The sequence below is a fragment of the Hemiscyllium ocellatum genome, chromosome 44 (genome assembly GCF_020745735.1).
Source record: "Hemiscyllium ocellatum isolate sHemOce1 chromosome 44, sHemOce1.pat.X.cur, whole genome shotgun sequence".
Classification (NCBI taxonomy): domain Eukaryota; kingdom Metazoa; phylum Chordata; class Chondrichthyes; order Orectolobiformes; family Hemiscylliidae; genus Hemiscyllium; species Hemiscyllium ocellatum.
The window spans coordinates 7,547,512-7,619,045 of NC_083444.1; the positions used below are offsets into that span (position 1 = coordinate 7,547,512).

A 71,534-nucleotide genomic window follows, 5' to 3' on the forward strand; every position below is an offset into this window, starting at 1 on the left:
ACAGATATGGAAGGATCCATTGGGGCCTTGGAGGGAGGTGAGGGGGGAGGTGTGGGCGCAAGTTTTGCACTTCTTGCGGTTGCAGGGGAAGGTGCCGGGGGGGAGGTTGGGTTGGTGGGGGGTGGGGTGGACCTGACGAGGGAGTCGCGGAGGGAGTGGTCTCTCCGGAACACTGATGGGGTGGGGAGGGGAATATATCCCTGATGGTGGGGTCTGTTTGGAGGTGGTACGATATCCCAATACAGTCTGACTGGAGCATTATGCCCATTCTATTCCACTCATTCTCTCAATTCTCCCTGTTTTTCTCAAGTTAATGGGGATGATGAAAGAGGGTCTAATTTTGTGAATCAGTTTGGGATTACTAGCCATCTCTGATGGCTGCCTAGCAGTTGTAAGCTTTTGGTTCTTATTACGAAACACTGAGAGATTCAAAGAGAATGAGATCTTTGTACATGGTATTACGTCCAAATTGAGAGTAGGCCGGGCAGTATCAGGAGGTGGAGAAGTCAACGTTTCGGGTGTAACCTTTCTTCAGGACTGGGGCTGTGGGTGTAAGGGGAGCTGCAGATAAAGGGGGCGGTGATGACATGGGGATAACGTCAGGGGAGGTGAACACAGGTCGAGGGATGACCTGGTTGGTCATTGGTCAGACTGCCATTGCACCTCCTCAATTTTCCAATCCACTGCTCGAAATCCCCCCACCCCCCACCTCTAAACAAAAGACAGGGTTCCCCCTTGTCCTCACCTACCACCTCACCAGTCTCCGCATCCAACGCATCATCTTTAAACACCTCCACCAACTCCAATTAGACCCCCACCACCAAGAACATCTTCCCCTCCCTGCCCTTCCACAAGGACCGTTTCCTTCGACAGTCTTTGGTTTGAGCAACTCTCCCCACCAACCCCCCCCTCTGAACCCTCAGGTATCTTCCCCCGCAACTGGAAAAGTTGCAAAATCTGCTGGTGCACCACCCCCCTTCACCTCCCTCCAGGGTCCCAAACAGTGCTTCCAGGTGAGATAGATGTTCACCTGCCTCTCCTCCAACCTGGTTTACTGCATCAGGTGCTCCCGGTGTGGTCTTCTCTACATCGGGGAGACTAAATATAAACTTAGGTAACGTTTTGTCGAGCATTTCAGCCGGACCTCTCAGTCCCTGCCCATTTTAATTCCCCTTCCCAATCCCTGTCCCACACAACCATCCTTGGCCTCTTCCATTCTCACAATGAATCAGACCGCAAATTGGAGGACCAACACCTCATCTTCCGTCTGGGCATCCTACAGCCCAGAGGACTCAACATTGAATCCTCCAATTTCAAATAACCTCCCTTCCCATCCCCTGATCCACTTTTCAGCCCATCCTCCTCCCTTCCAATTCCCGACTCCCTTCCCAACACTTACCCCTCCCCTTCCAATTCCTGACTCCCTTCCCAGCCCCTTCCCCCTCCCTTCCAATTCCCAACTCCCTCCCCAGCCCCTACACCTCCCTTCCAAACCCCGACTTCCTTTCCAGCCCCTCCTCTCCCCGATTACTTTCCCAGCCCCTACCCCTCCCTTCCATCCCTGACTCCCTTCCCAACCCCTCCACCTTCCCTTCCAATCCCTGACTCCCTTCCCAGACCCTCCCCCTCCCTTCCATTCCTTCAATGGACCCTTCCTTCCAGTCACCAACCGGACTCATTCCTCCCATCGACCAACCAGGTTGCACCCTCTACCTGTGCTCACCTGTCCCTACCTCACCAGTCCACCCCTCTCCCCATCTAAAACTGTCCCCACCTCTTTTTCTGTAGCTCCTTAACACCCCCCCAGCCCTGCCCCAGTCCTGATGAAGACCTACACCTACAATGTTGACATCTCCACCCCTTGGCACTGCCAGCTTGCAGTGCTTTTCCTGCCTCCTGCTTGTCCACCTTCGATGCCAGCATCTGTGGTTTAGGTCTGATCTCCAACCGGGTTTGTACCACGTCTTTAAGAGATGCCCACAGTTTGAAGAGTTGCTCTTCCTCCCTTACAGACGTGCACTCAGTGAGCCCCTTCCTCACCGCCCGTCCCTCCGTGCCCTCTTCGGTCCTCCAGCTCTTTTGACCCCTCACACCATGAAACAAACTCGTCCGTGACGAGGGTAACTGTTTTCCCTGGAGTCTCGGGGGCTGAGGGGTGACCTGATAGAGGTTTACAAAATTATGAGGAGCATGGATAGGGTAAATAGACAAGTCTTCTCCCTGGGGTGGGGGAGTCCAGAACTAGAGGGCATAGGTTTGGGGTGAGAGAGGAAAGATATAAAAGAGACCTAAGGGACAACATTTTCATACAGGGCGTGGTACATCTATGGAATGAGCTGCCAGAGGAAGTGATGGAGGCTGGTACAATTGCAACATTTAAGAGGCATTTGGATGGGTGTCGATTGGATTGGGATATCTGGCCGGCCATGCTGTACATCTGTGACTCTATAATTCCTCCACCTCCACTGCATCTGCTCAGACAAGGAGACATTCCACTCCCAAGCATCCCAGATATCCACCTCCTTTGAATAATGTGCTTTTCCTCCCACTGCCCTCCACACAGCCCTCCACCGCACCACCCCCATTCTCTGTTCCGCTGCTCTGAACCCCTTACTCCCCCAAATGCAATAAACACAAGGTCCCCCTTGTCCTCACCTACCATCCCACCAGTCTCCGCATCCAATACATCATCCTTAAACACTTCTGCCAGCTCCAACTGGACCCCACCACCAAAAACATCTTCCCTTCCCCAACCCTCTCTGCCTTCCACAAAGAACAATCCCTTGGCCAATCCTTGGTTCATGCCACTCTCCCCACCAACCCTCCCCTCCCCCAAACCCCCAGGTACCTTCCCCTGTAACCAGTAAAGATGGAAACCCTGCCGGCCCACTCCTCACCTCCATCCAGGGCCCCAAAACAGTCCTTCTAGGTGAGATAGATGTTCACCTGCCTCTCCTCCAACCTGGCGAAAGTGAGGACTGCAGATGCTGGAGATCAGAGTCAAGATCAGAGCGGTGCTGGAAAAGCACAGCAGGTCAGGCAGCATCTGAGGAGCGGGAAAATCGGCGTTCTGGGCAGGAGCCGTTGTGAGACGAAATGTAAACTCAGAGCGCGTTACATCGAGCACCTCAGCTGGGTCCGCAGAGACTGACCAGACCTTCCAGTCCCTGCCCACTTCAATTCCCCTTCCCACTCCCTTTCCGATATGACCACCCTTGGCCTCCTCCATTGCTGCAAATTGGAGGAACAACACCTCATCTTCCGCCTGGGCAGCCAGCAGCCCGGAGGACTCAACATTGAGTGCACCAATGTCAAATAACCTCCCTTCCCTACCTCACCATCCTACTCTTCCCGCACACCCCCACTTTATCTGCAGCTCAGAGAAAGTGAGGTCTGCAGATGCTGGAGATCTGAGCTGAAAATGTGTTGCTGGAAAAGCGCAGCAGGTCAGGCAGCATCCAAGGAACAGGAGATTCGACGTTTCGGGCATGAGCCCTTTTTTAAGGTGGAAGGAGGTCAAGGTGAGGGTGATAGGCTGGAGTGGGGTGGGGGCGGAGAGGTCAAGAAGAAGATTGTAGGTTAGGAAGGTGGTGCTGAGTTCGAGGGTTGGGACTGAGATAAGGTGGGGGGAGGGGAAATGAGGAAACTGGAGAAATCTGAGTTCATCCCTTGTGGTTGGAGGGTTCCTAGTTGGAAGATGAGGCGCTCTTCCTCCAGCCGTTGTGTTGCTATGGTCTGGAGATGGAGGAGTCCAAGGACATGCATGTCCTTAATGGAGTGGGAGGAGGAGTTGAAGTGTTGAGCCACGGAATGGTTGGGTTGGTTGGTCCGGGTGTCCTAGAGGTGTTCTCTGAAACGTTCCGCAAGTAGGCGGCCTGTCTCCCCAAAATAGCGGAGGCCACATCAGGTGCAGCGGATGCAGTAAATGATGTGTGTGGAGGTGCAGGTGAATTTGTGGTGGATATGAAAGGATCCCTTGGGGCCTTGGAGAGAAGTAAGGGGGGAGGTGGGGGCGCAAGTTTTGCATTTCTTGCAGTTGCAGGGGAAGATGCCGGGAGTGGAGGTTGGGTTGATGGGGGGTGTGGACCTGACAAGGGAGTCACAGAGGGAATGGGGGGGGTCTTTTTGGAATGCTGATTGGGGAGGGGAGGGAAATATATCCCTGGTGGTGGGGTCCGTTTGGAGGTGGCGGAAATGACGACGGATGATATGATGTATATGGAGGTTGGTGGGGTGGTAGGTGAGGACCAGTGGGGTTCTGTCCTGGTGGCGATTGGAGGGGCGGGGCTCAGGGGCGGAGGAGCGGGAAGTGGAGGAGATGCTGTGGAGAGCATCGTCAATCACGTCTGGGGGGAAATTGCGGTCTTTGAAGAAGGAGGCCATCTGGGTTGTTCGGTATTGGTTTTAGGTGGAAGGATGTTAAGGTGAGGGTGATAGGCCGGTTTTAGGTGGAAGGATGTTAAGGTGAGGGTGATAGGCCGGTTTTAGGTGGAAGGAGGTTAAGGTGAGGGTGATAGGCCGGTTTTTAGGTGGAAGGAGGTTAAGGTGAGGGTGATAGGCCGGTTTTAGGTGGAAGGGGGTTAAGGTGAGGGTGATAGGCTGGTTTTTAGGTGGAAGGATGTTAAGGTGAGGGTGATAGGCCGGTTTTAGGTGGAAGGAGGGTAAGGTGAGGGTGATAGGCCGCTTTTAGGTGGAAGGATGTTAAGATGAGGGTGATAGGCCGCTTTTAGGTGGAAGGATGTTAAGGTGAGGGTGATAGGCCGGTTTTAGGTGGAAGGATGTTAAGGTGAGGGTGATAGGCCGGTTTTTAGGTGGAAGGATGTTAAGATGAGGGTGATAGGCCGGTTTTAGGTGGAAGGAGGTTAAGGTGAGGGTGATAGGCTGGTTTTAGGTGGAAGGAGGTTAAGGTGAGGGTGATAGGCCGGTTTTAGGTGGAAGGAGGGTAAGGTGAGGGTGATAGGCCGCTTGTAGGTGGAAGGATGTTAAGATGAGGGTGATAGGCTGGTTTTTAGGTGGAAGGAGGTTAAGGTGAGGGTGATAGGCCGCTTTTAGGTGGAAGGATGTTAAGGTGAGGGTGATAGGCCGCTTTTAGGTGGAAGGATGTTAAGGTGAGGGTGATAGGCCGGTTTTAGGTGGAAGGAGGTTAAGGTGAGGGTGATAGGCCGGTTTTAGGCGGAAGGAGGTTAAGGTGAGGGTGATAGGCCGGTTTTAGGTGGAAGGAAGTTAAGGTGAGGGTGATAGGCCGGTTTTAGGTGGAAGGAGGTTAAGGTGAGGGTGATAGGCTGGTTTTAGGTGGAAGGATGTTAAGGTGAGGGTGATAGGCTGGCTTTAGGTGGAAGGAGGTTAAGGTGAGGGTGATAGGCCGGTTTTTAGTTGGAAGGATGTTAAGATGATTTTAGGTGGAAGGAGGTTAAGGTGATTTATCTGCAGCTCGCCTTGTATCCATTTACAGTCCTGAAGTAGAGGGAAGGGCAGGGAGACGACAGCTTTCCAGTTACAAATAACTCTCTGACTCAAGGCTGTTTCTCTGTTGGTTAGATGGGCTTCAGATTGGGATCACAGGTCAGTGCAACACTGAGGGCCAAGGGGCCTGTACTGCGCTGGAATATTGAATGCTGTAAGATTGTGAAAGTGCAGCCCGCCCGAGAGCTCATTCTGCTCTGACCCGGGGCATTTCATTTGAAGAGATTAAAGCCGTCTGGAGGCTGAGCGGGGGAAGGGGATGGGAGGGAGACTGCAGTCTCCGAGTTACAAATGATTCTCCGCCTCAAGGCTGTTCCTTGAAGGTAACTTGAGCCTCTGAGATCGAAGGGATCTCCACAGTGATAGTTACTGAACAAGAGATAGACATAGCTTCCCCTCCAAACAACCAAACTGCCAGACCAGCAGGCATTTAAATTTGCCATCCCTGTGCCTGTGTGTTAAGTAACTTCACTCACACAGACACACACTCTCAGGCACTTCCTCCTGCACCCAGCCACACAACAGGCTCCCCATCCACCCTCCACTCATTGCTACAGCGTTGTTGTTGGTTCTTGGCGATCGAAGTTTATTTGCGCTCTCTGACAATCCCAGCAGAGATGCCTTTACTCAGTGGGGCTCAGTGCAGTCTCCGATGGTCACTGGTTCAGAGGGAAGCAGTTCAGCGGCACAGATAACAGTCAACGGGCTTCACCAGGCAGCACTTACCACGAGGGCTGATGCAGAGAGAAAGGCCCCCGAGCATCACCCAAAACACTGACTCCACCACCTTCAGCCTCCTGCCTGTCTCCTTGCTGTGTTCCCCCAGCCTCCTGCCTGTCTCTTTGATGTGTTCCCCCAGCCTTCTGCCTGTCTCCTTGATGTGTTCTCTGAGACATCTTCCTGTCCCCTTGCTGTATTCCCTCAGTTTCCTAGGTAAAAACAATGACTGCAGATGCTGGAAACCAGATGCTGGATCAGTGGTGCTGGAAGAGCACAGCAGTTCAGGCAGCATCCAACGAGCAGCTGGATGAAGGGCTTTTGCCCGAAATGTCGATTTCGCTGCTCATTGGATGCTGCCTGAACTGCTGTGCTCTTCCAGCACCACTGATCCATCAGTCTCCTGCCTGTCTCCTTGTCTGTTCTCCCAACCTCCTTCCTGTCTCCTTGCTGTGTTCCCTCAGCATCCCGCCTGTCTACTTGCTGTGTTCTCCCAGCATCCTGCCTGTCTCCTTGCTGTGTTCCCTCTGACATCTGTCAGTTTACTTGCTGAGTTCTCCAGCCCCCTGCCTGTTTCCACACTGTGTTGTCCCAGCCTCCTACCAGTCTCCTTGCTGTGTTCTCCCAGCTTCCTGCCTGTCTCCTTGCTGTGTTCCCTCAGCCTCCTGCCTGTCTCCTTGCTGTGTTCCCTCAGCCTCCTGCCTGTCTCCTTACTGTGTTCCCTCTGCATCCTGCCTGTCTCCTTGCTGTGTTCTCCCAGCGTCCTGCCTCTTTCCTTGCTGTGTTCACTCAGCCTCCTGCCAGTTTCCTTGCTGTGTTGCCCCAGCCTCCTGCCTGTCTCCTTGCTATGTTCTCCCAGCCTCCTGCCTGTCTCCTTACTGTGTTCTTCCAGCTTCCTGCCTGTCTTCTTGCTGTGTTCCCTGAGCCTCCTGCCCGTCCCCTTGCTGTGTTCTCCCAGCCTCCTGCCTGTCTCTTTGCATTGTTCCCACTGCCTCCAGCCTGTCTTCTTGCTGTGTTCCCTGAGCCTCCTGCCTGTCTCCTTGATGTGTTCTCCCAGCTTCCTGCCTGTCTCCTTGCATTGTTCCCACTGCCTCCTGCCTGTCTTCTTGCTGTGTTCCCTGAGCCTCCTGCCTGTCTCCTTGATGTGTTCTCCCAGCTTCCTGCCTGTCTCCTTGCATTGTTCCCACTGCCTCCTGCCTGTCTTCTTGCTGTGTTCCCTGAGCCTCCTGCCTGTCTCCTTGCTGTGTTCTCCCAGCCTCCTGCCTGTCTCCTTGCATTGTTCCCACTGCCTCCTGCCTGTCTTCTTGCTGTGTTCCCTGAGCCTCCTGCCTGTCTCCTTGCTGTGTTCTCTGAGACATCTTCCTGTCCCCTTGCTGTATTCCCTCAGTTTCCTAGGTAAAAACAATGACTGCAGATGCTGGAAACCAGATGCTGGATCAGTGGTGCTGGAAGAGCACAGCAGTTCAGGCAGCATCCAACGAGCAGCTGGATGAAGGGCTTTTGCCCGAAACGTCGATTTCGCTGCTCATTGGATGCTGCCTGAACTGCTGTGCTCTTCCAGCACCACTGATCCATCAGTCTCCTGCCTGTCTCCTTGTCTGTTCTCCCAACCTCCTTCCTGTCTCCTTGCTGTGTTCCCTCAGCATCCCGCCTGTCTCCTTGCTGTGATCCCTCAGCCTCCTGCCTGTCTCCTTGCTGTGTTCCATCTGCCTCCTGCCTGTCTCCTTGCTGTGATCCCTCAGCCTCCTGCCTGTCTCCTTGCTGTGTTCTCCCAGCCTCCTGCCTGTCTCCTTGCTGTGTTCCATCTGCCTCCTGCCTGTCTCCTTGCTGTGATCCCTCAGCCTCCTGCCTGTCTCCTTGCTGTGTTCTCCCTGCCTCCTGCCTGTCTCCTTGCTGTGTTCCATCTGCCTCCTGCCTGTCTCCTTGCTGTGTTCTCCCAGCCTCCCGCCTGTCTCCTTGCTTTGTCCCCACGGCCTCCTGCCTGTCTCCTTGCTGTGTTTCCCCAGCCTCCTGCCTGTCTCCTTACTGTGTTCTCCCAGCTCCTGCCTGTCTCCTTACTGTGTTCTCCCAGCTCCTGCCTGTCTCCTTGCTGAGTTCTCCCAGCCTCCTGCCTGTCTACTTGCTCTGTTGTCCCAGCCTCTTGTCTATCTCTTTGCTTTTTCTCCCTGCTTCCTGCCTGTCTCTTGCTGTGTTCTCCCAGCCTCCTGCCTGTCTTCTTGCTGTGCTCTCCCAGCCTCCTGCCTGTCTCCTTGCTGTGTTCCCCCAGCCTCCTGCCTGTCTTCTTGCTGTGTTCTCCCAGCTTCCTGCCTGTCTCCTTGCATTGTTCCCACTGCCTCCTGCCTGTCTCCATGATGTGTTCTCTCAGCCTCCTGCCTGTCTCCTTGCTGTGTTCCCACTGCCACCTGCCTGTCTCCTTGCTGTGTTCCCTCAGCCTCCTGCCTGTCTCCTTGCTGTGTTCTCCCAGCCTCCTGCCTGTCTCCTTGCTGTGTTCTCCCTGCCTCCTGCCTGTCTCCTTGCTCTGTTGTCCCAGCCTCTTGTCTATCTCTTTGCTTTTTCTCCCTGCTTCCTGCCTGTCTCTTGCTGTGTTCACTCAGCCTCCTGCCTGTCCCCTTGCTTTTTTCTCCCAGCCTCCTGCCTGTCTCCTTGCTGTGTTCCCTCAGCCTCCTGCCTGTCTCCTTGCTGTGTTCTCCGAAGCCTCCTGCCTGTCTCCTTGCTGTGTTCCCTCAGCCTCCTGCCTGTCTTCTTGCTGTGTTCCCTCAGCCTACTGCCTGTCCCCTTGCTGTGTTCTCCCAGCCTCCTGCCTGTCTCCTTGCTGTGTTCCCCCAGCCTCCTGCCTGTCTCCTTGCTGTGTTCCCTCAGCCTACTGCCTGTCCCCTTGCCGTGTTCCCTCAGCCTCCTGCCTGTCTCCTTGCTGTGTTCCCCCAGCCTACTACCTGTCCCCTTGCTGTGTTCCCCCAGCCTCCTGCCTGTCTCCTTGCTGTGTTCCCTCAGCCTACTGCCTGTCTCCTTGCTGTGTTCTCCCAGCCTCCTGCCTGTCTCCTTGCTTTGTTCCCACTGCCTCCTGCCTGTCTCCTTGCTGTGTTCTTCCAGCTCCTGCCTGTCTCCTTGCTGTGTTCCGTCAGCCTCCTGCCTGTCTCCTTGCTGTGTTCCCTCTGATTCCTGCCTGTCTCCTTGCTGTGTTCCCTCAGATTCCTGCCTGTTGCCTGGCTTTGCTCCCACTGCCTCCTGCCTGTCTCCTTGCTATGTTCTCCCAGCTCCTGCCTGTCTCCTTGCTGTGTTCTCTGAAGCCTCCTGCCTGTCTCCTTACTTTGTTCTCCCTGCCTCCTGCCTGTCTCCTTGCTGTGTTCTCCCAGCTCCTGCCTGTCTCCTTTCTGTGTTCTCCCAGCCTCCTGCCTGTCTCCTTACTTTGTTCCCACTGCCTCCTGCCTGTCTCCTTGCTTTGTTCCCACTGCCTCCTGCCTGTATCCTTGCTGTGTTCTTCCAGCTCCTGCCTGTCTCCTTGCTGTGTTCTCCCAGCCTCCTGCCTGTCTCCTTGCTGTGTTCCCCCAGCCTCCTGCCTGTCTCCTTGCTGTGTTCCGTCAGCCTCCTGCCTGTCTTCGTGTTGTGTTCCCTCAGCCTCCTGCCTGTCTTCTTGCTGTGTTCCCTCAGATTCCTGCCTGTTGCCTGGCTTTGCTCCCACTGACTCCTGCCTGTCTCCTTGCTGTGTTCTCCCAGCCTCCTGCCTGTCTCCTTGCTGTGTTCCCCCAGCCTCCTGCCTGTCTCATTGCTGTGTTCTCTGAGACATCTTCCTGTCCCCTTGCTGTATTCCCTCAGTTTCCTAGGTAAAAACAATGACTGCAGATGCTGGAAACCAGATGCTGGATCAGTGGTGCTGGAAGAGCACAGCAGTTCAGGCAGCATCCAAAGAGCAGCTGGATGAAGGGCTTTTGCCCGAAACGTCGATTTCGCTGCTCATTGGATGCTGCCTGAACTGCTGTGCTCTTCCAGCACCACTGATCCATCAGTCTCCTGCCTGTCTCCTTGTCTGTTCTCCCAACCTCCTTCCTGTCTCCTTGCTGTGTTCCCTCAGCCTCCCGCCTGTCTACTTGCTGTGTTCTCCCAGCATCCTGCCTGTCTCCTTGCTGTGTTCCCCCAGCCTCCTGCCTGTCTCCTTGCTGTGTTCTCCCAGCATCCTGCCTGTCTCCTTGCTGTGTTCCCTCTGACATCTGTCAGTTTACTTGCTGAGTTCTCCAGCCCCCTGCCTGTTTCCACACTGTGTTGTCCCAGCCTCCTACCAGTCTCCTTCCTGTGTTCTCCCTTCTTCTGCCTGTCTCCTTGCTGTGTTCCCTCAGCCTCCTGCCTCTCACCTTGCTGTGTTCTCCCTGCCTCCTGCCTGTCTCCTTGCTGTGTTCTCCCTGCCTCCTGCCTGTCTCCTTGCTGTGTTCTCCCAGCATCCTGCTTGTCTCCTTGCTGTATTCCATCAGCCTCCTGCCTGTCTTCTTGCTGTGTTCCCTCAGCCTCCTGCCTGTCTTCTTGCTGTGTTCCCTGAGCCTCCTGCCTGTCTTCTTGCTGTGTTCACTCAGCCTACTGCCTGTCTCCTTGCTGTGTTCTCCCAGCCTCCTGCCTGTATCCTTGCTCTGTTGTCCCAGCCTCCTGCCTGTCCCCTTGCTTTTTTCTCCCAGCTTCCTGCCTGTCTCCTTGCTGTGCTTTCCCTGCCTCCTGCCTGTCTCCTTGCTCTGTTGTCCCAGCCTCTTGTCTATCTCTTTGCTTTTTCTCCTTGCCTCCTGCCTGTCTCCTTGCTGTGTTCCCTCAGCCTCCTGCCTGTCTTCTTGCTGTGTTCCCTGAGCCTCCTGCCTGTCTTCTTGCTGTGTTCCCTCAGCCTACTGCCTGTCTCCTTGCTGTGTTCTCCCAGCCTCCTGCCTGTATCCTTGCTCTGTTGTCCCAGCCTCCTGCCTGTCCCCTAGCTTTTTTCTCCCAGCCTCCTGCCTGTCTCCTTGCTGTGTTCCCCCAGCCTCCTGCCTGTCTCATTGCTGTGTTCTCTGAGACATCTTCCTGTCCCCTTGCTGTATTCCCTCAGTTTCCTAGGTAAAAACAATGACTGCAGATGCTGGAAACCAGATGCTGGATCAGTGGTGCTGGAAGAGCACAGCAGTTCAGGCAGCATCCAAAGAGCAGCTGGATGAAGGGCTTTTGCCCGAAACGTCGATTTCGCTGCTCATTGGATGCTGCCTGAACTGCTGTGCTCTTCCAGCACCACTGATCCATCAGTCTCCTGCCTGTCTCCTTGTCTGTTCTCCCAACCTCCTTCCTGTCTCCTTGCTGTGTTCCCTCAGCCTCCCGCCTGTCTACTTGCTGTGTTCTCCCAGCATCCTGCCTGTCCCCTTGCTGTGTTCCCCCAGCCTCCTGCCTGTCTCCTTGCTGTGTTCTCCCAGCATCCTGCCTGTCTCCTTGCTGTGTTCCCTCTGACATCTGTCAGTTTACTTGCTGAGTTCTCCAGCCCCCTGCCTGTTTCCACACTGTGTTGTCCCAGCCTCCTACCAGTCTCCTTCCTGTGTTCTCCCTTCTTCTGCCTGTCTCCTTGCTGTGTTCCCTCAGCCTCCTGCCTCTCACCTTGCTGTGTTCTCCCTGCCTCCTGCCTGTCTCCTTGCTGTGTTCTCCCTGCCTCCTGCCTGTCTCCTTGCTGTGTTCTCCCAGCATCCTGCTTGTCTCCTTGCTGTATTCCATCAGCCTCCTGCCTGTCTTCTTGCTGTGTTCCCTCAGCCTCCTGCCTGTCTTCTTGCTGTGTTCCCTGAGCCTCCTGCCTGTCTTCTTGCTGTGTTCACTCAGCCTACTGCCTGTCTCCTTGCTGTGTTCTCCCAGCCTCCTGCCTGTATCCTTGCTCTGTTGTCCCAGCCTCCTGCCTGTCCCCTTGCTTTTTTCTCCCAGCTTCCTGCCTGTCTCCTTGTTGTGCTCTCCCTGCCTCCTGCCTGTCTCCTTGCTCTGTTGTCCCAGCCTCTTGTCTATCTCTTTGCTTTTTCTCCTTGCCTCCTGCCTGTCTCCTTGCTGTGTTCCCTCAGCCTCCTGCCTGTCTTCTTGCTGTGTTCCCTGAGCCTCCTGCCTGTCTTCTTGCTGTGTTCCCTCAGCCTACTGCCTGTCTCCTTGCTGTGTTCTCCCAGCCTCCTGCCTGTATCCTTGCTCTGTTGTCCCAGCCTCCTGCCTGTCCCCTAGCTTTTTTCTCCCAGCTTCCTGCCTGTCTCCTTGCTGTGCTCTCCCTGCCTCCTGCCTGTCTCCTTGCTGTGTTCACTCAGCCTCCTGCCTGTCCCCTTGCTTTTTTCTCCCAGCCTCCTGCCTGTCTCCTTGCTGTGTTCCCCCAGCCTCCTGCCTGTCTCCTTGCTGTGTTCCCCCAGCCTCCTGCCTGTCTCATTGCTGTGTTCTCCCAGCCTCCTGCCTGTCTCCTTGCTGTGTTCTCCGAAGCCTCCTGCCTGTCTCCTTGCTGTGTTCCCTCAGCCTCCTGCCTGTCTCCTTGCTGTGTTCTCCGAAGCCTCCTGCCTGTCTCCTTGCTGTGTTCCCTGAGCCTACTGCCTGTCTCCTTGCTGTGTTCTCCCAGCCTCCTGCCTGTCTCCTTGCTTTGTTCCCACTGCCTCCTGCCTGTCTCCTTGCTATGTTCTCCCAGCCTCCTGCCTGTCTCCTTGCTCTGTTGTCCCAGCCTCCTGCCTGTCCCCTTGCTTTATTCTCCCAGCCTCCTGCCTGTCTCCTTGCTTTGTTGCCACTGCCTCCTGCCTGTATCCTTGCTATGTTCTTCCAGCTCCTGCCTGTCTCCTTTCTGTGTTCCCCCAGCCTCCTGCCTGTCTCCTTGCTGTGTTCCGTCAGCCTCCTGCCTGTCTTCTTGTTGTGTTCCCTCAGCCTCCTGCCTGTCTCCTTGCTGTGTTCCCTCTGATTCCTGCCTGTCTCCTTGCTGTGTTCCCTCAGATTCCTGCCTGTTGCCTGACTTTGCTCCCACTGCCTCCTGCCTGTCTCCTTGCTATGTTCTCCCAGCCTCCTGCCTGTCTCCTTGCTTTTTTCTCCCTGCTTCCTGCCTGTCTCTTGCTGTGTTCTCTGAAGCCTCCTGCCTGTCTCCTTACTTTGTTCTCCCTGCCTCCTGCCTGTCTCCTTGCTGTGTTCTCCCAGCCTCCTGCCTGTCTCCTTTCTGTATTCCCTCAGCCTCCTGCCTGTCTCCTTGCTGTGTTCACTCAGCCTCCTGCCTGTCTCCTTGTTGTATTCTCCCAGCCTCCTGCCTGTCTCCTTGCTGTGTTCCCCCAGCCTCCTGCCTGTCTCCTTGCTGTGTTCCGTCAGCCTCCTGCCTGTCTTCTTGTTGTGTTCCCTCAGGCTCCTGCCTGTCTCCTTGCTGTGTTCCCTCTGATTCCTGCCTGTCTCCTTGCTGTGTTCCCTCAGATTCCTGCCTGTTGCCTGACTTTGCTCCCACTGCCTCCTGCCTGTCTCCTTGCTATGTTCTCCCAGCCTCCTGCCTGTCTCCTTGCTTTTTTCTCCCTGCTTCCTGCCTGTCTCTTGCTGTGTTCTCTGAAGCCTCCTGCCTGTCTCCTTGCTGTGTTCTCCCAGCCTCCTGCCTGTCTCCTTGCTGTGTTCCCTCAGCCTCCTGCCTGTCTCCTTGCTGTGTTCTCTCAGCCTCCTGCCTGTCTCCTTGCTGTGTTCCCTCAGCCTTCTGCCTGTCTTCTTGCTGTGTTCCCTCAGCCACCTGCCTGTCTCCTTGCTGTGTTCCCTCAGCCTTCTGCCTGTCTTCTTGCTGTGCTCCCTCAGCCACCTGCCTGTCTCCTTGCTGTGTTCCCTCAGCCTTCTGCCTGTCTTCTTGCTGTGTTTCCTCAGCCTCCTGCCTGTCTCCTTGCTGTGTTTCCTCAGCCTCCTGCCTGTCTCCTTGCTGTGTTCCCTCAGCCGCCTGCCTGCCCCCTTGCTGTGTTCCCTCAGCATCCTGCCTGTTGCCTTGCTTTGTTCCCACTGCCTCCTGCCTGTCTCCTTGCTCTGTTGTCCCAGACTCCTGCCTGTCTCCTTGCTTTTTTCTCCCTGCCTCCTGCCTGTCTCCTTGCTGTGTTCCCTCAGCCTCCCGCCTGTCTCCTTACTTTGTTCTCCCTGCCTCCTGCCTGTCTCCTTGCTGTGTTCCCCCAGCCTCCTGCCTGTCTCCTTGCTGTGTTCCCCCAGCCTCCTGCCTGTCTCCTTGCTGTGTTCTCCCAGCCTCCTGCCTGTCTCCTTGCTGTGTTCCCCCAGCCTCCTGCCTGTCTCCTTGCTGTGTTCTCCCATCCTCCTGCCTGTCTATTTCATAATCTTGGGAAATGCAGGTATATTGGGGATGTGACTCATCTCCTTCAGGATCTGCAGTGTTTTTGGAGTTTCCTGCTGCCAATGGATTTCGATGGGCACGCTGGAGGTTGCTAGAACACAACAAGGATCAGTATGTGGAGATGTCCAAAAATACCTCAGGTATAGATCGTAGGGAATTAGACAGTGAGATCTTGAAAAATATCCATATTACAGAGATGTCAGAGGATGTGGTGGAGGCTGGTATAATTGCAACATTTAAGAGGCATTTGGATGGGTATATGAATAGGAAGGGTTTGGAGGGATATGGGCCGGGTGCTGGCAGGTGGGACTAGATTGGATTGAGATATCTGGTCGACATGGACGGGTTGGATTGAAGGGTCTGTTTCCATGCTGTACATCTCTATGAATGTATGACTCTAAGTGTACCCTTAGAGTGGGAAGGCAGGGAAGTGATGCCAGGCCCCTTGCTGAGTTTTTTTTAATCATTGATAGTCACGGTGAAGTGCCCGAAGACTGGAGGTTGGCTAACGTGGTGCCACTGTTTAAGAAGTGCTAAGTACAAGCCAGGGAACTAGAGACCAGTGAGCCTGACCTTGGTGATAGGCAAGTTTTTGGGTAGAATCCTGAGGGAAAGGATGTACATGTATTTGGAAAGGCAAGGGCTGATTAGGGATAGTCAACATGACTTTGTGTGTGGGAAATCATGTCTCACAAACTTGATTGAGTTTTTTGAAGAAGTAATGAAGAGGATTGATTAGGGCAGAGCGGTAGATGTGATCTATATGGACTTCAGTAAGGTATTCGACAAGTTTCCCCATTGGAGACTGGTTAGCAAGGTTAGATCGCACAGAATACATGGAGCGCTACGGTGGCTCAGTGGTTAGCACAGCTGCCTCATAGCGCCAGGGACCTGGGCTCATTTCTCTCCTCGGGCAACTGTCTGTGTGGAGTTTGCACATTCTCCCTGTGTCTGTGTGGGTATCTTCTGGGTGCTCTGGTTTCCTCCCACAGTCCAAAGATGTGCACGTTAGGTGAATAGGCCATGCTAAATTGCCCATAGTGTTAGGGGTATATGTAGGGCACTGTATCTGGGTGGGTTGCTTTTCGGAGGGTCGGTGTGGACTTGTTGGGCCGAAGGGCTGTTTCCACACTGTAAGTAATCTAATCTAAACTAGCCAATTGGATACAGAACTGGCTGAAAGGTAGAAGACACAGGGTAGTGGTGGGGGGTTGTTTTTCAGACTGGAGGCCTGTGACCAGTGGAGTGCCACAAGGATCGGTGCTGGGTCCTTTACTTTTCATCATTTATATAAATGATTTGGATGCGAGCATAACAGGTATAGTTAGTAAGATTGCAGATGACACCAAAATTGGAAGTGTAGTAGACAGCGAAGAAGATTACCTCAGATTACAATGGGATCTTGATTAGATGGGCCAATGGGCTGAGAAGTGGCAGATGGAGTTTAATTCAGATAAATGTGAGGTGCTGCATTTTGGAAAGGCAAATCTTAGCAGGACTTACACACTTAATGGTAAGGTCCTAGGGAGTGTTGCTGAACAAAGAAACCTTGAGAGTGCAGGTTCATAGCTCCTTGAATGTGGAGTCACAGATAGATAGGATAGTGAAGAAGGCGTTTGGTATGCTTTCCTTTGTCGGTCAGAGTATTGAGTACAGGAGTTGGGAGGTCATGTTGCGGTTGTACAGGACATTGGTGAGGCCACTGTTGGAATATTGCGTGCAATTCTGGTCTCCTTCCTATCGGAAAGATGTGAAACTTGAAAGGGTTCAGGAAAGATTCACAAGGATGTTGCCAGGGTTGGAGGATTTGAGCTACAGGGAGGGGGTGAACAGGCTGGGCTGGTTTCCCGGGAACGTCGGAGGCTGAAGGGTGACCTTATAGAGGTTTACATAATTATGAGGGGCATGGATAGGATAAATAGACAAAGTCTTTTCCCTGGGGTGGGGAGTCCAGAACTAGAGGGCATTGGTTTAGGGTGAGAGGGGAAAGATATAAAAGAGACCTAAGGGGCAACCTTTTCACACAGAGGGTGGTACATGTATGGAATGACCTGCCAGAGGAAGTAGTACAACTGCAACATTTAAGAGGCATTTGGATGGGTATATGAATAGGACGGGTTTGGAGGGATATGGGCCAGGGGCTGGCGGGTGGGACAAGATTGGGTTAGGATAACTGCTCGGTATGGATGGGTTGGACCGAAGGGCGTGTTTCCATTCTATACATCTACGTCAACATTTCGGGTAAAGAAGGGTTATATCCATGTTGACTTCTGATGCTGCCCTGGCTTGCTGTGTTCTTCCAGCCTCCTGCTTGTCTACCTGGGATTCCAGCATCTGCATGGTTTTTTTTGTCTCTAATGCACATAATCTGCCTGTCAAAAGTTTACCCTTAAATTCTCAGATTTTTGCCTGTACAGTATTTCCAAAAACCTCTTAAATTGATTCATGGGGCGAGTTCCCCCCTTGTTTGGCCAGCATTTATTGCCCATCCATAATTGCCCAGGGGGCAGTTAAGAGTCAGCCACATTGGCTGTGGGTCTGTAGGCCAGACCAGGTAAAGCTGCAAGTTTCCTTCCCTGATGGAAATCAATGAACTTGATGGGATTTTCCAACCATCCTCACTCTATTTTTTTTTATTTTGCTTTCTTCTTTTTTTTTTGGTTATATTTTTTTTTCTTTTTTTTTCTTTTCCTGCTTTTTTTTTATTAACCCCCACACTACCGCCTAACTGCGGTAGTGCTTATTTTCCATCCTCACTCTATAAAGACATTTATAAAATCACAAGGGGTATAGATTTAGATTACTTACAGTGTGGAAACAGGCCCTTCGGCCCAACAAGTCCACACCGACCCGCCGCGAAACCCACCCATACCCCTACATTTATCCCTTACCTAACACTACAGGCAATTTAGCATGGCCAATTCACCTGGCCTGCACATCTTTGGACTGTGGGAGGAAACCGGAGCACCCGGAGGAAACCCACGCAGACACGGGGAGAACGTGCAAACTCCACACAGTCAGTCGCCTGAGTCGGGAATTGAACCCGGGTCTCTGGCGCTGTGAGGCAGCAGTGCTAACCACTGTGCCATCGTGATGAATGGCAGGTGTCTTTGTTTCCCAAGGGTTTGAGTTTTAAAAATACTCTGGATAGGCTGGGACTTTGTTCATCGGAGGGTAGGAGGTTGAGGGTGAGTTTATTGAGGATTATAAGCTCTGAGGTGTATAGCTAAGGTGAATAGCAGCTGTCTTTTCCCTAGGGTGGGGAATTTCAAGACTAGGGGACATATTTTTAAGGTTAGAGGAGAAAAAGGATTAGATTAGATTACCTACAGTGGGGAAACAGGCCATTTGGCCCAACAAGTCCACACCGACTCTCCAAAGAGTAACCCACCTTGACCCATTCCCCTACATTTACCCCTGACTAATGCACCTAAACTATACATCCCTGAACACTAGCAGGCAATTTAGCACGGCCAATTCACCCTAACCTGCACATCTTTGGATTGTGGGAAGAAACTGGAGCACCCGGAATAAACCCACGCAGACATGAGGAGCAACATTTTACAGAGAGTAGATCACATGTGGTATGAACCTCCTGAGGAAGTGGTAGATGAGGGTACAGGCACAAAGTTTACAAGACATTTGGCTAAGTCTATGAATAGGAAAGGTTTGGAGGAATATTGGCCAGGAGCAGGGAGGTGGGACTAATTTAGTTTGGGATTATGGCCTGGTTAGACCTCAGGATTTGTTTCCGTGCTGTATGATTCTATGACTTGGCTCTGTGATCTCTCATCTGTTGATCAGAGTTATCTCTTTAACCTATAGAGATATCTCTTTTAGCAGCTCCCTGTGGCACTCTATTTATTGATGCAAGATCTTGAGACAATATCCTTTTGGACTTACACTAATTGCATCCCAATCTTATGTCGTCCTTGTTCCTAAATAACCCAGCCAACGATCCCCCAAAACGTTGACACAACTCATAGAGGTAGACCCTCTAATCCCAGAGTCACCACAAATCTGATGCAACCAGCAATTCTAATTTGCCTCTGACAAACAAGAAAAGTTTCGATTCCCAGCACAAGCTGAGATCACCACAAAGGACTTTCTTTCTCAACCCTGCTCCTCGCCTGACCCTCAGGTTAATCTCACCACCAGCCATCTCTCTTTCTAAGGACAGAACAGTCCTGTAGTTGCCTGGGTCCTCACCTTTGTACCTCAACCAGTATGAGAGCAAACTGTCCCAGGTTCCTACAGCAAACAGCCAAAACAACTCTGTTTACCCAAACACTGGTAACTTTGTCGGAAGACACCAGACACAAGGTTATAGTCCAACAGGTTTATTTAAAATCACAAAAGTTCTGAGCATTGCCCCTTTATTAGCTCGGAAAGTTGGTAGTTTCAAGTAAAGATGATGGACTCTAACCTGGTGTCATGTAAACTTCTGAGGTTGTCCAGACCAGACCAACACAGACACCTGCCTCCACATCATGGCGACTGATAATTTTAACACCGAGCGGTAAAGAAAAACTGACCCTTAATTTGCACAGTTTAAACGTTACCCCTTTTAAGATTCACACACCCAAAAGACCAAGCAGAGACATTGAGGAACATTATGTAAAGCATAGTTTAGGAGGACACAGTTTTGTATGGGCAATCAAACTGGGTTCATTCCATCATCCTTTCGATTCTTTCATGATTGCACAGTGTTGGTCGCTGCTCGAGTTTGTTCGGTTTTGGAGTATAATCTGCTCTTTCCAACAAGTAAATCTGGGGACAGCGTTCCCATGGAGAACTGACCAATCAGAGGGCTGTTGCTATGCTGAGTTCTCCTGGACTCGCAGCAAATGGTGCAATCCGCCTGGATGTAGTGACCCCAAGAGTCATCGGCTGTCTCCAACGCTGCAGACAACTTCCATGTTCGGTTTCCCTTCTGCAAAGCAGGGCTCCAGTCTCCACCATTCCCCGTCTCTCCCAAAGCGCTCATAAATAAAGAGAATGTGATCACCATGTGAAAGAGAGACAGTGAGACCAGAGAAGGGACAGAAAGGCAGACAGGATGGGTGAGAGAGGGAAGAGAAAGGCAGATAGTGTGGTGAGAGAAAGAGAGAATGAGGGAGAGATAGAGAGAAAGGCAGACAATGTGTGTGAGAGAGACAGGATGTGGGGGAGAGAGAGAGAGAGAAAGGCAGGCAGAATCTGTGTGAGAGAAAGACAGAATGTGTGTGTGAGAGAGACAGAAAGAGAATGTGTGTGAGAGAGGCAGTGTGGGAGAGAGAGAGAAAGAGAATGTGTGTGAGAGAGGCAGTGTGGGAGAGAGAAAGAAAGAGAATGTGTGTGAGAGAGGCAGTGTGGGAGAGAGAGAGAAAGAGAATGTGTGTGAGAGAGGCAGTGTGGGAGAGAGAGAGAGAAAGACAGGCAGAATGTGTATGTGTGTGAGAGAAAAGCAGTCAGAATGTGAGAAAAAGAGAAAGGTATACAGACTGTATGAGAGATAGTGTGGGAGAGATAGAAAGGGAGGCAATGTGTGTGTGTGAGCGAGAGACAAAGACAGAATGTAATCGAGAGACAGACAAAATATGTGTGTGTGTGAGAGAAGACAATGATACAAAGATAGTAACACGCAGAAAATGGAAGGGACAGAAACCACGAGTGGGAAAGACTGAGAGAGAGGGGGGGGGGGGGGGGGGGGGGAGCGGGGACCGGGGTGGGGAAGAAAGTGAAAGTCAGAAAGTGCACCTCAGAAACAGAGAGAGAGAGCAAAAGAGCTGGTGTTGTGCATGCATAGGCTGCTGGCCAATGAGTAATTGTGAACTCAGTTTAAGATAATTGAGGGATAGAGAGAGTCCACAATGGGCTATCATTGAGCAACAGGGAGGAATGGCCGCAGTTACTCTCCCCTCACGATGGCCGGGATCCGAGAATTTCTTAAAAACCCGTCAAAGTCCAGACCCAACCTGGGCCTGGGGAGGTATATGACGAAGGTTTGTTTGACATAACTAACAAGCTGAGTTCCAGCTGACAATTCTGTGTCTTTCTCTGTCCGTCCTCTCTTCCCACTTTCAGGAATGTTGGAGATAGGTTTGAAGGATGGGAGGCAGAGGTAACGAGGCAACCTCTGATATCCGGCCCTGTCCAAGCGACTGACGGATTCTCCGCCGGGAGAGATCAGCCAGACGGAGCGGCTGTCCTGGATGGAGGGAGGGAGAAAGGGAACAGTTCTCAGGAAGAGCTCGTTCCAAAAATCCGACACAAAGTCCTCCACCCTCACTATAATCCCCCCACCCTCACTCCCCACCCTCACTACAATCCCCCCACCCTCAGTACAATCCTCCTACCCACACTCCCCACCCTCAGTACAATCTCCACCCTCCCACTCTCCACTCTCACTACCATCCCCACCTTCACTCCTCACCCTCACTACAATCCCCCCACCCTCACTCCCCACCCTCAGTATAATTTCCACCCTCTCACTCTCCACCCTCAGTACAATTTCCCCACCCTCACTCCCCACCCTCACTACAAACCCCCACCCTCAGTACAATCTCCACCCTCTCACTGCCCACCCTCACTACAATCCGCCCACTCTCACTCCCCACCCTCAGTACAATCCCCGCACCCTCACTACAATCCCCTCACCCTTACTCCCCACCCTCAGTACAATCGCACCACCCTCACTCCCCACCCTTAGTACAATCTCCACCCTGTCTCTTCCCACCCTCAGTACAATCCCCTCGCCTCCACTCTCTACCCTCACTACAATCTCCCCACCCTCACTCCCTACCCTCAGTACAATCCCCTCACCCTCAGTACAATCCCTGCATCCTCACTACAATCCCCTCACCATTACTCCCCACCCTCAGTACAATCCCCCCAGCCTCACTCCAATCTCCACCCTCTCACTCCCCACCCTCACTACAATCCCCCTACCCTCACTCCCCACCCTCAGTACAATCCCTCCACTCTCACTCCCCACCCTCAGTACAATCCCTCCACTCTCACTCCCCACCCTCAGTATAATCCCTGCACCCTCACTACAATCCCCTCACCATTACTCCCCACCGTCAGTACAATCCCCCCACCCTCAGTACAATCCCCTCACCTCCACTCTCCACCCTCAGTACAATCCCACCACCCTCACTCCCACCCTCACTACAATCCCCTCATCCTCACTCCCCACCCTCAGTACAAACCCCTCACCTCTACTCTCCACCTTCAGTACAATCCCCTCACCCTCACTCCCCACCTTCAGTACAATCTCCACCCTCTCACTCTCTACCCTCACTACAATCCCACCACCCTCACTCCCCACCCTCGGTACAATTCCCTCAACCTCATTCCCCACCCTCACTACAATCCCCTCACCCCCACTCCCCACCCTCACTACAATCCCCACTGTGGGATATAGGTAAATTATAATTCTGCAATTATAATTACTCATGCAGGGTAAATGAACTCGCACCAGTGTATAATTGTTTCAACCAAGAGCTGAGGCAACAAGAATGGAAACTATGTGGAGGAAATACATAATTGTTTTTGTATTAGCTAAAATTGTATGCAGTATGAAACATGACTGCAAAACAATGGTAATGTTACAGACAAATAGATAAGGTGCTGTGAGGATGTAGGTGAAGCCAGATATGCTTGTACATCCGTAGTTAGAAGCATCTGTTTCCCACTTTTACAGAAATAGAGGAACAAACCCCAATTAGAAGGCCAGAAGGATCAGTGAGGTTGGGGAAAGCACAGATGGAGGGAATAGATAATACCTAACAATGGGCCACAGTGGGATATGGTCAAATGGCCTTGTGAAGCCAGAAATAAGCACTTTGTCCCCACCCTCACTACAATCCCTCTCACCCTCACTACGCACCCTCAGTACAATCCCCTCACTACAATCCTCTCACCCTCACTCCCCACCTTCACTACAAGCCCCTCAACCTCACTCCCCACCCTCAATACAATCCCCTCACACTCACTCCCCACCCTCACTACAATTCCCTCACCCTCACTCCCCACCCTCACTCCCCACTCTCAGTACAATCCCCCTCACCTTCACTCCCCACCCTCACTACAATTCCCTCACCCTCACTCCCCACCCTCACTACAATCCCCACCCTCACTCCCCACTCTCAGTAGAATCCCCCTCACCCCCACTCCTCACCCTCACTACAATCCCCACCCTCACTACAATCCCCTCACCCTCCCCACCTCAGTACAATCCCCAGCCCCCTCACTCCCACCCTCACTCCAATCGCTACCCTCACTACAATCCCCTCACCCTCACTCCCCACCCTCAGTACAATCCCCTCCCTCACTGCATTCCCCTCACCCTCACTCCCCACCCTCACTACAATCTCCAGCCCCCTCACTCCCCACCCTCACTACAGTCTCCACCCCCACACTCCCCACCCTCACTACAATCCCCTCATGTTCACTCCACACCATCATTACAATCCCCTCACCCACACTACCCACCCTCACTCCAATCGCTACCCTCACTACAATCCCCTCAGCCTCACTCCCCACCCTCAGTACAATCCCCTCCCTCACTGCATTCCCCTCACCCTCACTCCCCACCCTCACTACAATCCCCAGCCCCCTCACTCCCCACTCTCACTACAATCTCCACCCCCACACTCCCCACCCTCTCTACAATCCCCTCATGCTCACTCCACACCCTCACTACAATCCCTACATCCTCACTACAATCTCCATCCACTAACTCCCCACCCTCACTAGAATCCCCACCCCCGCACTCCCCACCCTCACTACAATCCCCACCCTCACACTCCCCACCCTCATTACAGTCTCCACCCGCTCACTCACCACCCTCACTACCATCCCCTCACTCTCACTCCCCACCCTCACTATAATCCCCTCACCCTCACTTCCCAACCTCACTAAATTTTCCCACCCCCACACTCCTAACCCTCACTACAATCTCCACCCCTTCACTCCCCACCCTCACTACCATTTCCTCACTCTCACTCCCACCCTCACTACCATCCCCACCCCCTCACTCTCCTCTCTCACTATAATCCCCTCACCCTCACTCCCCACCCTCACTACAATCCCCACCCCCTCACTCCCCACACTCCCCACAATCCCCACCCCCTCACACCGCACCCTCACAATACCCACACCCTCACTCCTCACCCTCGCTACAAACTCCACCCCCACACTCCCCACCCTCTCTACAATCCCCTCATGCTCACTCCACACCCTCACTAAAATCCCTACATCCTCACTACAATCCCCACCTCCACACTCCCCACCCTCACTACAATCCCCATCTCCACACTCCCCACACTCATTACAGTCTCCACCCCCTCACTCTCCACCCTCACTACAATCTCCAACCCCTCACTCCCCACCCTCACTACCATCCCCTCACTCTCACTCCCCACCCTCACTATAATCCCCTCACCCCCACTTCTCACCCTCACTAAATTTCCCCACCCCCACACTCCCCACCCTCACTACAATCTCCACCCCTTCACTCCCCACCCTCACTACCATTTCCTCACTCTCACTCCCACCCTCACTACCATCCCCACCCCCTCACCCTCACTCCAATCCCCACCCACTCACTCCCCACACTCACTACAATCTCCACAGCCTCACTCCCCGCCCTCACAATATCCACACCCTCACTTCCCACCCTCACTACAATCCCCTCACGCTCACTCCCCACCCTCACGACAATCTCTACCCCCTCACTCCCCACCCTCACTACAATCCCCTCACCCTCACTCCCCACCCTCACTAAAATCCCCACCCCATCAGTCCCCACCCTCACCACAATCCACATCCCCCGCACTCCCCACCCTCGCTACAAACTCCACCCCCACACTCCCCACCCTCACGACAATCTTCACCCACTTACTCCCCACCCTCATTGCAATCCCCTCACCCTCACTCCCCACTCTCACAACAATACCCACACCCTCACTCCCCACCCTCACTACAATCCCCTCCCCCTCTCTCCCCACCCTCACTCCAATCCCCTCCCCCTCACACCCCACCCTCACTCCAATCCCCCTTCTCACTCACTCTCCACCCTCACTAGTTGAAAAGGAGTTACAAGGATGTTGCAAGCGTTGGAGGATTGCAGCAATAGTGAGAGGCTGAATAAACTGAGGCTGATTTCCCTGGAGCGTTGGAGGCTGAGGGGTGATCTTATTGAGGTTTATAAAATCAGGAGGGGCATGGATAGGGTGAATAGCATCCAAGGAGCAGGAGAGTCGATGTTTTGGGCAAAAGCCCTTCATCATGAATGAAGCTCATTCCTGGTGAAGAGTTTATGCCCGGAAAGTCCATTCTCCTGCTGCCTGACCTGCTGTACTTTTCCAGCACCACACTCTCGGCATCAGTTTAATGTTGGAGGGGAAAGAATAAACGGGAACCTGAGGGGTTACCTTTTTGCACAGAGGGGTGGTACGCATCTGGAATGAGCTACCAGTAGAAGTGGTTAAGGCGGGTACAATAACATCATTTAAAAGGCATTTGGACAAAATCTTGACTAGGAAAGGCTAAGTGCAGGGAAATGGGGTTAGCGTGGATGGACATTTTGGACAGCATGGACCAGTTGGGCTGAAGGGCCTGTTTCCACACTCTAGGGGTTCTGTGATTCTGTCTATGACTTGTACAAATGCAGGGATAGGAAAGGATATGGGCCAAGTGCAGGGAAATGGGGTTAGCGTGGATGGACATTTAGGTTGGCATGGACCAGTTTGGGCTGAATGGCCTGTCTCCTTCCTGTAGGACTGGTTTGCAGGATCTGACCTCATGCGCCCTAGCCCAGAGATGTTAGCGCTACGCCAAAGCGCACATGTGACACGTTGCTGTTGTCGTTCACTTACTCTCCAGGCCATTCAGGTAGGTGAGGGTGATGCTGGCATTGCCCCAGACGCAGCTCACCATGGGGTACAGGGTCTTGCCCTTCAGCCCGTCGAAGGCCACTCCCAGGTACAAGCCGTCCACCAGGAAGCTCAGGGTCCCGCCGTCGCAGTCCAGCACGGCCAGGAAGCTCTCGGGCACGGGCAGCGGCTCCTCTGCCACCTCAGGGTACCGGTGGCCATCCCTGCCCCCACCGTGTAGCTGGTTCGCCCCCAGCTCCCAGCCCCAGGACTCTCCATCCCCTCCGCCCAGGAGCACCCGGTAGCTGTCATGGTGCAGGGGGGCGTGGGCAGTGCCCACCCCTATCGCCGCGTGGCTGCCCCTCTCCCCAGGGGGCCAGCGCACCTGCCAGACGTGGAGTCCGCGGCGGTAACTCATGCTGCCCCGGGCGCAGTCCGTGCTGTCCTGCACCGGGTTCCGGCGCACCGTCAGCCCACTGTAGACCGTGGCACCCTCCGGCTGGCACATGTTGGGCGAGCGGTCCCAGCGACTCCAGGCGTGACAGAGCTGCACCTCCATGGGCACCGGGGGCAGGTCCAGAAGGAGCTCTAGGTTGGCAGGAGTTGGCATGTGCCAGCCTTTGAACTGCTGCAGCCTCTGTCTCCAATTCGTCTGCTCCGTCTCCCCCCTCAAGGGTTTGATCAACTTCAAACCCATTTCACTCACAAAGGGACACAAGACTCCTCCCTCTCCTGGCTTCCCTTGTGAGTGACCCAAGTTATTTTCTTCCAATTTCCAATATAATTGCAAAGTGCACTGCTCTCCTCATCGAGGGGAAGTCTTCCACTGCTACTAAAGCGTTCACAAGTGACACCTTTTTATATGTGTTTTATCAGCTTTATCGGACTCTCTTACGCACACTCAGAATAGTGTGTTATTGTGTGATGAATGGCTCTCCCTCTCTCAGTCTCCGGCTGTATCTCACACAGTCCTCCTGTTCCCATCTTGCCGTCACTGACTCCCACTCAGTACATGGTCAAATGTCCACGTCATTCAGAGACACTTGGGCCTCCTGTGTTGAGCAAGAGGCAGATATACCAGAGTTAGGACAATCCAGGGCCAGAGCGAGAACGAGAGAGAGAGAAAAAAAAACGATAGACAGAAACACAGCGAAAGACACTTGCAGAGAGAGAGTCACACACACACACACACACACACACACACACTCATATACATATTCTCTCTCACATACACACAGACACACATACTCTGTCTCTCACACACATGCACGTACACAAAGTCTATTCCATGTGCATATACATACACATTTTCTCTCTCTCTCCCTCTTTCTCTTACTCTGCCTCTCATACACACACGAGTCCACACAATCCTGTTCTCTCTCTCTCACACACACACATCCCACCCTCTCTCTCACACAGATACTCTCACTCACTCACACTCTCTCTCTCTGACTGTCACACATATACACTCTCTCCTTTTCTCTCACACACAGACATAGAGAGATTCAATGAGAGACAGACGGACACAGAGCAACTCCTCATTTTCTGTTTGATTTGATTTGATTTATTAATTGTCACATACATTTTGTAACAAAACACAGCTGGAGATGTTTAAGCATTTTACAGCCTTTTAGACTTAGTCTTCAACTCCACATCCTGTTGTTCCCCAGTCTACCCCACCCCCAACCCCAGTCTTGTCTAGTTTGCTATCAATAAAATTAACCCATTCTCTTCCATCCACACTTTAACTCACATCCACTTTTGATCTGTTTCTCCATCATTAACAGACCTGGGTCTTTTGCCTTGGGCCTCACTATCATCCCATCATCCCTCCAAAAAAACATGCACGTAAAGTTTCCAACCCTTGTCAATTCTGAAGAAGGGTCAGCCTCAAAACTGTTCTTCTCTGTCTCTCTCCCAACAGATGTTGCCAAACCTGCTGAGTTTCTCCAGCACTCTGTGTTTGTTTCAGATTAGATTAGATTCCCTACAGTGTGGAACCAGGCCCTTCAGCCCAACCAGTCCACACCAACCCTCCGAAGAGTAACCCACCCAAACCTATTTCCCTCTGACTAGTGCACCTAACACGACGGGCAATTTACCAGGCCTGCACATCTTTGGACTATGAGACAAAACCGGAGCACTTGGAGGAAACCCATGCAGACACGGGGGAAGAATGTGCAAACTCCACACAGACAGTCACCCAAGGCTGGAGTTGAACCCGGGTCCCTGGTGCTGTGAGGCGGCAGTGCCAACCACTGAGCCACTGTGCCACCTCTGAAATGGCAGTGGTGGGATTCAAAGCCACACCTCCTTAGAGATTGGAACCTGGATCCAGCGCCGCAGACCGCTCGGCCCCACTACCAGCCGCAAAGTCTCCACAACGTCTCTTTGTGTGTGGCACGGTGGTTAGCACTGCTGCCTCACAGCGCCAGAGACCTGGGTTCAATTCCCACCTCAGGCAACTGACTGTGTGGAGTTTGCACATTCTCCCCGTGTCGGCGTGGGTTTCCTCCGGTTTCCTCCCACAGTCCAAAAAACATGTGCAGGTTAGGTGAATTGGCTGCACTAAATTGCCCGTAGTGTTAGGTATAGGGGAATGGGTCTGGGTAGGTTGCGGGTCAGTGTGGACTTGTTGGGCTGAAGGGCCTGTTTCCACACTGTAAGTAATCTAAATATTTACCTTTTATTTGAGGTTGAGCTGATGAAATAACTGCACTGGGGCTGTCACCCTTTAGTTACACATGTATAGTACGTGTCATTGATCCAGCTAGCACAGAGCTGGTTCCTTGAGTGAACAGAACTCCTGACATTCCTGATTATTTTCTTTCCTTTTTCTTTCTTTTTTACTGTTGCAAGTGAATTTCTTCAGGAGTCTGCTTTTATCTCATGGTCACTGGAATAACTCCACGGAGGCCAGTATCTAATCTCCTTGATTCAGCTCCTTCGGAGTCAGCTCTCAGTGTGAACAGGATGTGTGACGCTCTAGTTTTTCACTTTGTTTGTCTTGTTGTTCCCCAGCACCCGTGTCGTGTGTGGGCAGGTATAGGGCACAGTGAAGAACTAACAAGTTCGAAGAGACCTAAGAGGCAACTTTTTCACACAGAGGGTGGTACGTGTGTGGAATGAGCTGCCAGAGGAAGTGGTGGAGGCTGGTACAATTACATTTAAGAGGCATTTGGATGGGTATATGAATAGGAAGGGTTTGGAGGGATATGGGCCGGATGCTGGCAGGTGGGACTAGATGAGGGAGTTGGGATGGACAAGTTGGATTGAAGGTTCTGTTTCTGTGCTGTACATCTTTATAGCTCTATGTGCATACATTTTGCACTCCTGTTTATCTTCTTTCTTTTTGGACAATTTAGCATGCCCTATTCCTGAGATGCTGCCTAACCTGCTGTGCTTTAACCAGCAACACATTTTCAGCTGTGATCTCCAGCATCTGCAGACCTCATTTTTTACTGGCCAATTTACCTGACCTGCACATCTTTGGAATGTGGTAGGAGTAACAGAGGAAACCCACACAGACAGTCACCCAAGGCTGGAATTGAACCTGAGGACCTTGATGCTGTGAGGCAGCAGTACTAACCACTGAGCCACCATGCCACCCTACACTCCTGTTTATATCTGTCAGCTAGGGGGTCCCTGATTGGAACAGGTTAGCAGGTCCCAATCAAGGAACTCCTATTCTATGGGATCTACCTAGCTGACCTCGGAGTTGTGTATAACACTGTGTGAAGTTCTGGTGACCACGCTATAGGAAGGATTTGCATAGAATAGAATCACCATCATAAAATCCCCAAAGTGTGGAAACAGGCCCTTCAGCCCAACAAGTCCACACTGACCCTCTGATGAGTATCCCACCCAGACCCATTCCCCTACCCAATTACTGACTAATGCACCAAACTTATACATCCCTGAACACTATGGGCAATTTAGCACGGCCAATCCATCCTAACCTGCACATCTTTGATTGTGGGAGGAAACCGGAGCACCCGGAGGAAAGCTGCGCAGACTCAGAAAGAATGTGAAAACTCCACACAGACAGTCTTCCTAGACTGGAATCGAACCCAGGTCCCTGCAATGTGAGGCAGCAGTGATAACCACTGAGCCACCATCCGTTAGAGGTGTTGAGGAGATTGACCAGGGCTGAAGAGAGACTGGATAGGATGGGACAGGGAAAGAAAATTGCTGGGGAAAGCTTGGCAGGTCTGGTGGGAAGGAAGCAGAGTTAACATTTCGGGCCCGGTGACTCTTCATCAGAACGGCCCTCAGAGATTCATACAGCATGGGAACATTCCTGATGAAGGGCTTATGCCTGAAACGTTGACTCTCCTGCTCCTCGGATGCTGCCTGACCTGCTGCGCTTTGCCAGCGGCACACTTTTCTACTCCAAATCTCCAGCCTATGCTGTCCTTGCTTTCTCTCTGTGTATATGTGTGTGTGTAGCAGATGGTGCGTCTCAGGTACTGTGGTGAAGGGTTAGCTGAGGACTGACAGACAGTCTCAGCTCAGCAGCTTTGAGAGCTGACTGACTGGGAGCTGCATTACAGCAGCAGTGCTGTGGTTAATATCTCTACAGCCCAACAGCCTGGCCAGCACCAGCTCCCCAGGGGAAGGCCAGTCCCTCGATGGTTTGGTCTCATGCATTAGCTATCAGCAGCCCCTCACAGCAGGCTGCCTGACTCTGTGGGTGTCCCAGACACGGTATTATCTTGCTCTCGAAGATTAAGGCCCAGCATGTCACAGGTTATTGGCGAGAACGTCTCTCTCTCTCTCAGCCTTATTCAGTCACTCTCCAGACTCTGAACAGTGAGGCCAATAAACAGAAAAACTAAGCAGGGAAAAAACATATACTGCTCCATTTCCCAGACTGTGACAGAGTTGATCAGCTTTTTCACCCTTCTGTCTCAAACTTTCCCCAGTCAGGCTCCCATCTTATCCGTCTTTCTCTCCCTCTCTCGGATGTGAACACTATGTTGTATCCCTCCATTCTCTGTCCTGTATCTGTCTCTCCCTCTCTCTGTATCTCAAACTGTCTCCATCACTCTCACTCTCCTCTCTGTGATTGGAATTCTCTCTTGTATCGCACTCTCTCTGTCTTGCTGTCTCTCTGTTCATGTCTCTCTCTCTGTGACTTGAATTCCCCTCTGTAACTGTCTTTCTCTGTATCTTGTCCATCTATTTCTTACGCCCCCACCTCTGTTATTTTCAAATCTGCCTATTTCCATTTCTTACTTCACCTTTTTAATCAGTTGCACCCTCTCTATTCCCAGTCTCTGTTTCTCACTCCCTGTTACTGTTCTTTTTCTCTCTCTCTCTTTATTGTGCTCAGCATGTGTTTCACCCTGACTGTATTTCTCGCTCCCTCTCTCAGTGGTTGTGTTGTGGTCACAGCCCTGCTCAGAAATGGATTTAAAACAAGGCTCATTTTCAGTACTGCGATTAAAAAATGCAAATCGTTTCCCGTCAAGAATCTCCTACTGACGACGTGTGTGCGTTGAAAAGTGTGGCGCTGGAAAGGCACAGCATCTGAGGAGGAGCAGGAGAGTAGATATTTCGGGCTTCATCGGTAATGTGGGGGGGCTAAGGGGGCTGAGGGACAAATCAGAGGAGCTGGGATTGGGGGAAGGTAGCTGGGAATGCCATAGGTAGATGGAGGTGGGGGATGATGGTGGTAGGTTAGATTAGATTCCCTACAGTGTGGATACAGGCCTTTCGGCCCAACCAGTCCACACCGACCCTCCAAACGGTAACCCACCCAGTCCCATTTCCCTCTGACTAATACACTTAACACCATGGGACAATTTAGCATGGCCAATTCACCTGACCTGCACATCTATGGACTGTGGGAGGAAACCAGAGCACCCCAGTTACTAACTTACTAACTATATTGTCTATGTTCACATCCAAATCATTTATGTAAATGACAGAAGGTAGTGGACCCAGCACTGATCCTTGTGGCATTCCACTGGTCACAGGCCTCCAGTCTGAAAAACAACCCTCCACCACCACCCCCTGTCTTCTACCTTTGAGCCAGTTCTGTATCCAAATGGCTAGTTCTCCCTGTATTCCATGAGATCTAACCTTGCTACCCAGTCTCCCATGGGGAACCTTGTCCAATGTCTTACTGAAGTCCACATAGATCATGTCTACTGCTCTGCCCTCATCAATCCTCTTTGTTACTTTGTCAAAAAACTCAATCAAGTTCATGAGACATGATTTCCCATACACAGATTTTTAAAAAGTCTGGAATCAAGAGTCTAATGATGACCATGAATTCATTGTCGATTGTTGGAAAAACCCATCTGGTTGGCTGATGTCCTTCAGGGAAGGAAACTGCCATCCTTACCTGGTCTGGCCTACATGTGACTCCAGACCCTCAGTAATGTGGTTGACTCAACTGCCCTCTGGGCAGTTAGGGGTGGGCAATAAATGCTGGGCCCAGACAGCGGCACCTTCATCCTGTGAATGAATCAAACTTACTGCTGCTAATAGATTCAGATGGACAAGCAGGAGGCTGCAAAAACACAACAAGCATCTGGAGGTGGGGAGGTCAATGTATCGGATAAAGAAATGTTGACCTCTCCACCTCCTGATGCTGCCTGGCTTGCTGTGTTCTTCCAGCCTACTTTGGGTCCCAGCAGCTGGAGTTTCAGATTCAGATAAGCAGTTACAAAACTAAAGCACACAAAGCTGTGGGCCAAAGGCAGATGGCTAGTGCAGACTCAATGGGCTGAAAGGTGTTTCTTTCTGTGCTGTGGGTATCTGTGACTATACCACACACACACATTCACATGGACACGGGGAAGCACACACACACACACGCACATATACAAACACATATGCAGACGCAGTCACACACTCAACACACACACACAAACACTTTCACATGAACACTCAGAAGTACTCACACATTTATACAAACACATACACAGACATGGTCACACACTCAACACACACACACGCGCACACACACATGCTCACACACACACATTCACAGACACCTACAAACACACACACATACAAAAACACACAGATGCACATATTCACACACGCACATACAAATACACACACACATGCAAACACACACACCCACAAACACACACACACACTCACAGACACATGCAACACACACACATACAATAACACGCAGATGCACATATTCACACACGCACACACACACATACAAATACACACACACATATGCAAGCACACATACAAAAACACACACACACACACACCCACAAACACACCCACACACCCACAGACACACAGACACAGGAGGAAGTGAGGACTGCAGATGTTGGAGATCAGAGTCGAGAGTGTATTACAGGAAAAGCACAGCAGGTCAGGCAGCATCTGAGGAGCAGGAGAGTCAATGTATTGAACATAAACTCTTCATCAGGAATGTGTGTGGGGTGGGGTGGGGGAAAGGGGGTTCAGAAATAAGTAGGCGGGTGGGGGTGGGTTTAGGGGAAGGTAGCTGGGAAAGTGATTGGTAGATGTAGGTGGGAAGTGATAGTGATAGGTTGGAGCGGAGTGTGGAGTGGATAGGTGGGACAGTTCAAGAAGGCGGTGCCGAGTTGGAGGGTTGGATCTGGGATGAGGTGGGGGGAGGGCAGATGTGGAAACTGGTGAAATCGACCTTGATACCGTGAGGTTGGTGAGTCCCGAGGCACAGGATGAGGCGCTCTTCCTCCAGGCGTCTGCTGGCCAGTGTTTGGTGGTGGAGGAGGTCCTTGCCGGAGTGGAAGGGGGAATTGAAGTGGTCAGCTACGGGGCAGTGCGGTTGTTTGGTGTCCCAGAGATGTTCCCTGAAACTTTCTGCAAGTTGGCGCCAGAGAACATCTCCAGGACACATGCACCAAACAACCCCACTGCCCTGAGGTCGACCACTTCAACTCCCCCTCCCACTCCGGCAAGGCCATGCAGGTCCTGGGCCTCCCCCACCGCCAAATCCAAACCACGCCTGGAGAAAGAACACCTTATCTTCCACCTTGGGACCCTCCAACCACACTGCATCAACATCAACTTCACCAGTTTCCTTACCCCCCCCCCCCCCCGCCCCCCCCCCCCCCCCCCCTCCACACACACACACACACACACACACACACACACCCCCTCCCACCTCATCCCAGACACAGCCCTCCAACTCGGCACTGCTCTCATAACCTGTCCTACCCTGTCCATCTTCCTTCTCACCTATCCATTCCACTCTCCTCAGTGGCTCAATGGTTAGCACTGCTGCCTCACAGCACCAGAGTCTCAGGTTTGATTCTAACCTCGGGTGACTGTCTGTGTGGAGTTTGTACATTCTCCCTGTGTCTGCTCGGGCCCAGCATTAATTAGGAGAAAGTGAGGACTGCAGATGCTGGAGATCAGAGCTGAAAACGTGTTGCTGGAAAAGCACAACAGGTCAGGCAGCATCCAAGGAGCAGGAGAGTCAACATTTCGGGTATGATTCATTCCTGAAGAAGGGTTCATGCCCGAAACGTCGATTCTCCTGCTCCTTGGATGCTGCCTGACCTTCTGCGCTTTTCCAGCAACACATTTTCAGCCCTAGCATTAATTACCCAGAGGGCAGTTGAGGGTCAACAGGATGAAGGTTATTGCTGTCTGGGCCCAGCATTTATTGCCCACCCCTAATTGCCCAGAAGGCAGTTGAGTCAATCACATTGCTGTGGGTGTGGAGTCACATCTAGGCCAGACCAGGTAAGGATGGCAGTTTTCTTCCCTGAAGGACATCAGCCAACCAGATGGATTTTTCCAACAATTGACAATGAATTCATGGTCATCATTAGACTCTTGATTCCAGACTTTTAATCTGTGTATGGGAAATCGTGTCTCATGAACTTGATTGAGTTTTTTGACGAAGTAACAAAGAGGATTGATGAGGGCAGAGCAGTAGACATGATCTATGTGGACTTCAGTAAGGCATTGGACAGGGTTCCCCATTGGAGACTGATTAGCCAGGTTAGATCTCATGGAATACAGGGAAAACTAGCCATTTGGATACAGAACTGGCTCAAAGGTCAAAGACAGGGGGTGGTGGTGGAGGTTTGTTTTTCAGACTGGAGGCTCGTGACCAGTGGAGTGCCACAAGGATCGGTGCTGGGCCCTCTACTTTTTGTAATTTACATAAATGATTTGGAAGTGAACATAGGAGATATAGTGAGTATGTTTGCAGATGACTGACACCAAAATTGGAGGTGTAGTGGAGAGCAAAGAAGATTACCTCAGATTACAATGGGATCTTGACCAGATGAGCTTGTGGGCTGGGGAGTAGCAGATGGAGTTTAATTCAGATAAACGTGAGGACCTGCATTTTGGGAAAGCAAATCTTAGCAGGACTTATACTCTTAATGGTAAGGTCCTAGGGAGTGTTACTGAACAAAGAGACCTTGGAGTGCAGGTTCATAGCTCCTTAAAAGTGGAGTCACAGGTAGATAGGATAGTGAAGAAGGCGTTTGGTATGCTTTCCTTTATTGGTCAGAGCATTGAGTACAGGAGTTCGGAGGTCATGTTGCGGCTGTACAGGACATTGATTAGGCCACTGTTGGACTATTGCATGCAATTCTGGTCTCCTTCCTATCGGAAAGATAATGTGAAACTTGAAGCGGTTCAGAAAAGATTTAAAAGGCTGTTGGAGGATTTGAGCTATAGGGAGAGGTTGAATAGGCTGGAGCTGTTTTCCCTGGAGCATTGGAGGCTGAGGGGTGACCTTATAGAGGTTTACAAAATTATGAGGGGCATGGATAGGATAAATAGACAAAGTCTTTTCCCTGGAGTGGGGGAGTCCAGAACTAGAGGGCATAGGTTTAGGGTGAGAGGGGAAAGATATAAAAGGGGCCTAAGGGGCAACTTTTTCATGCAGAATGTGGTGTGCGTATGGAATAGCTGCCAGAGGAAGTGATGGAGGCTGGTACAATTACAGCATTTAAAAGGCATCTGATGGGTATATGAATTGGAAGGGTCTGGACGGATATGGGCCAGGTGCTGGCAAATGGGACTCGATTAGGTTAGGATAACTGTTTCTGTACGGATGTGTTAAATGGAAGGATCTGTTTCTGTGTCTCTATGACAGTGCGCATGATGAAAGAGATGAGTCACATCCTGTGTAAGTGAGGGCCTTTCTCTCTGCATCAGCCCTCGTGGTAAGTGCTGCCTGGTGAAGCCCGCTGATTGTTATCTGTGCCGCTGAACTGCTTCCCTCTGAACCAGTGACCATCGGAGACTGCACTGAGCCCCACTGAGTAAAGGCATCTCTGCTGGGATTGTCAGAGAGCGCAAATAAACTTCGATCGCCAAGAAACGACAACAATGCTGTGGCAATGAGTGGAGGGTGGATGGGGAGCCTGTTGTGTGGCTGGGTGCAGGAGGAAATGTCTGTGAGTGTGTGTCTATGTGAGTGAAGTTACTTAACACACAGGCACAGGGATGGCAAATTTAAATGCCTGCTGGTCTGGCAGTTTGGTTGTTTGGAGGGGAAGCTATCTCTATCTCTTGTTCAGTAATTATCACTGTGGAGATCCCTTCCACCTCAGAGGCTCAAGTTACCTTCAGAGAAACAGCCTTGAGGCGGAGAATCATTTGTAACTCGGAGACTGCAGTCTCCCTCCCCCACTCAGTCCCCAAAAGGCTTTAATCTCTTCAAATGAAAGTCCCCGGTTCAGAGCAGAATGAGCTCTTGGGCCGGCAGTGCGTTCACAATCTTAGAACATAGAACATTCCAGGCCCTACAGCCCTCAATGTTGCACTGACCTGTGAAACCAATCTGAAGTCCATCTAACTGACAGAGAAACAGCCTTGCGGTGGAGAATTAATTATAACTGGGAGGATGCTGTCTCCCTCCACCCCCGAAACCCTGCCCCCCCCAACACCCCCCCAAACCCCACCCCCACCTCACCCCCTGTCCCCCACTCAGTCCCCAGACAGCTTGAATCTCTTCAAATGAAAGACCCAGGTTCAGAGCGGAACTGAGATTTCGGGCCTGTTGTGCTTTCACAATCTTCTCAGGGCTGTACAGGCCGTTCGGCCCTCAATATTACACCCCACCCCACTCCCCCGCTCCAAAACCAATCCCGTCTAACCTACACTTTTCCATGATTATCCACATGTGTATTCAAGTTGGCAAGTCTACTATCATTGCAGACAGGGCGTTCCACACCCTTACTACTCTCTGAGTGCCTCCTGACATCTGTCCTATTTATATATCATCCCTCGATTTAAAGCTATGTCCTCTTGTGCTAGCCATCACCAACTGAGGAAAAAGACTCTCACTGTCCACTCTAACTAATCCTCTGATCATCTTGCACGTCTCTATTAAGTCACCTCTCAACATTTTTCAATCTAACGGAAACAGCCTCGAGTACATCAGCCTTTCTTCCATACCAGGCAACAACCTGGTAAATCTCATTGCACCCTTTCCAATGCTTCCACAACCTTCCTATAATGCGGCAACCAGAACTGTATGCAATACTCCAAGAGCAGCTGCACCAGGGTTGAATCAGAGGCTTGGGTTGGGGAAGGGGGGGAGGAAATACTGCTTCACAAAATCGTGTTGGTGTGGACAGACTGGTTATTTTTTTCCTCCCCAACACCCCCCTCTACCAGGGTCAAAAGCTCAATCACTAGGTTGAAGGTAAAAGAGGGGAAGTTTAAAGGAGATGTGTGAGACAGGTTTTTTTTACACAGAGGGTGGTAAATACCTGGAGGTGGTGGAGGCAGGTACAACGTTAAAATGGCATCTTGACATCCTGATGAAGGGCTTATGCCCGAAACGTCGAATTTCCTATTCCTTGGATGCTGCCTAACCTGCTGTGCTTTAACCAGCAACACATTTTCAAATATATGAACGGACAGGGAACAGAGGTGTGAGAAACAAAGCTCACTCGCTGCAATAATTTCAGTCCGAGACAAGATCTGAATCAGCAGAGCTCTTTATTTCACACTTGCAAGTGGGTGTGATGTCCACAAGGCAGGGACAAAAACACACCCCAAATTCAACAAATACTCGATATTTATACAATTTGGTTCCTATATGTTTTTTTCTTATTTCATTGTTTCCCCCCCCCACCTTGTTCACATCCTCCACTTCCCTGAGACCCTCCTGCTTATCTCGTGTCTTATCCGGTCTTATCTGCGGAAAACATGCTCATTCCTGACGTCAGGCTATTTGCCCCTCATCCTGCCTCTTTACAGCATCCTGTCACTAAGCCCTTCTCAATGGTTTTGTTCCTGTATAAAAGTGGGAAACAGATGTGTTATACCTATTGTTTGTTGAGACATATTGAGTTGAACTGTCTGTCTTCACAGCATCTTATCACGAAGCCCTTCGAACTAGGGTTAACCATTTATTACATTCTTAGCAAACCAATTAGCATTTCCTCCACAGAGTTCACATTCTTGTTGACTCAGCTCCTGGCTGAAACAATTGCACACTGAGTTTTAGTGAATTTAGAATTTGCAGAAGAAACATAAATTTCCTATATCCCACAAATTTCCCCTTTTTATTTCTTTACCATTTGTTACCTTCTGCATTTTGTTCTGTTAAACATTATTCCCAAAATTCGCAAGCATCATTCCGGAAATTTCAGCCATCTTGGTCTCACTCATCTCCTCAATATTTAGTTGATAAAGTTCTTCTGTCTGATTTCCTTTTAAGGGCATCTGTCTCATTAAGGCCGTCTCAATCAGTCTTTGGGTAATCCCTCGTATACAGGGTATGATACAACAGCCAATGGCCACCAATACCCCGACTACTACTATCATGGAAGTAAGGATGGAAACTACCACCCCCTTCCATCTTCCGAACCAGGATTCAAGCCATCCCGTGAGAGATGTGTCTACTCCTGAATTCTCAGCCAGTTCCTCTGCTAAGGTAGTCAATCCCCTTAAGGCCCGAGTAATTGAACCATCAGGTGCAGTGTTATTAGGAATAAAGGTACAACAGCTTCCTCCTAACATCACACACACACCCCCTTTTTCTGCTAGAATCACATCAAGGGCCATTCTGTTCTCCCATGCCATCCTACTTGTCGCATCAAGCTGTTCTGATATTCCTTTAACCGCATCCCTCGTATAATTCATAAATCGTTGTTGATTATAGAAAATGTAATTTATCCAATCTACATTTTTATTAATTGTTACCCACCAAAAGAGAGCTGACTCAAAGCCTGCTGCAATCTGGTTACGAGCCTTGAACTCATCAGGTACCCCCCTAGGGACTCCTAGCGAATCGAGATAAATCCTGTCATCGAAAGAAGTGTCTAACAGTGATCTCTTACCCCTTCCCTGTTTCCCTACTATCTTTTCCTTCTCAAATGCCAGGGTAAATGGAATTGCTAATTGTACAATCGCACATATCCCTTTCCAATCTGGAGGGAGGGTGGGTCTCAACAGTTTGCCTTCACAGTACCACCACAGATCCGCTCGGGGAACCTTTAGTGCTGAGTATTCCCTCCTTTCTTCGTTTCGGTAACATTTTTAATCTCTGTACACAATTTCAGCTCCCCCAAATCTCTAGACCAACTTGTACCTCGTCTACGCACACACGACGTGTGGTTTCCAACTGCAGCGGAAAATGCGGGGGGAGCTTGTACATCTTTCTTCTCCAAGGGAGGGAACATCAGAGATAGGGAGGTACAATTCCTATCATTCCATGCAGTCTCATCCTGATACAGGGCTATCATACATTTCATGCCCTGCCTGTCTCGCTTCCACCCGAGCGGAAAGGGAACCACCTGGGCCACTGGCCTACCGGAGGCACAGGCATAGCAATTGCTTTTGTTCAGACTTTTTACAGTATATTTTACCCATTCAGCCCAGGCATTTGCATCCCCATATCCAGTTTCCATTTCAAGAGTCTGTTTCAAGTCCTTTACCCCTATAATTTTTACTACTTTAGGATCAGTGGGAGGGGTGAAAGGTTGTATCTCATTATCCAGTAATTCCGCACGTTTTCCCTGTCCCACGCTAATTCGAAAACAACAAGCCGACAAAATGTTTCCCATATGCTTTCATTTCTATCCCAAATGTTTCATTTAATTGCATCTCATAGGTGCCCCCGCCCAAAGTTGCTTCGTGCCATGTGGTTTTCTTGATTGTCAGGTATATTGGGTTACACTTTTTATCGGGACAATCACGAGCTGGTTGAAAGGGGGTCCGGTGTACTGTGACGAGATTATTATGCCAAGTACCATCCCCACGACCATCCCCATAGGACTTAAGATGTATCTCTGAACAGCGGTACTGTCGCTGAATATCTACATCCCCACAATTTACTAAGCTGCATGCATCAGCGTCTATTACTTGTGGATTATTAGACTCAGGAACCATTAATAATACATATGAAAAGGATATTTGACAAAATCCCAATACTAATAGGGCTAGCATCATAACTCTAAATAGTCCTAGTACTTTAAACATCATGTTGAAGCACAAAACAACTTAATACACAATTCTACAGAAATAATCCCCGCGCTCGCGTCGCCACTATATAATCAGTTACTCAAAGTCTCTTTAGTCTGAGTTTCAGTGGGTCTTGTGTTGATTCGGCTGTCCAGACTTCTTCCTCAACTGGAGAGTCCACTGGCCCTTTGATCCGAGTGTAGTGAGTCCAACCTTTCTCCGCTGTCCTTATTGCCATCTTGGTAGTCAAAAGAGCCTGGTACGGCCCTTCCCAGTCCGGCTGCAATTTAGTCTCTGTCCATGATCTTACTAAGACCCAATCTCCCGGCTGGATGGGATGAACGGTGAATTCTAGGGGTGGAGTCTGTGCCAATAAACCCTGTTTCCTGAGGAAAGACAAAGAGGAGGACAAGCCCAGTATATACTTCTTTAAGAACAAATCTTTAGTTTCGGGAATTGGCAATTCTCCGTCCGTTCCCAGATAAGGTAATCCAAATAAGATTTCATAGGGGGATAGTCCCAAATCTTTCCGTGGGGCTGTTCATACTCGCAAGAGAGCTATAGGTAAACATTTGGTCCAAGGGAGTCTGGTTTCTATTATCAATTTAGAGAGCTGTCGTTTGAGTGTTTGGTTCATTCTCTCAACCTTTCCTGATGATGGCGGGTGCCATGGAGTATGGAATTCCCAGGAGATTCCCAACCCTTTCATTACCCCCGTAACACTTTCGAGGTAAAATGAGTTCCTTGGTCGGAATCTATACGGTTTACTAGCCCATATCGGGGAATGATGTGCTCCAATATTGTTTTAGACACCCCACTCGCAGTGGCAGTAGCTAGGGGGGTATGCCTCAACCCAACCGGATAAATGATCTACTATGACTAACATATATTTTAGTCTCCCTACTCTGGGTAACTCAGTATAATCTACTTGTATACTCTGGAAGGGTCTCAATCCTGGGTCTCTTCCTCCCGGGGTCTGTTTTCTCAAGACTTTTTTATTTACCTTTCTGCAGATTATACATCCCTCACATATTTATTTAGCAATTGTATATATTCCTTTACATCCATATTCCCTAAGAACTAAATCACACATTGCTTGTACTCCCCAATGACTGCCTTGGTGTAGTAGGACAGCCATAATCTCTCGCATCATCATTTTGTTTAACATTTCCCTCCCATCAGGTAACATCCAACGCCCATCTGCTGTTTTTGCAGCCCCTAAATCTTTCAATTCTTTTTCTTCTCTTTCAGTAAATATAGGAGCTTCCCGAGGACCTGGGACAGTAGGTATTAGGGAATGAATCACCACTTCTTGTGAGTCCAGGGCTGCTTCCTTAGCCACTTCATCAGCTAATCTATTCCCCCTGGCTTCTGGTTCCTTTCCTTTCTGATGACCATTTACACGCACTCCTGCTATTTCTCGGGGGAGTAATAGGGACTCCAAAACCCGTTTAATCAATTCTTCATGTACTAATTCCCTCCCCCGGCTGTTGATCAGTCCCCTTTCCTGCCATATCTTTCTGAAAGTGTGCACAACACCGAAGGCATATTTGGAGTCAGTATACACCGTTCCCTCTTTATTGTCTAATGCCCTAAGGGCTCTTTCCAATGCATAGAGTTCGCAGGTCTGAGCTGACCACCCATTTGGCAACCTGCCTGCCTCTACCACACTACCTTTCGTCCCATCTATGACTGCATACCCATTATGTCGTCTCCCTTCAGTCACCCGGGATGATCCATCTATAAAAAGTCTAGCCCCTGCATGAAGTGGAACATCTCTCAGGTCCATGCGGATTTTAGTTTGGTATTCTATAATGTCAAGGCAGTCGTGCCCTGGATTCCGAGGAGATTCCCCTTCCCCTTTCCAAAGAAAGGCAGCTGGATTTAAACAATTGTCCGTGACCAACACTAGACCATCTTTCTCTATTAATATTGCCTCATATTTCAAAATCCGCGAGTCTGTCAACCATCGCCCAGCTTTTTGGTTTAGGATCGTTCTCACTTGGTGTGGGGTGCTGACTATTAGGGCTCCCCCAAATGTAAGCTTTCTGCTTTCCTCTACCAACAGTGCAGTGGCAGCCACTGCCTGCACACACTCAGGCCATCCCCGGGATACTGGATCTAATAGCTTCGAAAGATATGCTACTGGCTGTTTCATTCCTCCCCACTGCTGGGTTAATACTCACAAAGCCGCTCTCTTATCCACAGTAGCAAAGAGGTGGAAAGGTTTATCTAGGGAAGGTAAGGCTAACACGGGGGGCATGGATCAGATCTCTTTTGAGTTTCTCAACTAGTTCTTTGTCCGCATCATCCCAACTTAGACATTTTGGTTTGTCCTCCAATAGTTTGAGATATAATTTCTTAGTCTTTTGAGCATAGGAATCAATCCCTAATCTGCAATATCCCGTTAGACCCAAAAGCTTACGTAACTCCCGCTTAATCCTGGGCAGCGGCATCCCCACTATTCCTGCTATCCGTTCCGGGCTTATCTTTCGCTTTCCCTCACTAACTAAATGTCCTAAGTATTTCACTTCTTGCTCCACATATTGTAATTTGTTTTTAGATACACGCAGGCCCTGCTGGCCCAGAAAATTCAATAATTTGTTTGTGGCTTCTACTACTCTTTCTCTTTTGTTTCCTGTTACTAAGAGGTCATCTACATACTGCAACAGGGTAGTCCCCTTGGGGCTGCTAAATTTCTCCAACATTTGTTCTAACATCTGTCCAAATAAATTCGGGGATTCTGTAAACCCCTGGGGGAGCACAGTCCATCGGTATTGCTGTTTCCGTCCTGTTTTGGGGTTTCCCATTCAAAGGCGAACAAATTCCTACTTCCCTCCGCCAAGGGACAAGCCCAAAAGGCATCCTTTAAATCTATCACACTAAACCATTTGTGGTCATGAGGGATCTTACTTAATAACGTATAGGGGTTTGGCACCACTGGGTGTCTGATCGGTACTATCTGATTTAATGTTCTCAAATCCTGCACCAATCGATAAGTTCCATCAGGTTTCCGCACAGGTAGAATTGGGGTATTATAAGGAGACATACATGGCTCCAACAAACCATCCCTAATCAGTCCCTCAATTACTGGCTGCAGTCCTCGTTTACCCTCCATGGGAATGGGATATTGTCGCTCACAGACAATGTCCCCGTCCCTTTTTAAATTTACTTCAAGGGGAGGGATCTGTAGTCCTCCACGATTCCCTTCCCTAGCCCATACAATAGGGTCTATCTCTCTTTCCATATCCTCTGTCAACATCGCCATTTGTACAACTAATTCTTTTTCCTGAATTCCAATCTCCAGTCCTAAGAGGATAATTAAATCTCTCCCTAATAAATTACTTCCTATATCGGGGATATACAACAGTTCCCCTGTGACCCTATCCTTAGGACCTTCTATCATCATAGGTTCAAATACTGGAACAGTAAATCCCTCCCCTTTCACCCCGGAAACAGTAATTGATCGTGTCGACATGTCTACTTTCTTTGGTTTAAAATTCAGCGATGACCGTGCTGCCCCCGTATCTACTAGGAAGACTACCTCTTCCCTACAGGGTCCCACCTTCAAGTTTATCAAGGGTTCCTGGTGGGTCCCCGAGGGCAGGAACCCCTGACACCCCTATTCATTATCAAAATTCATAAGCGGAATAGCCCTTGCCTCCCTTTGTAGATCAGGACACTCCCGCCTAAAATGCCCTATCTTTCCACAATAATGGCATCCTGCTTGTGGAGACCCCCACCTTTGCCCCTGTCGTTCGAACCCTCTATCAAACGCTCTCCCTTGTCCTCTTCCTCTCTCCTTTCCTCTCTGTCCTACATGCTGCTACCTACCACTCCTGTTGCTCACTATTGGTTCCATTCTTCTCTTAATTACCTCATCAACCGCAGCTACCATCATTTTCGCTTTCTGTTTCTGTCTCTCATCCTCTCTCTTCACAAACACTTTCTGTGCCTCTCTTAACAGTTCATCTAATGGTTTTTCACTCCACCCTTCTATCTTCTGTACCTTTCTCTGTATGTCTGGCCATGCCTTTGTCACAAAATGTACTTTCAAAAGACCCTGTGCCACTGGGTCCTCAGGGTTCATTCCAGAATATTTTCGCATTGAGTCTCTTAATCTCTGCAAGAAAGCTGAGGGAGTCTCATCTTTCTCCTGACTAACTTCAAAAGCTTTAGTCAGATTCTGTGACTTCGGAACTGCCTCTCTTATTCCTTTTAGAATCAGGTCTTTCAATTCCCTCATTTCTGCTGTATGTTCTGGGTTTTGATTTTCCCACTGGGGGTCTCTGAGGGGAAACTTCATCTCTCCCTGTCCAGCATCCCCATCTCCAATCGGGTGTTCCCTGTCCCATATTTTAATGGCTGCTCCCCGTATAAGTCCCCTTTCCTCCCCGGTAAATAGTATATTCAAAATAGACATTAACTCAGCCCACGTATACAGACTGGGCCCCAAAAATTGATCAATTTGTTCAGACAATCCTACCGGATCCTCAACCAGGACCTTCATTTCCTTTTTAAATGTTCTGACCTCCCCACTGGTGAGGGGGACACACACAAACCCAATCTCTTTGTCCCCTATCGGTACCTCCCGAAGGGGATAAGTCGTTACGTTCTTCCCCTTTTTCTTTTGTTTCGCCCCCTTAGACTTTGATTTAGGCCCTCCAGAGGCCTCATCTATCACGAAGCACTTCGAACTAGGGTTAACCATTTATTACATTCTTAGCAAACCAATTAGCATTTCCTCCACAGAGTTCACATTCTTGTTGACTCAGCTCCTGGCTGAAACAATTGCACACTGAGTTTTAGTGAATTTAGAATTTGCAGAAGAAACATAAATTTCCTATATCCCACAAACGGATACAGAAGTCTTTTAGTTTACAAACAAGGGTCTTAGTTAGTGGGGCCAAACAGAGAGACCTAGGGGACTCAGGTACAGAATTCTTTGAAGTTTGCATCCCATTTAGACAGGGGTTAAAAAGGCATTTGGCATGTTTGTCTTCAGTCCTAAGAGCTTTGAGTATAGGAGTTGGGACGTCACATTGAGGTTGTACAGGATGTTGGTGAGACCTCTTCTAGAGTACTGTGTCCAGTTTTGATTAGATTACTTACAGTGTGGAAACAGGCCCTTCGGCCCAACAAGTCCACACCGACCCACCGAAGCGCAACCCACCCATACCCCTAACCTAACACTAGGGGCAATTTAGCATGGCCCATTGACCTGACCCGCACATCTTTGGACTGTGGGAGGAAACCGGAGCACCCGGAGGAAACCCACGCAGACACGGGAGAACGTGCAAACTCCACACAGTCAGTCGCCCGAGGCGGGAATTGAACCCAGGTCCCTGGCGCTGTGAGGCAGCAGTGCTAACCACTGTGCCACCGTGCCGCTACAATGTTCACACCATTGTAGCAAGGATCTTATTAAGCTGGTGAGGGGTTCAGAAGAGGTTTACCAGGATGTTGCCGGGTATGAAGGTTTGAGTTATAAAGAGAGGTTGGATAGGCTGGGACTTATTTCATTGGAGCACAGTGGGTTGAGAGGTAGCCTTAAAGAGGTTTAAAAAAGTGAAGGGGCGTAGATAGGGTGAATGGCAGGTGTTTTTTTCCTTAGGATTTCCCATCTAGGGGGCACATTTTAAAGGTGCAAAACAACAGATTTAGGAAAGTCACAAAGTGCCAATTTTTGACACAGAGGTTGGTTTGCGTTTGGAATGATCTACCTGAGGAAGTGGTGGATGTGGGTACAGTTACAATGTTTAAAAAATATTCAGATAAGTGCATGAATAGGAAAGGTTTGGAGGGATATGTGCCAGGACCGGGCAGGTGGGATTGGTTTAGTTTGTGATTACAGTCGACACGGACTGGATGGACCGAAAGGTCTGTTTCCGTGCTGTCGGACTCTATAAAGGTGTCAGGTGTTGGCATAAGCTTGGTGGGCCGAAGGGCCTGCCGTTGTTTGTTCTGATGGAGGTCATTCGGCCTGCCCTGTCCATGCTAGCTCACGCAAAGTGCAACTCCACCACTCTGTTGTCCCCTTTCCCTGAACACTGTGTCCGTAGGCGAATTTCCTGACTGGAATCCTCTCTGTCCAGCCACACTTTGAGGCCTTTCATTCCATATGCTAACCCCTGTCATCTCAGGGATAGGTTTTTTTCTTCCGTAACCTCTGCTTTACGGCCTTCCCCCTGCCGTAAATCTCATGGCCCCTGGTTTGCGATCCTCTCTCCAATGTGAACAGTTCCTCTGGTTCTGCTCTCCTCAGACACTGCCCCCTGCTGTCCCAGCTGTCGAAAATGCCTGGTCAATTGTCCTCTCCCCAGCAACAGGACCCAATTTCTCCAGTGTGTCACTTTGGGATGGAAGACCATAAGATATAGGAGCAAAATTAAGCAGTTCAGCCGGTCGGGTCTGCTCCACCATTCAATCATGGCTGATATGTTTCTCAATCCCCTTCTTCCTGTTATCCTCGATTCCCTTAACAATCAAGAACCTCTCTCTCTCTGTCTTAAAGACACTCAATGACTTGACCTCTGTGGCAATGAGTTCCACAGAGTCCCCACCCTCTGGCTGAAGAAATTCCTCCTCATCTCAGTCCATCCCTTCACCCTGAGGCTGTGCCCACAGGTCCCAGTCTTTCCAACTGTTGGAAACGTCTCTACATCCACTCTATCCAGGCATTTTGGTATTCTGCAAGTTTCAATCAGATCCCACCCACCGCCATCCTTCTAAACCCCATTGAATACAGACCCAGAGTCCTCAACTGCTCCTTGCAGTGATAGTATCTCAGTCTTATTATCATCTTGATTTATTAATCTAAAGCTATATCTCACGATCTGGAGATCTGGGTTCAATTCCTGCCATGGCAGATGGTGGAATTTGAATTCAACAAAAAGTGTCTGGAACTAAGTGTTTAATGGGAACAACTGGCAATTGTTGGAGTCATAGAGCTGTACAGCATGAAAATAGATCCTTCAGTCCAATGTGTTCATGCTGACCAGCTATCTTAACTTAATCTCGTCCCATTTGCCAGCACTCAGCCCATATCCCTCTAAAATCTTTCCTATTCATGTACCCATCCGGATGCTTCTTAAATGTTGTAATTGTACCAGCCTCCACCACTTCCTCTGGCAGCTCATTCCATACACGCACCACCCTCTGCGTGAAAAAGATGCCTCGTAGGTCCCCTTTAAATTTTTTCACTCTCACTTTTTCATGCATTCACTGTACAAATGGATCGTGTCCATTTCGAGTTTTACCATCACTCGTCGATGCATGGATACCCCTATCTAGCTAACCACAGCCAGTTGATCTTAAGGGAGTGGGTTAAAATAATGCAGACCAGAATATCAACAAGGTGAGGAATGAGCTGGATTTTTCAACCATTTGATTATGTTACAACTCATCATCTGTCGTGTGTCGCGTGCACTTTAATTCTTAACACCATAATTACCCACCACCAATTACTATGTGACTTAAAATACTCTAATTTTTATTAATAAAACATTAAACTTTTAAAAATACTAGTTTAAATCAATACTAATTAAAATTAACCTAAAACCTTGTTAAAAACAATCAAAATTAAAAAGTTATTAAATTATGTCAACTGGACAGTCTTAGAGTCCATAAAAATCCTTAAAAGCTCAAGAGTCAAAGATAAAACAAGGTTTGCGATGTTCTGAGCAAAAAATTTAAATTTTTCGATCCCAAGGTCTTTCATTAGTTCATTGTTCTTTAGATTAGATTACTTACAGTGTGGAAACAGGTCCTTCGGCCCAACAAGTCCACACTGACCCGCCGAAGCGCAACCCACCCATACCCCTACATTTACCCCTTACCTAACACTACGGGCAATTTAGCATGGCCAATTCACCTGACCCGCACATCTTTGGACTGTGGGAGGAAACCGGAGCACCCGGAGGAAACCCACGCAGACACGGGGAGAATGTGCAAACTCCACACAGTTAGTCGCCTGAGTTGGGAATTGAACCCGGGTCTCAGGCGCTGTGAGGCAGCAGTGCTAACCACTGTGCCACCGTGCCTTCTCAAACCATTTTCCTCGGGATCCCATCACAAAACCATAAAAGGATATTTTTCTTCCTTCTGTAAGGTCCAATATTTCCTATTCCAGATGTTTATACTTGGTTTTCTTTTCTTCCCAGGCCTGTTTGAGTGAGTTAATTTGTAGGTTTGTTCTAATTGTTACATCGACCACGATAATCTGATTTTCCTTTTTAAAAATTATGTCCAGTATCCATAATTTCCCGGTATTATCTTAAATACGTGGTTCCATGTATATTATCCATCCTTTTTTCTTAATAAACTTAGTTAATTCTTCCATTATCTTTTTATCCTCATATTTTTAACATAGGGACACCATCCTGAGATATGCGTAATTGTTTCAGAATTATCATTACATCTCTGGCAACTCTTGATATTAAATGGCCTTCCATACCCTCGCGACGCCCGTGTTGGATATAGGTTCGTTCATAATAAGATCGAATTTATTACTTTGGACATCTTCATGTGTTGTATTTTTGTCAACCAGTTATTAGAGATATTATCATTCTTAAAATAATAGGTACCAGCCCCTTGATAGGGCAAGGCTATCCATCTCTGAAGTTCCATAGATCTCCAGTTAGCATAATTTTTATTGCTAAATTCTTCTATTCCATCATTCTCTTTCTTGATAATATCAGATTCTCCCAATTGTCGATTTATACTTGGATTCCAGATATTTTCTAATATTTTCAATTTGCTGAGCATGTGCATTTTCGTGGCTATACTACCACCTGTGAATAAAAACGAGGCATGTAGGATTTCATCCTCGGATTTGTATAGCGTCTCGTATTTCCTCAAAATCGCAATAGGAAAAGATGTTATAGACAATAGACAATAGGTGCAGGAGTAGGCCATTCAGCCCTTCGAGCCTGCACTGCCATTCAATATGACCATGGCTGATCATTCCTAATCAGTATCCGCTCCCTGCCTTACCTCCATGACCTTTGATTCCACTATCTTTGAGAGCTCTATCCAACTTTTTCTTAAATGAATCCAAAGACTGGGCCTCCACTGCCCTCTGGGGCAGAGCATTCCACACAGCCACCACTCTCTGGGTGAAGAAGTTTCTCCTCATCTCTGTCCTAAATGGTCTACCCCGTACTTTTAAGCTGTGTCCTCTGGTTCGGCACTCACCCATCAGCGGAAACATGTTTCCTGCTGCCAGAGTGTCCAATCCTTTCATAATCTTATATGTCTCAATCAGATCCCCTCTCAGTCTTCTAAACTCAAGGGTATACAAGCCCATTCGCTTCAGTCTTTCAGTGTAAGGTAATCCCTCCATTCCAGGAATTGACCTCGTGAACCTACGCTGCACTCCCTCAATAGCCAGAATGTCTTTCCTCAAATTTGGAGACCAGAACTGCACACAGTACTCCAGGTATGGTCTCACCAGGGCCCTGTACAGCTGCAGAAGCACCTCTTTGCTTCTATACTCAATCCCTCTTGTTATGAAGGCCAGCATGCTATTAGCCTTCTTCACTACCTGCTGTACCTGCATGCTTGCCTTCATTGACTGGTGTACAAGACTGGGGTTGACAATCTATTCACCGCAAAGCCGCCGTCCCGGGACTTTGTATATAATAGCCCATCCGTGATGGATTGTGGGAGATGTAATATTTCTTTGATTGCATTTTTAGTTATGTTGTCCAGTTTATTAAGGTAGTTTAATGATACCTCTGATAAAATTAGATAATAATATAATCTAGTGATAAAATAAATTTTTAAAAGTTCCAATTTCTGAACAGGTTTTAAAAAGGATCTTTTAAGATTTTCAATCCATATACCTAGTTGGTTTTCCCAATCCAATTGGCTTACACCAATCCATGGGTCTATTTTTACTCCTAAATATTTATCAGTACTTCCTGGATCTATGAATTGTATATTACCCTCATTGAACTTCCAATTTGCCTTATCATTACTTATAAAAACAAAATGTTTATATATAAAGTAAAACCCTTTTGTTTTTCTTATATTGACCTCCATCCCCACATTATTACAAAGTTTCTCAACCAGATTTAAATTGTATGCCATTCCATCATAGGATTGGCTAATTAGAGCTATATCATCGGCAAACGCTAGAGTTGCAAAATGATAGCTCTCTCTATTTTGACCTAAAAATAATCCTCTTTTTCTTTCTTCGATAGTGCTTATTAAAAAGAATTGGTGATAACACATCACCCTGTTTGACCCCTCTTAAAATTTTAACCTGATCAGTTTTACAATTAAAACCTTCAATTTGAGTAAAATTATTTTCATACAAATTTGTAATTAATTTAATAAATGTTGGGAGGAGCTGAATTCTTTTAAGAGCACTTATTATTAATTTATGTCCTACGGTGTCAAAGGCTTTTGCCAGGTCTATGAATACCACTGCTAAATCAATTTTATTCTTCTTAGCTCCATTTATGATATTCTCCAGGATTTTAATATTTTCTTCACACCCTGCCACACCTGCCATAAAACCTTTTTGCCTCTTATTTAGGTTTATAACTCTACTTAATCTATTGGTTATAATTTTTGCAAACAGCCTAAGCATAATTGGACCTATCATGATTGGTCTCCAGTTATTAATACCTTTTAATCCATCCTCATCACTTACTTTAGGAATCAGCACTGTTCTACTTATCTTAACTTTATCTGGGATTTTACCTTTTTTTCTACTGTATCTTCTCTTAGCGTTATTTACCTTCTTATTACCTTCTCGTCTACTATCCTTCTGCTTAGTACCTACTTGATTTTCATATTTCAATTTCTTTGACTTATTATTTTCATTATTATTCTCTAGTTTACTGACTATCATATCCATATGATATCGTAGTCCTTCATTATACCTTTACTCTTACTTATTTTATCCTCTATTATCTCTACTAATTCTGTAAGTGACCTATTTTTATATCCTACACTCCTATTAATATCATTATTACCTTGATGACTATACTCACCAACTCCGATCTCCTCTATTACAGTATCTATATCCAGATCACTACTCTCACTTTCAATTTTACTATTATTACAAAGGACCACTACCTGGCTTGTGCCCGCAACTTTCTCGTGATTTTTACTATGTTTATTTAACAATCTACTTTTATCCGAAATCTGTTTTGCTGTTTTAGTTTCCAATTTTTCCGCAATACGTTTATTGATATTTTTACAACCTCTAAATTCTAATTCTAATTGTTGTAATATTTTAATTTCAGAATTAGACCACATACTTCTTTTACCTTTCTCTCCTTTTTCTAAGTTATCTTTATTTTCTTTCTTCCTCTTATCGTTTCTCAGATTGGGATGCACGTGCCTCTCGTGTTGTCCCAATCCTCTAGCTGTTGGAAATTTCACATTTCACATTGGTATGATTTCTCGTCTTCCCTCTCTTTAGTATTCTTATTACTACTATTACTATTGCACTTAGAATAGTGACATGCGACTGCGCGATAGTTGCCTTCCCAGCCACACTTATTACATTTTATTCTTACCACTTTAATCCCTTTACATTATTTTAGATGTTTCCTAAACATTCCCGTAGTATTAGAAATATTATTACAAGATTTACACTTAAAATTATTTAACGGCTATTTTATTATTATCTCTAATTTATCTTCCTCATTAATAACCCGATGAATAATTCTACTCTCACTCCTCTCCTTGTTGATCTCTAGTTCTCCAGTCTGACTAAAATCAAAAGGCCCTTTAAAATTCGAATTAAAAATTGGCCAGCTGTTAAACGAACCAGATTCTAGAGGGGTAAAGCTGAATATGTGTTGCTGGAAAAGCACAGCAGGTCAGGGAACATCCAAGGAGCAGGAGAGTCGACGTTTCGGGCATGAGCCCTTCTTCAGATTCTAGAGGGGCCTTCTCGAAGAGTCCTTCCATTCGAATTTGATCCTGATTACTCTGGACTTCCTCATTGGCTTCCTCATGCCTGCCAGAGGGCAGCCTTGCCGGAGTAACTCTTAGGGTCTCCTCTGTTTGTGACAAAACGGATTGTCTAGTCCAGGTTTGGCTAACACACTTAGCACACGGTGCCGTCAATAACACAGGGCGGTTATTTTCCCGGTCTCCCACCCAACCGGAAATTTTGGAGTTAGACATAATCGCCACTGCCAAAAACTAGGTTTCTATCGTTGACCGAGTGGTCACCAGCCATCTCGTATCTTTTCTCTGGTCGTATTAGCCGACCTGATCCGAGTCATGCTCTTACAACAGAAGGAAATAGTAAAACTGTCAGTGGCATACAGCATAGGTTAAAACTGAAAATGTGTTGCTGGAAAAGCGCAGCAGGTCAGGCAGCATCCAAAGAGCAGGAGATTCAATGTTTCCTGTATGAGCCCTCATGCCTGAAGCATCGATTCTCCTGCTCCTTGGATGCTGCCTGACCTGCTGCGCCTTTCCAGCAACACATTTTCAGCTCTGATCTCCAGCATCTGCATCCTCACTTTCTCCCCAGCATAGGTTAAAACCAAAGGTAAAACCAGTGATAAAATCAATGATAAAAGCCGTGATAAAACCATGCTAATATAACCTCTGGACAAGTTAAAACCACTCCTCTGTTTGGAGCTTCCACTTACAGGTCGTTTCCAGGGGGAACCGTGTGGAGTTTTGACCAACTTTGCAATCGATAAAATACGTAGAAATGATTACAAAGTTTCCTTTCTCCTCGCTCTGCCTGCCTTGCTCCCTCTCACTGTCTCAGGGTTTGTTTCTGAGCAGACACACATGTGTGTGTAAGGGACCAGCAGCGTTGCTGAAGCCTCCCACTGCACCCCTCCATCAGTTCAATGGGATTGAGACAGTGAGCACTTGCTCAGCTCGCTCCTTGTTCAGGAGACGAGGCAGCAGCACATCGCGCATGAGACCCCACCCCACAGACCCCTCACACCCCGCCCCTCTGTCTACTCCTCACCCGCCTGTCCAATCATGGCCCTACTCGCAAACCCCGCCCCTCTTCCCCAACCCTGCTCCACCAACCTCTCCCCGCCACACAACCCTGGACCCCTCTCCCACCCCCGGACCCCTCTCCCATCCTAACCCCTCTCCCCACCCTGGACCCTTCTCCCAATCCGGACCCCTCTCTCACCTTGACCTCTCTCCCACCCCAGGTCACTCCCCCACCCTGACCCCTCTCCCCTCAGACCCCTCTCCCATCACCGGACCCGTCTCCCATCACCAGACCCCTCTCCCACCCCCGGACCCCACTCCGCCTGGACCCCTCTCCCACCCTGACCCCTCTCCCCTCGGACCCCACCCCCAACACCGGACCCCACTCCCACCCCAGACCCCTCTCTCCCTTGACCCCTCTCCCCCCAGACCCCTCTCCCACCACCGGACCCCTCTCCCACCCTGACCTCACTCCCTCGGACCTGTCTCCCACCCTGATCCCTCTCCTCCCCGACCCCTCTCTCCCACCCTGCACCCCGGACCCCTCTCCCACCACCGGACCCCTCTCCCACCCCCGGATCCCTCTCCCACCCTGACCCCACCCCCAGACCCCTCTCCAACCCCACCGTCCCCTCTCCTCCACCCCGCAACCCGGACCCCTCTCCCACCCTGACTCCTCTCCCCCCCCGACTCCTCTCTCCCCCGACCCTCTCCCTCACCCGCACCCTGGACCCCACTCCCACACCTGGACCCCTCTCCCACCCTCGGACCCCCCTCCTCCACTCTGCACGCTGGACCCCTCTCCCATCCCCGGACTCCTCTCCCACCCTGACCCCTCTCCCCCTGGATCGCGCTCACACCGGATCCCGGACCTTTCTCCCCTCCGCCCCGGGCCCTTCTCCCACCCCCGGGCCCCTCTCCCACCCTGACCCCACTCCGCCCGGACCCCTCTCCCACCCCCAGAACCCTCTCCACCCCCCCTTCCCCTCTCCTCCACCCCGCACCCCAGACTCCTCTCCCACCCTGACTCCTCTCCCCCCCGACCCTCTCCCTCACCCGCACCCTGGACCCCACTCCCACACCTGGACCCCTCTCCCACCCTGACCCCTCTCCCACCCCCGGACCCCTCTCCCCCACTCTGCATCCTGGACCCCTCTCCCATCCCCGGACTCCTCTCCCACCCTGACCGCTCTCCCCCTGGATCGCGCTCACCCCGGATCCCCAGACCCTTCTCCCCTCCGCCCCGGACCCTTCTCCCACCCCCTGGACCCCTCTCCCACCCTGACCCCACTCACCCCGGACCCCTCTCCCACCCCCGGACCCCTCTCACCCCGACCCCTCTCTCCCACCCCGCACCCTGGACCTCTCTCCCACCCCCGAACCCCTCTCCCACCCTGACCCCTCTACCCCCGGACCCCACTACCCCTGGACCTTTCTACCCCCCTGCCCCGGACCCCTCTCCCAAACCCTGACCCCTCTCCCACCCTGACCCCTCTTTCCCCTCCTCCCCCACAGCCCCGGACCCCAGACCCCAGACCCTACTGTGAGAAACAAATGTCACTGTTCAATGATTTCAATCCGGTTCATACATTCTTGCAAGCCCGGGTGACCACAAAGTAGGCACCCCGATCAGGAGGTCACATTACAATTGATAGAGTTCAGTTGAGTCTCTTGGTACTCCCCTTTTACCCTGCTGGTTGCTTTTGCAGTTGTGTAGCCTATCACAAGCTCTAGCTTCACATCGCCTCTGTTTACATCTCCCACTACTCTAAATCTGTCGCGCCCACCCCCACTCATATTCATTTTATGTCTTATTTGATTATCTTGTCCATACAAGCTCCCGATGTGTGTGACAATTGCAACCGTGATGTCAATACACCTGTTTCTACCAGTCCACCACCTCCCTTTTCGGTTCGTTATTTCTTGGTATATTTCTTGTTTCTGCCCTGCAACTTCTGCAGAAGCAAGAGGCAGCTACTTGTAGCTGTATGTGCAAGCATATCCAGCTTAACATACACCCCGTCATGTTTCAGCCTCGTGATTTTTGCAAAAACAACAACATTTGCAAGCGCCTCTCACACCACTCCCCCCAGTCGCCAGACTCTTCTCTCACTCCAGATCCCTCTCCCCCCCCCCCCGGACACCTGATCCCTCTCCCCCCAGACCCCTCTCCCCCCCGCCAACCCCACTCCCTGCTCCCACCTCAGACCCCTCTCCTGGCCCCGAACCCCTCTTTCCCCCAGACCCCTCTCTCACTCCTCCCCGGACCCTGTCCTCCCTCTCTCCCCCCGCCCCCGGACACCTGACCTCGGACTCCGACCCCTGACCCCTGACTGTTCTCCCTCTCAGACCCCTGACCCTTCTCCCCTCCTGGACCCCGGAACCTTCTCCCCCCGACATCTCTACCCCCTCCCCGGACCCCACCCCCTTTCTCCCCTGACCCCTGGATCCCAGACCCCTCTCCCCCTTGGACCCCAGACCCCTCTTCCCCCCCTGAATCCCAGACCCCTCTCCCTTCCAGGCCCCTCTCCCCTCTGGACACTGTGCCCCTCTTCCCCATGGACCTTGGACCCCTCTTCCCCCCAGACACCTCTCCCTGCCCCCACCCCGGACCCCTCTCCCCCCCCTCCCAGGTCACCTCACCCTCCCATGACCCCTCTGACCTCCCCAGCACTTCTCCCTCCTGGACCCTGGTCCCTCTCCCCCTTTTCTCCCCTCTCCCCCACCCCCTGGACCTCTCTTACCCCTCCCCAGAACCTGCCCTTCCTCTCCCTTCCCGAACGCCTGACCCCAGACCCCGACCCCATACCTCTGACCCTTATCCCCTCCGGACCCCTGACCCCTCTCCCCCACCCGGACCCCTGAACCTTCTCCCCACGGAGATCTCCACCCCCTCCCCAGTTCCCACTGCCTTTCTCCCCCGGACCCCGTCCCTTCTCCCCTGGACCCCAGACCCCTCTTCCCCCCGAATCGCGGACCCCTTTCCCATCTGGAACCCAGACCCCTCTCGCCTCCAGACCCCTCTCCCCTCTGGACCCCAGGTCCCTCTCCACCCCCCCCCCCGACCCTGGACCCCTCTCCCCCACTCCCGACCCCTCTGCCTTCCGGACCCCGGGCCCCTCTCCCCCGGACCAGTCTCCCCCCCCCAGACCCCTCTCACTGCCCCAACCCCGCACCCCCTCCCGGTCCCGGACCCTTCTTTCCCCCCAAGACCCCTCTCACCACCACCCCCCTTGGACGACTCACCCCTCCCCGGGACCCCTCTCTCCCCCCACACCCCGGCCCCGGACCCAGCCCCCCCCCGTCCCTCTGCATCCCTCTGGACACCTCTCCCCCTCCGATCCTCTCTCCCCCCCTCCACGGACCATGGCCCCCTCCCCCCGGGCCCCTCTCCCCCCCCCACCCCTGGACCACAGACTTCTGTTCCCCCCCCCGGACTCTGGACCCCTCTTCCCCCCTGAATCTCGGACCCCTCTCCCATCAGACCCAGACCCCTCTCCCCTCCAGATCCCGGACCCCTCTCCCCCATGGACCTCAGACCCCTCTTCCCCCCCTGACCCCGGACCCCTATCCCCACCCGACCGCTCTCCCCTCCAGACCCTGGACCCCTCACCCCCTGGTCGCCCAACCCCTCCCCCCACCAAGACCCCTCCCCCCCAAGGATCCCAGACCCGTCTCTCCCCTGGACCCCTCTCACTCCTGGACCCCTCTCTCCCCCCATGACTCTGTCCCCCCCTTCCCCCCCCTGCCCTGATCCTGCCCCCAACTCCTCCGTCCCGTCCCATCCCAGATATTTCCCCGCTGTGAGTGCCCCCTGCACGTCTGGGATCTTGCTGTGCGCCCATTACCAGGAGGGGTTTTTTTGGGCATGTGAAGGAACCGAGTGTGATGGGCAGTGGGGAGGTTGGCAGCTACGGGATGTGAACCCCGATCTACGTCCTGCATGTAGCAGCAAGGTGATGGCGCTAAATGGCCTTCCCTTGAACCACAGTCCAACGGACTGATGCATAACCCGTCTGGAAATGTCTTGTTTTCAGGCTCAGAGACGTAGACAACATGAACCACATCGCCCGCTCCTGCCTTCACCTTCTGTTAATGCTCCTCTGGATGACTAACATATTCGGAATGGGTAAGAAAGACAGGGGACTGCCATAGTGTTAAAGGTTTAGATGGGGAGGAATTTCTTAAGTGTGTACAAGACAACTTTCTGATTCAGTATGTGGATGTACCTACTAGAGAAGGTGCAAAACTTGACCTACTCTTGGGAAATAAGGCAGGGCAGGTGACTGAGGTGTCAGTGGGGCAGCACTTTGGGGCCATAATTCTATTCGTTTTAAAATAGTGATGGAAAAGGGTAGACCAGATCTAAAAGTTGAAGTTCTAAATTCGAGAAAGTCCAATTTTGATGGTATTAGGCAAGAACTTTCGAAAGTTGATTGGAGGCAGATGTTCGCCGGTAAAGGGACGGCTGGAAAATGGGAAGCCTTCAGAAATGAGATGACGAGAATCCAGAGAAAGTATATTCCTGTCAGGGTGAAAGGAACGGCTGGTAGGTATAGGGAATGCTGGATGACTGAAGAAATTGAGGGTTTGGTTAAGAAAAAGAAGGAAGCATATGTCAGGTATAGACAGGGTAGATCGAGTGAATCCTGAGAAGAGTATAAAGGAAGTAGGAGTATACTTAAGAGGGAAATCAGGAGGGCAAAAAGAGATGAGATAGCTTTGGCAAATAGAATTAAGGAGGATCCAAAGGGTTTTTACAAATATATCCAGGACAAAAGGGTAACTGGGGAGAGAATACGGCCCCTCAAAGATCAGCAAGGTGGCCTTTGTGTGGAGCCGCAGAAAATGGGGGAGATACTGAATGAATATTTTGCATCAGTATTTACTGTGGTAAAGGATATGGAAGATATAGACTGTAGGGAAATAGATGGTGACATCTTGCAAAATGTCCAGATTACAGAGGAGGAAGTGCTGGATGTCTTGAAATGGGTAAAGGTGGCTAAATCCCCAGGACCTGATCAGGTGTACCCGAGAACTCTGTGGGAAGCCAGAGAAGTGATTGCTGGGCCTCTTGCTGAGATATTTGTATCATCGATAGTCACAGATGAGGTGCCTGAAGACTGGAGGTTGGCAAATGTGGTACCACTTTCTGGATTAGTGGTGCTGGGAAAGCACAGCAGTTCAGGAGGCATCAGAGGAGCAGTAAAATTGACGTTTCGGGCAAAAGCCCTTCATCAGAAATATGGTACCACTGTTTAAGAAGGGCGGTAAAGACAAGCCAGGGAACTATAGACCGGTGAGCCTGACCTTGGTGGTGGGCAAGTTGTTGGAGGGAATCCCGAGGGACAGGATGTACATGTATTTGGAAAGGCAAGGACTAATTAGGGATAGTCTACATGGCTTTGTGCGTGGGAAATCATGTCTCACAAACTTGATTGAGTTTTTTGAAGAAGTAACAAAGAGGATTGATGAGGGCAGAGCAGTAGATGTGATCTATATGGACTTCAGTAAGGCGTTCGACAAGGTTCCCCATGGGAGACTGATTAGCAAGGTTAGATCTCATGGAATAAAGGGAGAACTAGCCATTTGGATACAGAACTGGTTCAAAGGAAGAAGACAGAGGTTGGTGGTGGTGGAGGGTTGTTTTTCAGACTGGAGGCCTGTGACCAGTGGAGTGCCACAAGGATCAGTGCTGGGTCCTCTACTTTTTGTCATTTACATAAATGATTTGGATGCAAGCTTAAGAGGTACAGTTAGTAAGTTTGCAGATGACACCAAAATTGGAGGTGTAGTGGACAGCGAAGAGGGTTACCTCAGATTACAACAGGATCTGGACCAGATGGGCTAATGGGCTGAGAAGTGGCAGATGGAGTTTAATTCAGATAAATGCGAGGTGCTGCATTTTGGGAAAGCAAATTAGAGCAGGACTTATACACTTAATGGTAAGGTCCTAGGGAGTGTTGCTGAACAAAGAGACCTTGGAGTACAGGCTCTTAGCTCCTTGAAAGTGGAGTCACAGGTAGAAAGGATAATGAAGAAGGCATTTGGTATGCTTTCCTTTATTGGCCAGAGGATTGAGTACAGGGGTTGGGAGGTCATGTTGTGGCTGTACAGGACATTGGTTAGGCCACTGTTGGAATATTGCGTACAGTTCTGGTCTCCTACCTATCGGAAACATGTTGTGAAACTTGAAAGGGTTCAGGAAAGATTTACAAGTATGTTGCCAGGGTTGGAGGATTTGAGCTATAGGAGAGGCTGAACAGGCTGTGGCTGTTTTCCCTGGAGTGTCGGAGGCTGAGGGGTGACCTTATAGAGGCAAAATTATGAGGGGCATGGATAGGTAAATAGGCAAAGTCTTTTCCCTGGGGTGGGGGAGTCCAGAACTAGAGGGCATACGTTTAGGGTGAGAGGGGAAAGATATAAAAGAGACCTAAGGGGCAATGTTTTCACACAGAGGGTGGTACGTGTATGGAATGAGCTGCCAGAGGAAGTGATGGAGGCTGGTACAATTGCAACATTTAAAATGCATTTGGATGGGTATATGAATAGGAAGGGTTTGGAGGGATATGGGCCGGGTGCTGGCAGGTGGGACTAGATTGGGTTGGGATATTTGGTCAGCATGGATGTGTTGGACCGAAGGCTCTGTTTCCGTGCTGTATATCTCTATGACTCTATGACTAAGAGAGAGAGAGAGATAGAGACAGAGGGAGAGTGAGATAGACAGTGAGGGAGACAGACCGATGGAGAGAGATAGGAAGGGTAGAGAGAGAGAGAGAGACAGAGAGCAAGAGAGAGAGAGGAAGGAGAGGAAGAGAGAGAGCGAGACTGGGGTTGACTTGTAAGAGAGATTGAGAGGGAGAGGGAGAGAGAGAGAGAGAGAGAGAGAGAGATGAGGACAGGGAAAGAGAGAAGGGGAGAAATGGAGCAGGAGGATGGAGAAAGAGGGACAGAATGTGGAGAGATAGATAGGGACAGAGAGAGAATGGGAGAATCAGATTGAGAGGAGGGAGAGAGAGAGATGGAGGGAGAGAGGGAGAGTCCTCCTCTTTAGGGTTCACTGCAAGTGCTGAGGTAGCTCTACACTGTCCCCCATCAAATACTCCCAGGACAGGGACAGCATCGGCATAGATACAGAGTAAAGCTCCCACTACACTCTCTCCCCCATCAAACACCCTCCAGGACAGGGATAGTACGGGGTTAGACACAGAGTAGAGCTCCCTCTACACTGTCCACCCATTAAACACTTCTAGGACGGGACAGCATGGGGTCAGATACAGAGTAATGCTCCCTCTACACTGTCTCCCATCAAAAACTCCCAGTACAGGGACAACATGGGGTTAGATACAGAGCAAAGCTCCCTCTACAAAATGGAAGCAGGGTAAATAGCAACAGCAGAAGGTCAGTTGACCCATAGAGCTTGCTCTGCCATTTGATGTGATCACAGCTGACCCTCAAACTCAATAACCTTTTCTCACTTTGCCCGTGGAACTCTTTTTAATTCCTTCAAGAAAACACAATATTTTGGCCTATCCACTTTCTATGGCAGGATATTCCACAGTCTCCACCCTGTGGGTAAAGACCTTTCTCCTCGTCTTAGTCCCACCCCTTCTCCTTTAGACTGTGATCTCTAGGCTGCCCCCGGTCATCAGTACCAGTCTTTCTGTATTTACCCTGTCTAGTCTGGTTAGAATTTTATAGACCACTCCATCAGCACTAACCTGCCGACAGTGTGGTGCTCCCTCAGCAATGATCCTCCAACACTGCTATTCCCTCAGCACTGACCCTCTGACAGTCTGGCACTCCCTGAGCACTGACCCTCTGACAGTGTGACACTCCCTCAGCACTGACCCCCTGACAGTGCAGCACTCCCTCAGCACTGACCCCCTGACAGTGTGGCGCTCCCTCAGCACTGACCCCCTGACAGTGTGGCGCTCCCTTAGCACTGACCCCCTGACAGTGTGGCGCTCCCTCAGCACTGATCCCCTGACATTGTGGCGCTCCCTCAGCACTGACCCTCCAAAAGTGGGGCACTCCCTCAGTACTGACCCTCTGACAGTGCCCATTCCCTCAGCACTGACACTCTGACAGTGCGGCACTCCCTCAGCACTGACCCCCTGACAGTGTGGCGCTCCCTCAGCACTGACCCTCCGACAATGCAGCACTCCCTCAGTACTGACCCTCTGACAGTGCCCATTCCCTCAGCACTGACCCTCTGACAGTCCGCACTCCCTGAGCACTGACCCCCTGACAGTGCGGCACTCCCTCAGCACTGACCCTCTGACAGTGCCCATTCCCTCAGCACTGACACTCTGACAGTGCGGCGCCCCCTCAGCACTGACCCCCTGACAGTGCGGCACTCCCTCAGCACTGACCCTCTGACAGTGCCCATTCCCTCAGCACTAACACTTGACAGTGCGGCACCCCCTCAGCACTGACCCCCTGACAGTGCGGCACTCCCTCAGCACACCGTCAGCACTGACCGTCAGAAAGTGCCTGCTCCCTCAGCGCTGACCCTCCGACAGTGCCCACATCCTCAACACCGACCCTCAGAGTCTGCAATTCTTCCTCATTACAACTCCTCACACTCTTGACCCTCTGAGCGAAGAAATTCCTCCTGAGCTCAGTCTGAAGTTGGCACCCCTTTACTCTGAGATGGTGCCCTCTGGCCCTAAACTCTCCCACCAGGGGGAAACATCCCCTCAAAGTTGACCCTTAAGGAATCTGCTACTTTTCAACGAGATTGCCTGTGACCGGGGTGATGGGGAGCGGGTGTCATAATTGGAGTCACTTTGTCCCATAGGACAGGCACTGTGCGAGAATGTAGTCTCCAAGGTACAGGTTACATGTGGGAACTCTGTCGTCCTGCCGTGCCAAGCTCCTGGTGTGGCGGAGCCCACCAGCATCATCTGGCAGAAAGAATCGACTGGCGGTGACTTGGTGGTGCATGGGCAGCCAGAAGACTCCATGGGCAATCGCCAAAGTGCCTGGTACAAGAACAGGACCATGCTGCATCCCAACCATAACCTGACCCTCCAGAATGCCAAGCTGAACGACAGTGGCACCTACCTTTGTTTCGTCCGCTCGAACCCGCAGCAGAAGAGCGAGCTTTGCTCCAAGGTTTCGCTGGGCGTCATTCAAGGTAAGCAGCCTTTGTAGAATAGAAATGTAGAAATAGGAGTAGGAGGAGGCCATTTGGCCCCTCGAGCTGGCTCTGCCATTCAATAGGATCTTGGCTGAACGTTGAGCTCAGTTGCATACAGTGTGGAAACAGGCCCTTCGGCCCAACCAGTCCACACTAACCCTCCGAAGAGAAACCCATCCAGACCCATTTCCCTCTGACTAATGCACCTAGCACTATGAGCAATTTAGCATGGCCAATTCACCTGACCTGCACATCTTTGGGGTGTGGGAGGAAACTGGAGCACCCGGAGGAAACCCACGCAGACAAGGGGAGAATGTGCAAACTCCACACAGACAGTCACCCAAGGCTGGAATCGAACCTGGGATGCTGATGCTGTGAGGCAGCAGTGCTAACCACTGTGCCACCAAGCCACCTCCCTACTCTTGCCCCACTGCGGGTGGCATTGTGGCTCAGTGCTTAGCCCTGCTGCCTCACAGCGCCAGGGACCCCAATTTGATTCCAGCCTCGGGTGACTGTCTATGTGGAGTTTACACGTTCCCTTGGTATCTGCGTGGGTTTCCTCTGGGTGCTCTGGTTTCCTTCTGTCATGTGCAGTGTAGGGTGGATTGGCCATGCTAAATTGCCCATAGTGTGCAGGTTAGGTGTATTAATCAGGGGTAAATGTAGATTAATAGGGGAGTAGGACTGGGTGGCTTATTCTTTGGAGGTTCATTGTAGACTTGTTGGGCCTAATGGCCTATTTCCACAGTGTAGGGATACTTTTGCTCCCATCGACTTCTCCCTCTATCTTGAAAACATAATGTTTTGGCCTGAACCACATTCTGTGACAGACAATTCCACAAACTCCCCACTCTCTGGGTGAAGACATTTCTCCTCATCTCAGTCCTAACTTGTTTACCCCTCATCTCTCAACATAACCTGTCCACCACTATCAGGACTATCCTTTCTGCCCCCTGCCTGTTGGAATTTTTAAGGCTTCTATGACACTTCCCCCCTCAATTCTTCTGAACTCCAGGGAATACAATCCTAACCCAGTCCATCCGTCCTTCTGCCAGTATAGAATCCCTATGAATGTTGACAAATCCCTGGAACCTGATCAAGTGTATCCCCTGGACATACTGGGAAGCTTGGGAAGAGATTGCGGGGCTCCTAGCAGAGATAGTTGTATCATTGACAACCATGCGTGGGGTGCTAGAGGGTGGCTAATGTGGTGCCATCATTTCAGAAATGCCAGAGAACTATAGACAGTTGAGCCTGACATCAGAGGTGGGTAATTTGTTGGAGGGCTTTGTGAGGGACAGAATCGACATTTGGAAAGGTAAGGACTAATTAGGGATGGTCAGCATGGCTTTGTGCGTGGGAAGTAACATGATTTGAGTTTTTTTGAAGAAGTGAGCAAATTGGTGAAGGCAGAGTGGTGGAAACGGGCGTTAGAAAAGCCTTCTAGGAGAAAGTGAGGACTGCAGATGCTGGGGATCAGAGGTTAAAAATGCATTGCTGGAAAAGCGCAGCAGGTCAGGCAGCATCAAAAGAGACGGAGAATCGACGTTTCGGGCATAAGCCTGAAGAAGGGCTTATGCCCGAAACGTCGATTCTCCTTCCTCGTTGATGCTGCCTGACCTGTTGGAAAGGCCTTCGACAGGATACCACATGGTAGACTTGTTAGCAAGGATCAGTCACGGGGATCGGGGGAGGGCCAGCCAATTGACTTGGCTTGATGGCAGGAGATAGGAGGCTTGTTTTTCAGACTGGAGGCCTGCGGTGTGTCGCAAGAATCAGTTCTGGGTCCACTGTCGTTTGCCATTTACCGAAACAATTTCAATGAGAATATAAGAGGCATGGTTAGTCATTTTGCGGATGACACCAAAGTTGGCGGCAGAGTGGATGGTGAAGAAGTTTTTCTAAGAGTACAACGGAATCTTGATCAACTAGGGCAATGGGCTGAGAAATGGCAAATGGAGTTTACTTTCGATAAAAGGATGTATAACTACAAGTTGAGGGGTAATAGACTTTAAGACAGATGTCAGAGGCAAGTTCTTCACTCAGAGAGTGGTAAGGGCGTGGAATGCCCTACCTGCCAATGTAGTTACCTCAGCCACATTAGAGAGATTTAAACAATCCTTGGATAAGCACATGGATGATGATGGGATAATGTAGGGGGACAAGCTGAGAATAGTTCACAGGTCGGCGCAACATGGAGGGCCGAAGGGCCTGTTCTGCGCTGTATTGTTCTATGTTCTATGTTTTAAATGTGTGGTGTTACATATTGGTAGGACAAATCTGGTCAGGACTTACACTGTTAACGGTGGATCCCTGGGGAGTGCTATTGAACAGAGAGAGACCTGAGGTGCTGACACACAATTCCTTGAAAGTGGCATCAAAAGTAGACAGGGTGGCGAAACAGAAATTTGCCTTCATTGGTCAGAGCTTTGAGTATAGGAGTTGGGACGTCATGTTATGGCTTTACAAGGTGTTAGTGAGGTCAGATTTGGAGTACTGCATGAAATTCTGGTTGCCTGCTACAGCACCGTTGTGCTACTGAGATTTATAAAGCTCTGGTTAGGCCCCATTTGGAGTACTGTGTCCAGTTTTGGTCCCCACACCTCAGGAAGGACATACTGGCACTGAAACGTGTCCAGCGGAGATTCACACGGATGATCCCTGGAATGGTTGGTCTAACATACGAGGAACGGCTGAGAATCCTGGGATTGTATTCATTGGAGTTTAGAAGATTAAGGGGAGACTTAATAGAAACTTACAAGATAATACATGGCTTGGAAAGGGTGGACGCTCGGAAATTTTTTCCGTTAGGCGAGGAGACTAGGACCCGTGGACACAGCCTTAAAATTAGAGGGGGTCAATTCAGAACAGAAATGCGGAGACATTTCTTCAGCCAGAGAATGGTGGGCCTGTGGAATTCATTGCCGCAGAGTGCAGTGGAGGCCGGGACGCTAAATGTCTTCAAGGCAGAGATTGATAGATTCTTGATGTCTCGAGGACTTAAGAGCTACGGGGAGAATGCGGGTAAGTGGAGTTGAAATGTCCATCAGCCATGATTGAATGGCGGAGTGGACTCGATGGGCCGAATGGCCTTACTTTCACTCCTATGTCTTATGGTCTTATAGGAAGGATGTTATTAAACTGGAAAGGGTGCAAAAAAGATATGTATGGATGTTACTGAGAATGGAGGGTTTGGGCAATATGGAGAGACTGGATAGGCTGGGACTTTTTTTTTCCATGGAGCATAGAAGGCTGAGGGGGCGACCTTATAGAAGTTTATAAAATCACGGATAGGACAAATAGCCAAGATCTTTTCCCCCAGGGTGGGGAGTCCAAAACTAGAAGGCAGTGGCATAGGGTGAGAGGGGAAAGATTTAAAAGGGACCTGACAGACAAAAATCAATGAGGAGAAAGTGAGGACTGCAGATGCTGGAGATCAGAGCCGAAAATGTGTTGCTGAAAAAGCGCAGCAGGTCAGGCAGCATCCAGGGAACAGGAGATTCGACCTTTTGGGCATAAGCCCTTCTTCAGGAATTCCTGAAGAAGGGCTTATGCCCGAAACATCAAATCTCCTGTTCCCTGGATGCTGCCTGACCTGCTGTGCTTTTTCAGCAACACATTTTCAGGCAAAGATCATTCACAGGGGACTGGGGAGAGCTAGCCAATTCAATACTGACTTGGCTTGATGGTAGGAGACAGGAAGCTTGTTTTTCAGACTGGAGGCCTGTGACCAGCAGTGTGTTGCAAGAATCAGCACTGTCGTTTGCCATTTATCGAAACAATCATAAATTGTTTAGACAAATTTATCTAAATTTATAGTGGGTGGTGTGTGCATGGAATGAGCTGCCAGAGGAAATGCTGGAGTCTGGTACAATTACAATATTTAAAAGGCATTTGAATGGATACATGAGTAGGAAAGTTTTTAGCGGGGTGTAGGCCGAACACAGGCAAATGGGACTAGTTCAGTTTGGTGAACCAGGTCAGCATGGACAAGTTGGGCTGAAGGGTCTGTGCCAAAGGGTTCGGTCCTTGGATTCTCCAGCTATTTACAATCCACATTACCAACGTGAATACAGGGATAGAAGACTGTACGGCCAAATTTGCAGACGACACTAAAATAGGCAGGATAGTAAATTGCAATGAGGAAATAAGAATCTTACAAATGTGTATAGATTGGTTGGGAGAGTGGGCGGAAATGTGGCAGATGGAGTGTAACGTGGATAAGTGTGAGGTCGTGCATTTCGGTTGGTTAAATGGGAAGATGACCTATTATCTATTTCCTTTTTGTTTTTATTTTCTTAACTGCGATAGTGCTTATTTTTTCCCCAGCATCCATGGTGTGTGTGTGCAGGTGTGAGACACAGTGAAAGACACAAAGTGTACAAATCTTTATTCAATTTCCACCACCAGGAAAATAGGAAAAACACCCAAGGGGCCTGTGATAGGCAGTGCCCTAAGGAAACCTGTGGGGAGAATGTGCAAGCTCTACAGAAGCAGTCACCAGAGGTCTGGAATTGAACCTGGGACCCTGGTGCTATGAGGCAGTAGCGCAAACCACTGAGCCACCAGGCTACCCCATGACCTATTATCTAAATGAGGAGAGACTTAAGGGTGGTCAGGTGCAGAGGTTTCTGGGTGTCTTTGTTCATGAGTCCCAGAAAACTAGCATGCAGCTAAGCAGATAATAAAGAAAATGAATTGCTTTTACAGCTAAAAGAATAGAATATAAAGGTAAGGAAGGATTGTTGCAACTGTACAAGCAACTGGCGAGACCACACCTGGAGTATTGTACACAGTTTCGGTCTTTTTGTTTGAGGAAAGATGCAGTGGCATTGGAGGCATTTCGGAGGAGGTTCATTGGATTGATCCCGGAGATGAAGGGTTTGTCGTATGGAGAGAGATTGAACAGCCCAGGTTCAATTGAATAATGCTCTATGTGATTTAGAAGTATAAACGGAGATCAAATTGAGATATTCGAGATGATGAAAGGTGTGGATAAAGTAGATGTGGAGTGAATGCTTCCTCTTGTGGGGGCATTCTGAGTCGAGAGGTCATAGTCTTAGGATAAAGGGGAAGCAAATTTAAAACAGAGTTAGGGAGAAGCGAGTTCTCCCAAAGGATTGTGAATCTGTGTAATTCGCTACCCCAAAGTGCAGTGGGTGCTGGGACAGCGAGTAAATTTAAGGAGGAATTTGACAGGTTTCTAATGGGTAATGTGTCGAAGAGATAGGGGGAGAAGGTAGGAAAATGAGGGTGAGGAGTGAATCAGCCGTGATGGAATGGCTGAGCAGACTTGATGGGCTGAATGGCCTAATTCCATTCCTATATCTTATGAATTTATGTATGATTCTTTGACAGGAGGTAAGGAACACAATGGGAGGAATATCTTTGGGATTCTCCCTCCCAGAGGCTCCATTGGCAGATTGATCTGAATGAATGGGGGGACGTGGGAGCCCAGGATTGACCCATGTCAGGAATAAAAATGGCGGAGGGAGATGGATAGTCCTCCCATCTATTCTCTTCTGCTTCCCACACGTGGATGTATTGAGTCCCTCCTGCTGTGACGCTGTTGTTCTCCTGTCTTTGCAGAAGCCGATGTTTTCTGGGCAGTGCACTCCGAGGTCAGAGCGAAACATGGGGAAGAGCTGAGTTTTCACTGGGGCTTGAACCTGCACTGTATCACCACTGAGGATCTGGGAGTGAACTGCGGGATCCTCAACTCGACCGAGCAGCGCCGCTTCGAGCTGCGGAGAGTGGGGGCAGCCGGAGGAGCCCGCTCCGAGCTCCCCGTCCTGATCCTGGAAGAGGCCGGCGGGTTGGCCAGCTTCCGCGTGCCGGGCTTCTCCTTCGGGAGGCCAGGGGGTGCCATCGAGTGTTGCCTGGACAACGGCAGGAAGGAGGTGTGCGCCCGCGCCAAGGTCAACATCATGGGTACGTTTGATCGGAGCGCCTGTGCGATCAGCCCTGTCCCCTCCCCACCCCCACCCCCAACTGCGCCATCATTTGCCAACAGAGGCCAATTGGCCCGTCAACTCCCAGGCTGTCCCCCTACTGAGCAACCTAGTCAGTCCCCTTCCCCCCACCGTGTCCCTTCCCTTCTCAAACTCCATCACGTTCACTTCCATAGTCCTCCAACCAGCCTCACTTCCAGGCCATGATTTCTCGCTGATTGAAAGTTCTTCTCTGTATCTCCATTGCAGCCCTTCCTCTGAATTCAGTAATCAGCATTTTATTTTCTCTGCTATACCTTTGCAAGGTCGTAATCTTGGCCAGGCCTCAATCAAATCTCCCCTTGGCCCCTTTTTCCCTGAGGAGACCAACCCTAGTGTCTCTGATGTATGATCAGAATCCCCAATTTCCTGAACTGATCCAGGTAAATCTCCTCCACCCATGCGGCTTTGAAGGATCTTCCAGTCCACCTTGAGTGAACTGGGGGGCAATACATTCTGGAGCACCCCAGCCCCCACCCCCTCCCTCTCTCCAGCCATTCAACACTTCTCCACTTAGAGTCATAGATTCATATAGTTGTACAGCATGGAAACAGAGCCTTCGGTCCAACCCATCCATGCCGACCAGATATCCCAACCCAATCTAAGTCCACCTGCCAGCACCTGGCCCATATTCCTCCAAACCCTTCCTATTCATATACCCATCCAAATGACTCTTAAATGTTGCAATTGTACCAGCCTCCACCACTTCCTATGGCAGCTCATGCCATACCCGTACCACCCTTTGTGTGAAAAAGTTGCCCCGTAGGTCTCTTACATCTTTCCCCTCTCACCCTAAGCCTATGCCCTCTAGTTCTGGACTCCCCAACCCCAGGGAAAAGACTTTGCCTGTTTACCCGATCCATGCCCCTCATAATTTTGTAAATCTCTATAAAGTCTCCCCTCAGCCTCCAGGGAAAGCAGCCCCAGCCTGTTCAGCCTTATTAGTTCATGTCTAAATGCAACTAGCTCTGGACGATATCCAGGTTTGGGTGGACAAGTGGCAGAGAACATTCACGTCACACAAATGCCAGGTTGTGACCATCCCCAACAAGAGAGATTCGAACCATCAGCCCATGCCATCAATGGTGTTGCCATCAATGAAACCTCCCCAATATCAACATCCTGGGGGCTACCGTTGCCCAGAAACTGCACACAGTGGCTACAAAGGAGAAAGTGAGGGCTGCAGATCAGAGTCGAGAGCATGGCGCTGGAAGAGCACAGCAGGTCAGGCAGCATCCCAGGAGCAGGAGAATCGATGATTCAGGATTCCTGATGAAGGACTTCTGCCCGAAACGTTGATTCTCCTGTTCCTTGATGCTGTCTGACCTGCTGTGGCTTTCCAGCACCACACTCTCCACAGCGGCTACAAATGCAAGTTAGGATACTGCCGCGAGTAGGTCACCTCCTGACTCCCTGAAGCCTGTCCACCATCGACAAGGCACAACTCAGGAGGGTGAGGGGGAATACTCCCCACTTGCCCCGGATGGTGGGCAGCTCCAACAACACTCAAGAAGCTCGACACCATCCAGGGACAAAGCAGCCCCCACTCGATTGGCATCACATCCACAAGCATCCCCTCCCTCCACCATCAACGCTCAGTCGCAGCAGTGTGTACCATCTACAAGATGCGCTGCAGAAACTCACCAAAGATCCTCAGACAGCACCTTCCAAACCTATGGTCACTTCCATCGAGAAGGACAGGAGCAGCAGATACTTGGGAACACCACCCCCTGCAAGTTCCCCTCTGAGCCCCTCACCATCCCAACTTATCATAGATAAGGTCCATCAAAAAGGCCCTTTGGCTCATCGTCTGCACTGACAATAACCGCCACTAAAAGTGCACTCATCCCAATTTCCTGCACTTGTCCCATACCTTTGAATGTTGTGATATTTGAAGAAAGTACTCTTCCAAATATTTTTTCGTTACCTTCCTAGGCAATGCATTCCGGATTCCCACCACCCACTGAGTGAAAAGGTGCTTTCCCCAAATCCCCTCTGAATCTCCTGACCCTTACCTTAAAAATGCTCATGATTGGCTCCTCAACCAAGGGGAACTGCTGCTCTCTATTCACTCTGTCCATACCCCTCATAATCTTACACACCTCAATCATGTCTCCCCCTCAGTTTTCTCTGCTCTAGAGAAAGCAACCCAAGCCTATCTAGTCTCTCCTTGTAGCTCAATGTCTCCATCCCAGGCAAAATCCTGGTGAACCTCCTCTGTAAGCCGTCTAGTGCTATCCCATCCTTTCTGTCCTGAGGTGACCAGAACTGCACACAGTCCTCCAACTGTGGCCTAACCAACACTCTGTATATTACCTCCTTACTCCTTATACTCTATGCCACAACTGAGCATAGCAAATGTCCCATACGTCTTCTTAACTATCTGACTCACGTGCTCTGCTGTCTTCAGGGATCTGTGAATAATTACCCCAAGAGCCCTCTATTCCGACCCACTATCCTACCCTTCATTAAATACTCCATCATCTTGCTTCTTTGTCCAAAGTGCACCACCACGCACTTAGAGTCATAGTCATAGAGATGTACAGCCTCTTTGGTCCAACCCGTCCATGCCAACCAGATATCCCAACACAATCTAGTCCCACCTGCCAGCACCCGGCCCATATTCTTCCAAACCTTTCCTATTCATATACCCATCCAAATGCCTCTTAAATGTTGCAATTGTATCAGCCTCCACCACTTCCTCTGGCAGCTCATTCCACACACATACCATCCTCTGCCTGAAAAAGTTGCCTCTTAGGTCTTTTTTATATCTTTCCCCTCTCACCCTAAACCTATGCCCTCTAGTTCTGGACTCCCCGATCCCAGGGAAAAGACTTTGCCTATTTATCCCATCATGCCCCTCATACTTTTGTAAACCTCTATAAGGTCACCCCTCAGCCTCCGACGCTCCAGGGAAAACAGCCCCAGCCTTTTCAGCCTCTCCGTGTAGCTCAAATTCTCTAACCCTGGCAACATTATCAGTCTTAAATACCATCTGCCACCGGTCTGCCCATTTGACTGACCCATCCATGTCTTCCTCTAATCTACAACCATCTTCTTTGCTTTTCACCATTTTGCCAATCTTGGTGCCATCTGTAGATTTGCTTAATAGTCTCCCCACATTTTCATCCATATCATTTATGTCTATATATCGGCCAAAATCCTGAAACTCCCTCCCTAACGGATGCTGCGTCTGGTGTGTGGGTTTTATGACTTTAGAGTTTCACTTGGCCAGTGTACCCAGCATCCCTTGCTGTTTGGCCCTGTGTTAGGGACCCCTACACCACACGGGACTGCAGCGGTTCAAGAAGGCAGATCACCCCCGCCTTCTCAAGGGGAAATTAGGGACTGGGCGACAAAACCTGGAATTGAAAATCTAATGATAATCATTACTGACTGTTGGGAAAAAAAACACACAAAGTGGGGCAGAGGGGTCTGGAACTCTCTTCAACAAACAACAGTGGATCAGTTGTTAATTTTAAATCTGAGATAGATAAAGTTTTGTTTAACAAAAGGTGTGAAGGCATCTGGGCCAAAGGCAGGTACAGGGAGTAAGGCTATGACCAGTGAGTGGCGGAACAGGCTCAAGGGGCTGAATGGCCTATTCCTGTTCCGTTTGCCTGCAACCTGTGTGTACATAAAAAAGTAAGAAGAGTGGGGGAGTTCAGAGACACGGTGGCAATGACTGGGGGATTAGCAGAGAGAATGAGCAGATGTTATCG

The 71,534-nt window shown here is 50.1% G+C and overlaps 2 protein-coding genes across 2 annotated transcripts in view; one reads left to right on the plus strand and one right to left on the minus strand.

Moving 5' to 3' along the window:
- Positions 1–20,333: 20,333 nt before the first annotated feature.
- On the minus strand, positions 20,334–26,100 carry LOC132835261 (SPRY domain-containing SOCS box protein 4-like). Its single transcript, XM_060854653.1, has 2 exons — positions 25,333–26,100; positions 20,334–20,657 (listed from the first exon to the last, which is right to left on the minus strand). The coding sequence occupies exons 1-2, from the start codon at positions 26,024–26,026 to the stop codon at positions 20,530–20,532; spliced, it is 822 nt and encodes a 273-aa protein (XP_060710636.1). The 5' UTR covers positions 26,027–26,100; the 3' UTR covers positions 20,334–20,529.
- A 30,619-nt stretch (positions 26,101–56,719) lies between these two features.
- Positions 56,720–71,534, plus strand: part of LOC132835316 (uncharacterized) — an 18,471-nt gene continuing 3,656 nt past the window's right edge. Inside the window, exons 1-3 of the mRNA XM_060854762.1 lie at positions 56,720–56,806; positions 61,481–61,819; positions 67,412–67,753. Of these exons, the coding sequence (XP_060710745.1) occupies positions 56,734–56,806; positions 61,481–61,819; positions 67,412–67,753 (754 nt within the window). The 5' untranslated portion in view covers positions 56,720–56,733. The remainder of the gene's footprint in view (positions 56,807–61,480; positions 61,820–67,411; positions 67,754–71,534) is intronic.

What these genes read in the sequence shown, in the direction of transcription:
- LOC132835261 (XM_060854653.1), bottom strand. Translation starts at nt 26,026, where the DNA reads ATGGGTTTGAAGTTGATCAAACCCTTGAGGGGGGAGACGGAGCAGACG. An exon ending in CTACCTGAATGGCCTGGAGA is followed by an intron (nt 20,658 to 25,332) that starts GTAAGTGAACGA and finishes CCCTCCATCCAG; the next exon opens with GACAGCCGCTCCGTCTGGCT.